General features: G+C 38.2%; 1 protein-coding gene across 1 annotated transcript; it reads right to left on the bottom strand.

Moving 5' to 3' along the window:
• Window positions 1-30,644: 30,644 nt before the first annotated feature.
• NBDY (negative regulator of P-body association) lies at window positions 30,645-30,851 on the bottom strand (the record flags this gene model as incomplete). The annotated part of the gene is made up of 1 exon (XM_084258234.1): window positions 30,645-30,851. The coding sequence occupies one exon, from the start codon at window positions 30,849-30,851 to the stop codon at window positions 30,645-30,647; it is 207 nt and encodes a 68-aa protein (XP_084114360.1).
• Window positions 30,852-72,089: the final 41,238 nt, after the last annotated feature.

The raw sequence follows: 72,089 nt of genomic DNA, 5'->3' as shown, positions 1-72,089 counted from the left end.
TGGGACCCACGGACCACCTAGTTCCCTAACAAGGAGACTTATGCTTCATAGATCATGATGCATGGCAGAATGCACAATAGGGAGATGGGATGGGAAGTTAGGATACTGAAACATGGAATGCAGCTTGCTATGAAAAGAGATGAGAGGAGGCAGAAGTGACCAATCTAACCTCTCAACAAATCTGAGACCGAGTATTTTTTTTTTAAGATTTATTTATTTATTTATACAAGAACTGGGGTACAGGCCAGATGCATGGGAGGGTAACAGGATTCACCAGAAACAGAGCGGGGAACAGAACAGGCAGAATGACGAAATACACTGCTGAGGGGAGCAATGGGCATGACTGAAGAGGTCTGCCGCGCCATGTGGGACCTTCCCTGGCCGGCCGGCATTGGACCAGCACTGCAGAGGCTGCGGACAGCTTCACTAGACTGAGTATTTTTGTTTCAGCCTCCCATCTGTCCCCACCTCACAACAAGCTAAAAAAGGAGAAACAAACAAAAATAAACCTGTTGCACCCCAAACAAAAAAAAAAATGTAAAAAAAGCAACAAACATGCCTAGAAAGCAAAGAACATTGAAACACAAGATGATAAAGCAAAAGAGCAGAATAGATCTAAGTCATATATAAAGGATACAAAATAGAGGACCTATCAGAAAAAGATGCTAACACAAAAATATTAAAAATATGATATAATCTACCAGAAAGTCAGTCAAAGTTAGTTAGGCAGGTGCAAGATGTTAAAAAGGAGATCCATGAACAAGAGAGTTCAATAAAAAGATTAAAAATACCAAAAGAATAAAAATGACTGAATGAAATGCAAATGAAATTAATGCAAATATAGAAAACACTTTAAATAGAATTAAACTGGCAGAAGTATTTCAGAAATAGAAGACTCAAATGTACAAACCACCCAATTAGAAAAAGAGAGAGAAACAAAACATAGAAATATATGAGTCCATCATACCAGATAAACTTGCCTTTCATCCAAATAATGTAGTCAGGGACAAAGGTGAATATTACCTAATGATCAAGGAGACAATTCATGAAGAAGATATAACTTATTAATATGTATTCACCTAACATAGGGACACCTAGTTATACAAAGTAACTATTAACAGACATAACACAACATATGGACAAAAACTCAATTATTGTTGGAGACCTGAACTCACCTCTGATCATCCAGAGAGAAAATCTGATGGTGAAATAAAGGTTCTAAGTGAAGTGTTGGACTGCATGGACCAAGTGATCATTAAAAGAGCTTCCCACCCCAAAACAAATGAAAACACTTTCTTCTCAAGTGCACATGGGAATTTCTCAAGAATAGATGATATTCTGGAACACAAAACAGGTCTCAGAAAATATGTGAAAATAAACATTTTATCAAGCATTTTCTTAGATCACAATGGCATAAAACCAGTATTAGTCCCAGAAAGAATCCTGGAATAAGCCAAAACATGTAGAAACTAAATGAAATGCTTCTGAATAACTACTGGATTAATAAAGAGATCAAAAAGTATCTGGAGGACCTCCTTGTAATGCAAGGGGTTAGGTCTTAGCACTATGAAGCTATCCTTAGCCACTGCAGCACGAGTTCGATCCCCAGGCATGGAGCTAATCCACATGGTGGAGCAGATGTCTCATGTCTTGCTTACTGTTCCCCTCCACAGTGTATTTCAGTCAACATGCCTGTTCTGCTCCCCACTCTGTCTCCGGTGAATCATTTTTTTTTAAGATTTATTTATTTATGCATAGAAGAACTGGGATATAGGCCAGAGATGCAGGGGGTGAGAGGATCCACCAGACACAGAGTGGGGAACAGAACAGGCAGACTGGCTGAAATACACTGCTGAGAGGAACAGCGGGCGAGACAGGAGAGGTCTGCCTCTCCATGTGGGTTGCTCCCTGGCCAGGGATTGAATTCGTGTGGCAGAGGCTGTGGATTGCTTCACAGTGCGGTGCTTAGCCCCTTGCGCCACCAGGGAGGCCCTGTCTCTGGTTAATCTTCCCACCCCTACCCCCGCACCTCTGGCCTACACCCCAGCTCTTTTATGCATAGATGAATAAAATAAATCTTTAAAAAAACACAAAAAAAATATCTGGAGTGCGGCAGGCTGCGCTCCCATGCTGTCTCTTGACAAGGTCCAGGCATTGGGGGAGACTCCCGAGAAGAGAAGAGGGGAGTTCCTGTGCTCCCCAGAAGAAGGAAGTTCCTGTGCTTCCCAGAAGAGGGGAGTTCTTGCACTTCCCAAGAAGATCTGAACTAGGGAGTCTCCATAGCAATGCCTGCTAATGCTCTCCTGTTTGTTCTTGGTTAATGCAGAATTAAGTTAGTTATTAATTGGCTTGTGAAAACCTAATTCAGGCCTAGACGCTAATTGATTTATTGTTCTTACACTTGAATCATTATCAAAGAAAGTAAAATATAATAAAGGTATAGTTAGGAAAGAAATGCTTTGGCCCTGAGAACTATGGAGAACAAGCTGTCCTGAACCAGCTGTGTTTGGAAACCTTAGCCTAACACAGGGGGTGTGTGCATGTGGCAGCAGTACATTTCCTGGTGTATGCAAAAGGTCAATAGTTCGCAGGTCATGTGGAGGTTAGGAATTTCTAGTTAAGAGTTAGACTTCAGTAGAACTAACATGGATTTGATAAGTTGCTTAAGGCCACTTTGAAGTAATTGATAAATTAGCCAAGTTAATTGAGTGCTAAGGAGATAGGTTGATTTTAGTAATAGAGTATAGAATAGAACTTTTACGCCCACTCTGAAACTAGGAAAGTTCAATAGAATGCTTAATTGTTACCAAATGTTGTGCTGTCTTATATAATTGATCATGTTAGATAATGAGCTGTACCTAGGAAACTAATTGTCCCTGCTGTTTTTTAAGGTAACCAAAGAAATGCCCTTTTGGTATGAGACCAAGGGAGTCTCTACATGTTCATGAGAAAATATGTATTGATTGTCTTTGTTCCACTTCAATGCTTACTCTGATGTAATTCCACCCCTTGCATTAAGGTATAAATAAAGACCCACTGAGATCCTCAGCAGGAGATACTTGCACGAAAGAAGGTGTCTGTGTCTACCTCAATTCCACTTCCCCTCAGCCCTCCAAGATTTCGCCTACGCCGTCCTCTCCTTTCTGAGACCCCTGACAGGACATCTAGCTGGAGCTGGTTTCCAGCACTGGAGAATGATGAAAAGGAGAGAGGAAACTATTGGATCTTCTGGGGTGCTCTAAAAGCAGCACTGTAAGAGAAGTTCACAGTAATATATAGCCCCACAACAAAAAGCAACAAAACTCTCTAAAAAGCAATTTAACTCTACAAATAACATAACTAGAAAAAGAACAAATGAATCTGAAAATCAGTAGAAGGAAATAAATAATAAAAGTTAGAGCAGAAATAAATGAAATGGAAAATAAATAAAAAGGATATAAGATCAGTGAAATCAAGTTCTGGCTCTTTCAAAAATTAAACAAAATCAACAAACATTTAGCTAGGCTTAAGAAGAAAATAACAGAGAAAACCCAAATTAATAGGGTCAGATTTAAAGAGGTGAAATTACAACAGATGCTGTAGAAACACAATGGATCATAAGAAACTACTTTGAACATGTCTATGGAAATAATTTGGAAAACCTAGCATAAATGTACATATTTTCATATTCATATTTTCTCATATTCAAACTTTTCCTGATAAACCAGGATGAAATGAAAAACCTAAAACATCAAATCAATACTGCAGAAATTCCAAGAGTGATAAAATATCTCCCTAAGAACAAAAATCCACAAACACACAGCTTCTTTACTGAATTCTACCACACCTTCAAAGAGAATCTAAAGCTTAACCTACTCAAACTCTTCAAGAGACCAAAGTGGGTAGAAATCTCCCCAACACATCCTATGAGGATAATATTACCCTGATTTCAAAACCAAACAAAGGCAGCAGGAAAAAAAAAAAGAAAACTATAGATTGTTATCCCTGATGAACATGGACTCAAATTCCCCAAGAAATTGCTAGCAAAATGTATTCAGCAACACATTAAGGGAATCATTCATCATGATGGAGTTATGTTTCATCCCAGGGATGCAAGATTGGTTCACTATATGCAAAACAATTAATGCCATTTACCAGATCAACAAAAAGGAAGACAAACTCTCAGATCATTTCTATAGATAATGAAAAAGGACAAGGCTGAACATCCATTTATAATAAAAGCACTCAATAAAACTGGTATAAATGGCTCTTAAATACACATTCAAGTCACACATGACAAACCCACAAGTCACATCATACTAAATGGTGAATATCTGAAAACATTTCCACTAATATCATGAACAAGTCAAGGATATCCCCTGTCATCATTATTGTTCAATATTGTGCTGGAATTCCTAGCCTGAGCATTTAGGCAACAAGAAACTATAAAAGGAATCAAAATTGGAAAAGAAGAAATGAAAGTGTCCCTATCTGCGGATGGCATGATAATATACATAGATAATCCAAAGGTCTTTGCCAAAAAATTATTAGAAATAATAAATGGCAGGATACAAAATCAAATCACAAAAATCAGTTACATTTCTGGGCCTCCCCGATGGTGCAGCGGGTTGAGTGCAGCGCTGTGAGGCAGTCTGCAGCCTCTGCAGCACAGGTTCGATTCCCGACCAGCCAGGGAGATTCCCACATGGCACGGCAGACCTCTCCTGTCGCGACCGCTGCTCCCCTCAGCAGTGCTTTTGTTCTGTCTGCCTGTTCTGTTCCCCGTTCTGTCTCTGGTGAATCCTCTCACCCTCCCACGCCTCTGGCCTGTACCCCAGCTACTGTATAAATAAAAAATAAATCTTAAAAAAAGAAAAAAATCAGTTGCATTTCTGTATATAAACAATGTATCAGAATACAGGGAAATAAAGAAAACAATCCCATTCACAATAACACGAAAAAGAATGAAATACCAGGAATAAATTTAACAAAGGTGTTGAAGAATCTCTACATTGTTAACTATAAGATTCTGTAAAGGAAATAAGATACAAATAAATGGAAAGATAGTTTATACTTATGGACTGGAAGAATAAGTTTCATCAAAATAGACATATTATCGAAAGCAATTAGGGATTCAATGCAATATCTAAGAAAATTTGAATGACTTTTTAAAAAGGAAATTGAACAACCAATAATAAAATTTGTATGAAATGACAAAGTATCTCAAATAGCTAAAGCAATCCTGAGAAAAGAAGAAAAATGAAGGCATCACACTCTCTGACTTCAAACTATATGCCTTAGCAAAAATAGTAAACACAGCATTGCGTTGAAACAACAAAAAAGAAATAAACAAACAAAAACCAAAAACTCAGGCCATTGGAATAGAACAGAAAACACAGAGACAAACCTACATGAGTACAGACAGTTACTCTTTGGCAAAGAAGCCATAACCATACAATGGAGAAAGGAAATTCTCTTTAACAGTGTTTTGAAATTGGATAGTTTTATGAATAAAAACAGGAAACTAGATCCATAATTTATTCCACACACAAAAAATTAATTAAAAATGGATTAAAGGTCTTTGGCTCTTATATAAGAATCAAAACCTTAAAAGAAAACATAACAGATACACCACAGTACATAACTTGGTCAAAAATGCCAAAAATGAGCAAAAAATCTAAATACACCTTTTTCTACAGTAGACATTCATACTTATGGACATATGAAAAAGTGTTCAACATCAGTTATTACAAGAGAAATGTAAATCACAACCACAATGAATTATCATCCTCCTCCCCCCACCCCCACACTGTGAGAGTGGTCAATATCAAAGGGAATGGAAACAAATGTTAAGAATGTGTTGAACACTAATGATAAAGGACTGATCACAAAAATCTGCAAAGACCTGATGAGGCTCAACAACAACAAAGAAAAAAATCCCGTCAAAAAATGGTCAGAAGAGCTAAAAAGAAACTTCTCTGAAGAGGAAATGCAAATGGCCAACAGGCATATGAAAAAATGTTCAACATCACTTGTAATCAGGGAAATGCAAATCAAAACTACCATGAGATACCATCTTACACCAGTGAGAATGGCACATATTAAAAAAAAAAAAAAAAACTAGCAACAACAAATGTTGGCCAGGGTGTGGAGAAAAAGGAACTCTTCTGCACTGTTGGTGGGAGTGCAAACTGGTCCAACCACTGTGGAGAGCTGTGTGGAGATTTCTGGACCTACTAAACATAGAGCTTCCATAAGATCCAGCAATTCCACTCCTAGGTATTTACCCAAAGGACACAGAAACATCAATTCCAAAGAGCACCTGCACCCCTATGTTTATAGCAGCACTATTTACAATAGCTAAGCTTTGGAAACAATCCAAATGCCCAAAAATAGATGACTGGATCAAGAAGATGTGGTACATGTATACCATGGAATATTACTCAGCATTCAAAAAAGATAAACACATGCAATTTGCAGCAACATGGATGGAGCTGATAGGGATCATGCTCAGGGAAATAAGCCAGAAAGAAAAAGAAAAATACCAGACGGTCTCACTCATAGCAGGAATCTAGAAAACTTAAATAAGGGACCAGGAAAATGAATAACGATAAGAAAGTGAAAATCAAAATCAACAAAAAAACTATGAACCAGAGACACTATGGGGGGTAGAGGGCGGGAGGGGAGGGATTGGGGTCAAAATAAGGGGGTTGCAATTGTATGGGGAATATAAAAATAAAATTTATTAAATAAATAAAGTGATTATTGGTATGTGCTAAAAAAAAAAAAGAATGTGTTGAAAAGCAACTCTCATCCATTTTAGGTTAGAATGAAAAGCTCCTACAGCCTCTGGGGAAAATGGTAAGATTTCTTAAGACAATAAAAATGGAAATCCCAAATGATCCAGCAATATATCACATTTATCTTATGTAGTCCAATGTTCATAGCATCACTTGCCAATTCATGAAATCAATCTAAATAACTATCAACAGACGAATCAATAAAGAAGCTGTGGAAAATATACTCAATGGAAAACTACACAGGTATTAACAAAGAGGAAACAGTTTCTTTTGGGACAAAACAGATGGACATCATGGTGATTATGCTAAATGAAATAAGTCTGAAAGTGAAGGACAGATATTGAGTAGTTTCATTTACCTTTACGATATAAACAAATGAAAAACATACAGTGTTAAAATACAGCAAAAAACAAAATCAGTGAACTGATTACCAGAGGGAACAGGAGGGAAGGAGTAGTGATTACTGGAGGGAACTACATAAGGCATTGGTACTGTTGGTTTGGAGGAGGGTGAGTGGAACACGCGGATATGGAGGAGTAAAAATGTAAGCGCAATGTTATATATATATATATGTATGTATGTATATGTATATAACACTGCATTTACATTTTTACAATGTTATGTATACACATACATTTTTACAATGTATACATGCAATATGTACATTTTTACAATGTTATATATTACAATGTTTTATATATAATTATATATTTACAATGTTATATGTCAAAGTATATTAATTTTTTCTTTGTTACAAATTATCTTCTCTTCTATATTCAATATTTTTTGTTACTTTAAGTCAATACACTTTTTCAAGTTTTTAATATTATTTTTTATCTTTCCTTGGTGCTTACTCCCCTTATAGTTATCATCCATTCTTTCACATCATCTAATTTTTACAGTCCCCTTCAAATCTTAAGTATCTCATATGGGTGGTTTACACCAACTAACTTCAATTTCACACCTCCTAATCACTCTTCAACCAACTGGCTTCTGCTCTAATGGCTACGCTGAAACTATTCATGCTAACTAAATTCACTAACAGACTTAATTCACAAAGTAATAGATATTTTTCAGTACACAATTTGCCAAATACTCTACTATACATGATGCATTTGTTCACTAAATTTTCCCGAAGAGTAGACATCGGACACCTGGGTTCTTCATCCGGTAATTCCTTTATATTTTCATCTTTCTCTAGAAAATCCTTAAATTTTAGTGGTCTCCACAATTTCCTCATCAACTCAAGAATTTTCCCTATGTACACTCTCTTCTGGATTGTCTGAAATACCCCCTAGGTTCGGTTCAATTATTACCTTTATGCTGATGGTTTCCAAATATATTTACCTCTTTGAAACCTCAGAAATTTACACTTATCTTATTGAAATTTTTAAAACCTGCTCCTTCCTTTGGAACCAAACAAGACATCAGTGTAAAAAAAAAATAATAACAGTACAAAACACAACAAAGCAAAAACAGACAATTATAAATCAGAGACATGCTGCAGGGGAGGAGGAGGGAGAGGTATCAGAGGGAGGGAGGGAAGAGCACAGGGGACTGTGGTGATGGTGCACGGGTGCATTGGTGAGGGAAACTCTATGGGGACTACACCTGAGGGGGTGGGGGGAAGCAAATACTGTTCAAAAATGAACAATGATGTAAAAATAAAAAGAAATAAATGAATGAATAAATACCATAAGCAAAAAGAAATTTCACCTGTAAATACCAGTTCCAACTGGTGCCAGAGAGCTCCAGCTTGCATTGCCTATTCTCTGGATTTTAGACTTGTCTAGCCAGTCCCCAAACTTGCATAAGACAATTCTAATTGCAGTATATGCACTAATATTTACCTCTTATTTTCTGTTTATCTTGTTGAACCCTGACAGATATCCCAGCTAGTAATATTTCACTAACCTGTCTCTAATTCATTCATCTGTGATTCATTCTAACTATGGATTACTGAACTCAGGTTTCATCATTTATTGTCAGGATTATCACAAAAGTATCTTAAATAGTCTTCTCTCCCTAATCTCTACACCATCCTGCACATGGCCACTAGTATGATTATATGAAATATATATGTGATCACAGCACTCTCAAAAACTTTCAGTGAGTTCTCATTTCTTACACATTTATCTCGAACTTACCTAGCATTGCACACAAGGTTCTCACGGTCATGCTCCAGCTTGCTGATGTAGCTTCATCTCTGTATTCCAGGAAAATAATTATAACTGGTGATTTATCTACTATCCACTTCCATCCACCAACAAAAACAGGCCATCCCCGCTTCTGTCACGGATCATTCTATTCTCACTGCTTTAAGTTCTTCCTCTATTTGCCCTTTTATCATCACCCAGCCTAATTTAATACTTCTACTCCCATTTTAACAATTCAGCTTAGATAATGATTCACATGGGAGGCCATCCCTGACCTTCGTAATCTATGTTGTATAGGCTCTTGTATTCCCTCTAAACGTTCTGTACCATTACCTATTATAGACTATTACTTGGAATGATTAGCGTATCTGAAATATTTTCAGATACAGATAAACACCTACAAATTGAACATCTTCTCTAGAACATCAAAGTAAAATTCAATAAATTATAAATAATCAGTATCATGAAAACCAAGTTATATGTACTAAGTGCAATTAAATTAAAAAAAATGTTAAGCTATAAAATATTCATGTACCCATGTATAGATTTCTTTTTTTTTAAGATTTATTTATTTATTTATACAAGCACTGGGTACAGTCAGAAGTGCGGGAGGGTGAGAGAATTCACCAGAGCCAGAGCGAGAAACAGAAAAGGCAGACTGATGAAATACACTGCTGAGGGGAGCAGCGGGCGTGGCAGGACAGGTCTGTCACGCCATGTGGGACCCTCGCCTGCCGCCAGGGAACAAACCGGCGCTGCAGAGGCTGTGGGCACCTTCCCAGCCCAGCGCTCAACCACTGCACCACCAGGGGAGGCCCCCATGTACAGATTTCTAAATGCCATCATCCACTAAAGGACATAAGAACTCTACAGAGAAATGTTCAGTGAGGCAGGAAATAAAAGATAATCCTGAAAATAAGGAAGTAGGGTGTGGACTTCTAGTAAGTCCGAGACCTGGGACACGACGGTGAGGGAAATTAGACATGGGGGACTGTCATGTCTAGCATGCAGTAAATTTTTATTTTCTTAGTGCTCATTATATACTATTTTAATTGCAGCAGGTGTAACATCAAAGCATACCATATAATGATAACATGTATGAGTGATTAGTCTGTTTTCTTACTATTATTTATTTACTTCAGACAGTAGGGTACCAGGTGGTTAGTTCTCACGCACATAATCTTATCGCCCCCTAGCCAGAGCCTGGGAAGTTTGCTCATTATTTTTGTTATTCTCAAACTGTGGAGATGTACGCAGGTCACTTCCAGGCTCTCAACACCAAGTCCTGTCACCTAGAGGTTTTCCTCCGAGACACATGTGTTTTCACATGCCTTAGGGACTCGGGTCAAGGCCCTTCTGCTCACTGCGCAGGGTCTCTCCATTTTGTTATTCTCAGACTGTGGAGATGTATGAAGCCTGACTCCACGCAGGTCACTTTCCAGGCTCTCAACACCAAGTCCTGTCACTCAGAGGTTTTCCTCCGAGACGCATGTGTTTTCACATGCCTTAGGGACTCGGGTCAAGGCCCTTCTGCTCACTACGCAGGGCGTCCTCCAACAGTAGGGGAATGTTGAAGTGAAAATTTCTACCAATGATTGATGGGAACATGTTAAATAGAAACAGAAACCAGCTTGAATGGACTGCCACTGGCTAAATCTGGGTATGGTTACATTACCAGGAGGGCAATAAAGGAGGTAGCTTGACTTGCTCTCAAGATGAATACCTAACAGTTAATTAGAGAAACACTATACTGAAAGAGTCCTGGGGTTCTGGATGAAACTGAAACACCCCTTGGACAACAGAGACCAGCACAGAGAGCACTCAGGAAACATGGAAGAGATTAATACTTGATTGAACAGGATGTAGGTGGAGAAAAATACCTGAAGGCTTTGGTACAGTCTTGGGAACACAAGCTACAGAGCCAATAACTCAGCCAGGGGATATGGGAAAGCAGAGTGGAAAAGGTGAGGAGGCACACACCCTTCAAAGAGAGGACACCCATACAGAGGAGCTGGGGTTCTATGTATAGGCTGGATCCCTGGTAAGGAAATGAATAGAGAGGGCACTCTAGACTACACTCTCCTCCCACACACCTCCATATTAATATTAAACTCTGACCAGCACTGATGGCACAGAGACTTCTCAGTCTCAGATCTGAAACCCCAGAGAGAAGGGACATTTTGTGTATCATAAAAACTAGGGCCTCCCGGGTGGCACAAGGAGTGAAGTCTCAGCGCTATGAAGCTATCTGCAGCCACTGTAGCACGAATTTGATCCTTGGCCAGGGAGCTGACCCACATGGCACAGCAGACCTCTCCTGTCTCGCCTGCTGCTCCCCTCAGCAGTGCATTTCAGTAGATCCGCCTGTTCTGCTCCACACTTTGTCTCTGGTGAATCTTCTCACCCTCCACACCTCTGGCTACACCCGCACTCTTGTAGGCATAAATAAATAAAATAAATCTTAAAGAAAAACAAACAAACAAACAAACTAGTGAGGCCCCTTGTCCCAGCACATCAGCCCAGTCATCACCTTGCTGACTCAGCAACTGCAAACACAAACCAAAAAAGGCCTCAGTGCCTAATAAGCCAGCAAGTAAAATAAAATAAAGTCAAACCATAGCGCCAAAGGTTATAAAAGTAAAAATAATTTCAACTCTCTAAATTACTAAGTTATGTTTTTAAAAATAGGGAACTTAGAAGTAGCAAAATGGGCGAAAAAAATATAACACAAAACTACTCAGGATCTTAAGGGAATATGCTATTCAAGAAGAGAACAACTCTTCAGAATCCAACCAAAAATATGTTAAAGGTTACATCTCCCTATCACAGAGAGTTCAAAATTACTATAATTAAGAAAATAAAAGTGATAAAGGAAAACTCAGGCAAGTGAAAGTGATACGAGAGAACTCTTAAAAGCTAATCAGACAAACAATATTGAGAAAAATCAATGAACACTGATGCTAAAATCCTGATAAAACCTTGGAAAACTGAATCCAACAATGCTTTAAAAAGATAACATACCATGACCTAGTGGGATTCATACCAGGGACACAAGGATAGCTGACAATCCGAAAATCAATCAATTTAAATGGGAAAAACAACAATAGATGCTGAGAAAGCATTTGATAAGATTCAACAGCCATTCATGATGAAAACCCTCAAAAAATTGGGGGTAAAAGGAATGTACCTTAACCCAATAAAAGCCACATGTGACAAAACTACAACCGGTATTATTCTCAATGGTGAAAATGGAAAACCTTTCCACTGAGGTCTGGTACTAGGATGTTAGGCAAGAGACAGCAATAAAAGGAATCCATATTGGAAAAGAAAAAGGAAAGATATCATTATTTGCACATGATATGATAACATACATAGAGAAACCCAGACTCCATGGGAAGACTAATTGAAATAATAAACCAGTTCAGCAAAGTGGCAGGAAACAAAATCAACACACATAAATCAATTGTCTTCTTATATACAAATAATGAAGTAGAAGAAAATTAAGACAGTCATCTCATTTACAATCGTACCAAAAATATGAAATATCTGGAATTAAATCTGACAAAGGAGGTGAAGGATCTCTTCAAGAAAAACTATAAAAAATTGTTAAAAGAAATGCAAGAGGACACAAAAAAGGGAAAGTTATTTCTGCTCATGGATCGGGAGAATGAACATTATCAAAATGGCCATTCTACCAAAACTTTTTTCATACCAAAAATTAAAAATTATGAAAATATTTCCCTGCTCTCTTTTGGTACAATTGCGAAAGCTATATATTTTGCTTTTGGGGGTGTAATGCCTTGTATAGATCTCAGATTTACAGATTCAATGTACTTCCAATAAAAATCTCAATGGTGTTTTTCAAAGAAATAGAACAAAGATTACCAAGAATTATATGGGACCACGAAAAATCCCAAAAGGCCAAAACTCTCCTGAGTAAAAAATGGGAAAATGGAAATATTAAAAGTATACTATAAAGCCGTAATACTTATGATACTGGAAGAAAACAGATCTACAAGCCAATGGAATAGACCTGAGACTCCGGAAATAAAATCACACATTTCTGGACAACAAATATATGACAAAATAGCAAAGTACATACATTGGAACAAGGAGGCCTCTTCAATAACTGGTGCTGGGAAAACTGGACTGCCACAACAACAAAATGAAACTATATCATCACCTCATACAGTATAAGAAAATCAACTCAAAAGGGATAAAATACTTGAATGTAACATCTAAAGCCATAAAATACATAGGAGAAAACATAAGCAAAACACTCCATGACATAAACCTCAAAAACATCTTTGCAGACTCATCTTCAGCAGTAAGGAAGACAAAGGAGAAAATAAACAAGTGGGACTATATAAAACTAAAAGGCTTATGTAGAGAAAACGAGATAGTGAACCAGGGCCTCCCTGTGGTGGCAGGGGTTGAAGTCTCAGTGCTTTCAAGCTATCACCAGCCACTGTGGCATGAGTTCAATCCTCGGCCAAGAGGCTCACCCACATGGTGCAGCAGACCTCTCCTGTTCTCACACACTGCTCCCTTTAGCAGTGTATTTCATTTGATCTGCCTGTTCTGCTCCTACTCTGTCTCCGGTGAATCTTCTTATCCCCCACAACTCTGGCCTATACCCCCAGCTCTTGTATGCATAAATAAATAACATAAATACAAATCTTAAAAAAAGAGAGAGTGGCCCCCAAAACAGACACCCTACTGAAAGGGAGATAATATCTGCACACCATATCTGGTAAGGGATTGATATTAAAGATCTACAAAAAGATTATACAACTCAAAAAAAAAAAAAAGAGGAAAAAAAAAAGCAACCTAATCAAAAAATGGGCAGAAGAGCTACTAAATAGGTACTTCTCTAAAGAAGACTTCCAATGGCCAACAGACATATGAAAAAATGCTCTTCATCACTTACCACCAGGGAAATAGAAATCAAAACCACAATGAAATGTGGTTTGAATGGCACACATTAAAAAAATCTGGAAACGGGCCTTCCTGGTGGCGCAAGGGTTAAAGTCTCAGCACAATCAAGCTATCACCAGGCACTGCAGCATGAATTTGATCCCCAGCCAGGGAGCTAACCCACATGGTGAAGCAGACCTCTCCTGCTTCACGTGCTGCTCCCCTAAGCAGTGCATTTCAGTAGATCCACCTGTTCTGCTCCCCACTTTGTCTCTGGTGAATTCTGTCACTCTCTGCACCTCTGGCCTATACCCCAGTTCTTGTATGCATAAACGAATAAAAATAAATCCTTAAATAAATAAATCTGGAAACAAAAATTGCTGGAGAGGATGTGGAAACAGAGGAACACTCTCACACTGCTGGTGGGAATGTCAACTGGTCCAGCCACTATAGAAAGCTGCATGGAGTTCCTCAGAACATTATAAATGTATCTACCATATGATCTAGTGATTCCACTCCTAGGAATCTACCCAAAGGACACAAAAACACTAATTCGAAAAGAAACCTACACTCCTATGTTCATTACATCACACTTAAAATAGCTAAGATGTGGAAAAAACATAAATATCCTAAAATAGATGTGTGATTCAAAAAGACGTATGTGTGTGTGTGTGTGTGTGTGTGTGTGTGTGTGTACACACACACAGAGGAATATCACTCAGCAATCAAAACAGATAAACTCATGCCTCATGCCATTTAGGGCAACAAGGAGTGAACTGGAAGGGATTATTTTAAGTGAATTGAGCCAGGAGAAGAAAGAAATAATTGATGGCTTCACTTATAAGTGTAATCTAGAGAAACCAAACAAAGGATCAAAGACAAACAAAGACTGACCCTGGAAATAATAAAATGCATCTGAGACATTCATGTGGGGAGGGGGAGGGAGAGAGTAGACAACAGGGGGAAAGGAGAACACAATGAAGTATGATGGAGGACTATGGGCACTTCAGTAGAGGGAAAAATACGGTGACCACACCTGAGGGGAATACTCCTATATTGTGAAAAAATAAACACAGCTGTTTAAGGAAATGACACTATATTTAAAAGTGAGATTAATGAAATATGAATGGGATTCAAAAAATGTAACCCCACCAGCCTCGACCAGGAAGAGTTGGACCCTGGACCCTTATTGGGGATGGTGCGAGAGGGGTCAAAGAACTTGCCACCTTCTGGGAGAATGCACCGGCCCCTATCCACATGAGCATAGGTCTGGCAAGCTTCTGTGACACCCCATCAGCATCCACACAGACCAGCAGAGGTTTCACAACCTCCCACAACAGACAGCACCTGCCCAGACGATCAGAAGTCATGTGACTATAGGTCAATGCCTGCCTGGACCTACAAAAGCCTTGTGACTTCCCATGAGATCCTATCAGCATGCACAAGGACTGGTGAGACCCCAGACCGATGTAAGAAAGTAAGCCAGAGTGGCCAGAGGCCTCATGATTAGCCCTGAGACCCCAAAAGTGGTGCACACAGATAGGTCAGAGTGCTGTCCAGGGAGGGGGGAGGAGCCAGACACAGAGAAAATCCTACATACAGCAGTTAGATTTCAAAGCTGATAATGGGAAGAAGGAAAAAACTAACAAACGGTAACATGAGTCCCTAAACAAACAGTACAAAACAGAGAGAAAGTATCCAGAACCCCAAAACATAGATATGGAAGCTATGTTTCCCCTATCAGACACAGAGTTTAGAATTGCAATTATAATGAAATTTAAAAAAAAAGTAAGGAAACTCGGAAAAAACAGATGACTGTCCTTAGAAATAAAACCAGTGAACTGAAAACAGCAAATGAGGCTCTAAATAAGATAAAAGTGGAGTTTCAGGATTTCAAAGGAGAAATACAATAGATGAAAAACTCAGGAAAAGTTGTGGTAGTGGAACAGATGATAAGTCAGTGCAGCAATAAGTCAGTGTAACTGAAAATGCAAATCTAAAAAGGACCAGGAAAGAGAAGTGAAGAGAGACACAAAATAATAATGAAAAAAAAAAAAAAGATGAAAAAAAAAATCCGAGAACTATCTGGCTCCATGAGAAAAGTCAACATTAGAATAATGGGAATACCAGAGTGCCACAAAAGAACCAAAAATATATTTGAAGAAATAATGGAGGGAAACTTCTTAAAACTAGAGAAGGGAATAAATGTATAAATAAAGGAAGCTAAAACCGGCATACCCACCAATAGATAAAATGAGACAGATAGCAAGACATAGATAGTGAAATTCCAAACATACAGGACAAAAAAAACATACTGAAGCTGACAAGGGGGAGACAGCAGTTACTATAAAGTTACCCTGATCAGGCTAATATCAGATTTCAAGAAACACTACAAGCAAGGAGAGAATGGAATGGCGTGTTCTGAATACTTAAAGAGAAAAACTGCCTCCAAGAATTCTCTATCATTCAAGACTACTCTTCAGGTATGAGGGAGGAAAAAGGGCCTTTTCAGACAAAGAGAAGAACAAGTAGTTTGCAAACACTAAACCTCCCTTCCAAGAAACAGTGAAAGGAACTTTCACATTGAAAATGATAAGAGGTGGGCCTCCCCGGTGGCGCAGTGGGTTGAGCACAGCACTGTGAAGCTGTCCGCAGCCTCTGCCGGTTCTTTCTGGCTGGCCAAGGAGCAACCCACATGGCGTGAAGCAGACCTCTCCTGTCTCGCCCGCTGCTCCCCTCAGCAGTGTATTTTGGTGTGTCTGCCTGTTCTGCTCCCACTCTGTCTCTGGTGAGTCCTCTCACCCCCCGCATCTCTGGCCTGTACCCCAGCTCTTGTATAAAAATAAATAAATCTTTAAAAAAAAAGAAAATGATAAGAGGAACATACACAAAGAACTAAATAAGGAATTAGTAGACCCACAAAAATTAAGAGCAAAATGGCAGTAAAGGGCTATCACATATCAATAATCATTTCAAATGCAAATAGACTGAACTCACCAATTAAAAGACACAGATTATCTGGCTGGATCAGGAAACAATCCAACCTTCTGCTGTCTTCAGGACAAACCTAGATCCAAAGACAAACATAGGCCGAAAGTAAAGGGTTGGAAAGGATTTAAACATGCAAATGAGACATGTTTGTCTAGAGAAGGCGGGGATAGTCATACTTATAATAGACTAAAATTTCCAGTTGAAAAAGGTAATAAGGGAAAACAAGGGACACTATATAATGATAAAGGGAATGATACATCATGACTACATAACACTCATTAATGCATACATTCCAAATGATAGAGCACCAAAATACATGAAGCATGTACTATCAACTGTGAAAACACACCCTGGATAAAACACATTTGGGATAGGAGACTACAACAACACACTCTCACGAATGGACATGGCAACTAGGAAGAAAACAGACAGATACAAGTGTCTTAGAGAAGCAGACTTCTTGGACCTCACAGATATATACAGGGCATTATACCCCCAAAAGCAGAATATATAGCTTTTTCAATTGCAACTAAAGAGAGCAGGGAAATATTTTCATACATGGAAACAAAACAACTTGCTACTAAAGACAACAGGTTTAATGAGGAAATCAAAGAAGAAATTATAAAATACCCCCAAACAATTGAAAATGAGCACACTACCATCCAATATTTATGGGACACAGCAAGAGCAGTATGAAAGGGAAATATATAGCAATACAGGCCCACATCAAGAAACAAGAAAGTGCTCAAATAAACAATATTTTCTCTCAATTTGAGGGATTCAAAAAACAAGAACAAGCAAATCCAAAAACCAGGAGAACAGAAATAATAAAAATCAAATCAGATGTAAATGAAATAGTACTTAAAAAGACAGCCCAAAATCTCAATGAAACCAAAAGTTGTTTTTTTTTTTGAAAAAATGAGCAAAATAGGCAAATCTCTAGAACATCACCCCCCCCCAAACTTGGAGAAATCTCAAATAAATAGAATCAAATATGAAAGAGGAGAAATAACAACAGATGCTGCAGAAATTCAGAGGGTAATTAGCAACTACTATATATAACTATATGCTAACAAGTTCAATAACCTAGAAAAGATGAACAAATTCTTAGAATTATACAATTATCAGAGGCTGACTAGGGAAGAAATAGAAACCCTGAACAAACCAATCACAAGCAACATAGTGAAACAGTAATCAATACTCTCCCAAAAAATTAAAGTCCAGGACCAGATGGCTTCACAAGTGAATTCTACCAAACTTCCAAAGATAGAATATCGCCTTTCTTACACAAACTCTTGCAATAAATTGAAAAAGAGGAATACCTCCAAATCCTTTTTATGAGGCCAACATTATTCTAATACCAATCCAAAACAAAGACAACAAAAAATAAAATTACAGAACAATTACCTAAAGAACAGACATTAAAATCCTAGCAAACTGGAGGACCCCTCCATCCAGGCCTTGAAGATGAGTCCCCTTAGCCTTTCCACAGTGCTTCACCTTCTTCTGACCACTGTTGACTGTCACCCCGTGCGAAGTAACCAGTATCCCTGGTCTGGTCCTTCTGCCTGAAGCAATCCCTTCCAGGTTTCCTGCAAGGCTGCCATCATCAGGTTCTTCTTCAATGCCAACTCTGCGTTCTGTGACACCTTTGAGGATGGTGGCTGTGATGCAGGGAGAACCACTTCCTGGATGAGGTGCAGCACCTCCACATATATGGTGGAAAAGATCCAGAGATCCTCACACCTGTGCTGCCCTGAGATGCTGATGTCAGTAGGCCCCACAGGATACCTGTGGCGGCTGCCCTCTGAAACAGTTCAGCCTCCTCCTCTGCTCCCTCTTCAGCAAAACCTGCCTCTTTACTTACTTCTGCCCATGGGACCACTTGTTTTTTGCTATGTATTTCTTAGACATCTAGCATCCTGAGAGCAGGAACCATGTACTTTGTTTTGTTTTTGTTTCTGTCACTTTATCACTAGCACTGACCACAGATCCTGACATAAAGAAGAAACTGGAATGAATAAATGAATAAATGCATGAGCACATCTCTCTCCACTGGACGGCGTCTAGAACTAGAGGCTTGAAGGCAGGACTCTCATCCTGACACACCTACTCACCCCACCACCCTGGGTTCTTTGGGATGGCAGCAGTGGAGTTTGTGACATTGGGGATGAACATCAATGGTGGAATAAGTGTTTTCACTAAAATAATTTTTTTCCCCACAATGACAATGCACATTATCCAGTCTGTGGTTTCAAACTCTCAGGCCTTATATTTGAAAACCAATTATGTTCTGTTTTAATAAAGGTAACTGGAGTGTGGAGAAAAAATCCTAGCAAACTGAAGCCAGCAATGAATAAAAACGATCACAAACCATGAACAAGCGGGGTTCATAAAAGGTACATGAGGATGATTCAACACCCAAAAGTCAGTCAACAAAATTCACCACATCAACAAAAAGAAAGATAAAAACAATATGATCATATCAATAGATGCGGAGAAAGAATTTGATAAGATCCAACATCCATTTATGTCGAAAACCCTCAAAAAATTGTGGATAAATGGAATGCACCTTTACATAATGAAAGGCATTTGTTACAAACCCACGGCTAATATCATTCTCAAAGGTGAAAAAAAAAAAAAAGGTATAAGATATTCCACTAAGATTTCCCACAAGAGAGAAGTCCTCAACAGGGCGGCAAATGGACTCTAGGATCAAATTCCCGCACGAAAACATCTGATAGGGAGAAATAATGGCGAGATCCTGGCGGGACCTGGACGAGTAAGACAATCTTGGCAAAACCTATGATTTGCTCAGACTCTGAGGGAATTTGGAAAGACTGGGGACGGGGAGAGAAAAAAAAATCAGAAACTTTCTCCCCACCCCTCACCCACTGGAAGACTACATCCAGAAATAAGGGAGTAAAAGCTTGAAGACAAGTAGCCAGGGAATCCTGAGAAATCTGAGAGGTCCAGACAATGAAAGTTGGGCAAATCAGGGCCTCCCTACAGATATAGAGTGCGGGGTACAAGCCCCTTTGTTATGGCGCCTCCCACCATTCACCCTCCTGGAAATCAGCAGGGCCATTTAACCTGTGGCACTTATTAGCTGGAAGGAAATTAGGGGGAGCCTAACAGGGAACAGCCCTAAAAGGAAACAGCCCTACCCATCCTCTTGGTACCACAAGCCCTCATGTGAAGGAGGCTACAGGAAAACAATCTGACAAGTAAATGGATCAAAAGAGAAGGCGGGGGGCCTCCCTGGTGGCACAAGTGGTTAAGACACAACCTATGAAGGTCGTCAAAGCCACTGCAGCACTAGTTCGATCCCTAGCCAGGGAGCTACCCACACGGCACAGCAGATCTCTCCTGAGTCGCCCGCTGCTCCCCTCAGCAGTGTATTTCAGTGCACCTGCCTGTTTTGTTCCCCACTCTGTCTATGGTGAATCCTCTCACCCCCCACAACTCTGGCCTATACCCCAGTTCTTGTATGTAGAAATAAATAAATATTTTTTCAAAAGAGAGAGAGAGAAGGCAGGAACAGCTACACTTATATCAGATAAAATATACTTCAAAATAAAAAAAAAAAGTAAAAAGAGACATAGATGGCCACTACATTATGATTAAGGGGACAATACATCTGGAAGACGGAACACTCATCAACATATACTCTCCAAATGAAGGAGTACCAAAATACATCAGATGGTTATTATCTCTGAAAACAGACATTAGAGAAAATACATATGTAGTAGGAGACTTCAACACACCACTCTCACCAATGGACAGATGAACGAGACAAAAAATTAAGAACACCAGAGCTCTAAATAATGACCTAGACCTCATGGGCTTAACAGACATCTATAGGACACTGCACCTCAAAAAATATGAGTACCCATTTTTCTCAAGTGACATGGATCATTCTCCAGGATCGATCACATACTGGGACACAAGACAAATATCAACAGATACACTAAGATCAAAATCATACCCACTATCTTCTCTGACTATAAAGGCATGAAGCTAGAAATAAACCATTAAATGAAAGCAAGGAACCCTCCTACCTCATGGAGATTGAAACCCACACTACTGGAAGACCATTGGATCAATGAGGAGATTAAATACTTGGACATCAGACTTGAAACCATAAAATATATAGAAGAAAATATAGGCAAAACACTACATGTCATTTAACTCAGTAATATCTTTAAGGACACATCCCCCAAAGCAAAGGAAGTGAAGGCAAAGATGAACAGCTGGGATTACATCAAATTAAAAAGCTTCTGTACAGCAAAGAGACATTGACCAAATAAAGAGACGCTACTGATCGGGTAAAAATTTTTGCACACAATACTGCTGATAAAGGACTGAACACACTGGGGCCTCCCTGGTGGTGCAAGGGGTTAAGCACCGCACTATGAAGCAATCTGCAGCCTCTGCAGCATGAGTTTGATCCCCGGCCTGCCAGGGAGCAACCCACATGGTGAGGCAGACTTTGCCTGTCGCGCCCTCTGCTCCCCTCAGCAGTGTATTTCAGCCAGTCTGCCGCCTGTTCTGTTCCCCAATCTGTCTCTGGTGAATCCTCTCACCCCCAGCATCTCTGGCCTGTACCCCAGCTCTTGTATGCATAAATAAATAAATCTTTATATAAAAAAAGGACTGAACACAAAGATCTATAAAGAGCTGAGGAGACTCAACAAAAGCAAAGTAAACAATCCAATCAACAAATGGGCAAAAGAACTAAAAACACACTTCTCCAAAGAGGAGATACAAATGGCCAACAGGAATATGAAAAAAATGTTCAACATCACTTGTAATCAGGGAAATGCAAATGAAATCCACAATGAGATACCGCCTTACACCAGTGGGATACGGCACGCATTAAAAAAAAAAAAAAAACAACAGAGTCTCCCCGGTGGCGCAGCGGGTTGAGCTCAGCGCTGTGAAGCTGTCTGCGGCCTCTACAGTGCCGGTTCGATTCCTGGACAGCCAGGGAGATACCCACATGGCACAGCAGACCTCTCCTTCCTCTCCTGATGCTCCCCTCAGCAGTGTCTTTGGTCCATCTGCCTGCTCTGCTCCCCACTCTGTCTCTAGTGAATCCTCTCATCCCCCCACACCTCCGGTTCTTGTATAAATAAAAATAAATTAAAAAAAAAAAAACAGGAAACAACAAATATTGGTGAGGATATGGAGAAAAAGGAACTCTCCTACACTGCTGGGGGGAATGCAAACTGGCCCAACCACTATGGACAGCTGTGTGGAGGTTCCTGAAACTACTAAAAATGGCGGTGCCATATGACCCAGCAATTCCACTCCAGGGAATCTACTCAAAAGACACAAAAACATTAATTCAAAAAGATACTTGCGTGGCCTCCCTGGTGACGCAATGGGTTAAGATGCAACCTATGAAGCTAACCACAGCCACTGTAGCACGAGTTCGATCCCCGGCCAGGGAGCAACCCACATGGTGCAGTAGACCTCTCCTGACTCACCTGTTGCTCCCCTCAGCAGTGTATTTCAGTCAATCTGCCTGTTCTGTTCCCCTCTGTCTCTGGTGAATTCTCTCCCCCTGCTCCTCTGGCCTGTGGCCCAGTTCTTGTATGCACAAATAAATAAATCTCTAAAAAAACAAAAAAGATACATGCACCCCTGTGTTTATTGCAGCTCTATTTACAATAGATAAGGTATGGAAACAACCAAAATTCCCAAAAATAGATGACTGGATCAAGGATCAAGAAGATCTGGTGTATATATCACAATGGAATAGTATTCAGCAATCAAAAAAGATAAACTCATGTCATTTGTAGCAATATGGATGGAGCTGGAGGGGATCATGCTCAGTTAAATAAGCCAGAAGGAAAAAGAACAACATAGGATGGTTTCACTTATAGGAGGAATGTAGGGGAACCAAATAAGGGATCAGGAAAAAATAATTATAATAAATTAAAAAACAAAATTAATAGGGCCTCCCCGGTGGCGCAGCAGTTGAGCGCTGGGTTGTGAAGCTGCCCGCAGCCTCTGCAGCGCCGGTTCGATCCCAAGCTGCTCCCCAGCCACCGGAGGAGGGTCCCACATGGCGCGCAGACCTCTCCTGCCGCCCGCTGCTCCCCTCAACAGTGTACTTCGGTCCTTCTGTCTGCTCTGCTCCCCGCTCTGGCTCTGGTGAATTCTCTCACCCTCCCATGCTTCTGACTGTACCAGTGCTTGTATAAATCAATCAATCAATCAATCAATCAACCAATCTTAAAAAAAAGAGAAAAACAAAATTAATAGGCAACTATTAATCATAACACTCTGCAGGGGAAGGGGAGGTGAGAGGGATCAAAATAGGGGATGGAAGAACACAAGGGACTAGAGTGACAGTGCACAGGTGAACTGGTGGTGGAGACTACACCTGAGAGTGGAAAGCTTGCATAGTACAAAAACAACGATATAAAATACATATTAAATAAATATATACAATAATAAAAAAGATTTCCCACAAGACAAGGATGTCCACCCTAACCAATACTATTCCATATAATATTGGAAGTTCTAGCTAGAGCAATTAGACAATAGAACATTATGACAGGAATTCAAATTGGGAAAGCAGTAAAGCTACATTTATTTGCAGATGACATGACAATATTGTTGGGGAGGCCCAACAATAAGACATTGTTGAAGGAAATATAAGACTGAATGTAACAAAAAAATATTCTCTGCTCATGCATTGGAAGTATTAACGTTGTAAAAATGGCCCTCCTACCCAAAGCAATCTACAGATTCAATGCAAGCCCAATAAAAACAACAATGGCATTTTTCAAATAACTGAAGCAATACTATTGAAATTCAAAGGGAGTCACAAACTTCCTGAATAGCAAAAGCAAATAGAAAGAAAAAAAAAAAAGTGAGAAGTGAGGGGGAATGGAGGTATCACACTTCCAGACTTCAAGATATATTATAAAATCATAGTATTGGGCCTCTCTGGTGCCGCAGCCGGTTGAGAGTAGCCCTGTGAAGCTGTCTGCAGCCTTTGCAGGGCTGGTTCGATTCCCGGCCAGCCAGGGAGATTTCCACATGGCGCGGCAGACCTCTCCTGTCACGCCCGCTACTCCCCTCAGCAGTGTATTTCGTCAGTTTGCCTGTTCTGTTCCCCGTTCTGTCTCCAGTGAATCCTCTCACCCTTCCACGTCTCTGGCCTGTACCCCAGCTCTTATATAAAAATAAATAAATCTTGAAGAAAAAAAAATCATAGTATTTAAAACAGCCTGGTACTGAAACAAAAACTGAAACACAGAGCAATGGAATCAAATTGAGATCCCAGAGATTAAACCCACGAATATGGACCGTTGATCTATGAGGAAGGAGCGGAAAATGTAAAAAGGAATAAAAATAACCTTTTCAAAATTGTGCTGGGGAAAGGAGAGCTGCAGCCCAAAGAATGAAACTAGATCATGATCTAATACCATACACCAAAATCAATTCAAATTGCATAAAAGACTTGGATATAAAACCTGAAACCATAAAATACATAAAAGAAAACTAAGCATAACATTTCATGACATAAACTTTAGTAATGACTTTAGGGCTTAAGCCTCAACATCAAGGAAAGCAAAAAAAAAAAAAAAGAATGTAAACGGCCTGGACTATATCAAACTGTAAAACTTCTGTACAGTGAAATAAACCATAAGTAAAATGAGAAGACACTTTGCTGAATATGAGACAAGATTTTCCCACAGTACATCTGACAAAGAACTGATATGAAAGATATACAAAGAACTCACAAAACTCTACACAAAGAGAATAACCCAATGAAAAAAAAATGGGCAAATGAGCTAAACAGACAATTCTTCAAAAACTTTCAAACAGCCTCCAGGCACATGAAAAATGTTCACAATTAGTTATTATTAGAGAAATGCAAATCAAGACCGCGGTGAGATACCATCTCACAGCTGTTAGAATAGCCCATATCAAAAAGACCAGAAACAAAAAGTGCTAGGGGGATATAGAGAAAAGGGAACCCTTCTACACAACTGGTGGAAATGCAAACTGGTTCAGCCCTAATGGAAAGCAGTATGGTGGTGGCTCAAAATATTAAACATGGATCTGCATTTGACCCAATAATTCCAATCCTAGCCATCTAAAAAAAAAAATCTCAAAAAAACAAAAACACTAATTCAAAATGAAACATGCACTCCCATGCTTGTTACAGAACTATTTATTATAGGGGACTCTGTGGTGGTGCAAGGGGTTAAGCATCAGCACTATGAAGCAATCCACAGCTACTACAGCATGAGTTAGATCCCTGGCTAGGGAGGTGACCCACATGGCGCAACAGACCTTTCCTGACTCGCCCACTGCTCCCCTCAGCAGTGTATTTCGGTCAGTCTGCCTGTTCTGCTCCCCATTCTGTCTCTGTTGAATCGTCTCACCCTGCCCTATCACACCTCTGGCCTGTATCCCAGTTCTTGTATTCATAAATAAATAAAACCTTTAAAAAAACTATTTACTATAGCTGAATTATGGAAGCATCCAAAGTGCCTAGAATAGTGATTGGATCAAGAAGATATGTGTATATACATATATATACACAATGGAGTACTACTTAGTGATCAATAAAGATAAACTCATGCCGTCTGTGGCAACATAGACCGAGTTTGAAAGGATAATGTTAAGTGAAATAATTCAGAAAGAGGACAAAGATAAATACCCATTGGTGTCACGAATATGTGGAATATAAGTAACTAAATGTATAGTCAGATAAACACAAGCGAAAAAGTAACCCTTAATAGTTGGTTACTGGCTTGGTTGATGGAAGGGAAAGAACAAAATGGGAAGAAAGCACAATGGTCTGCATTAGTAGAATAGTACCACCAATAGTACCTCAGTTAAAAATAAATTAATAAAAAAGGGAAAGATAAAAACCATATGATCATATCAGCATATGCAGAGAAATTATTTGACATGATTCAAAATCTATTTGTGATGGAAATGTTCTTAGGTAGAAATAGATTATACATATGTCAATATATGAAGACCATATAATGCCAAGTCCACAGCTAACATCATACTCAATATCAGGAAACTGAAGGATTTTCCTCTAAATTCAGATACAAGACTATGTCTACTTTCACTCTAATATTCAATATAATATTAGATGTCCTTGCTAGAGAAATTAGGCAAGATAAATATATAAAAGGAATTCAAATTATAAAAGAACTAAAACTATCACTATGTATACAGCATGATAATATAATAGAAAACCCTAAATAGTCCACAAACAGTTAAGAAACACTGTCTGCATTCCTATAGGCAAACAGCAAGCTAGAAGAGATAGAAATCAAGAAACAATTCTGTTTATAAGTGTATCAGAAAGAATCAAGTACCTGTACATCATAAACTACAAGACATAATGAAAACAGATATATGAAGTCACAAAGAATTGGAAAGATATGTCATGGATTGAATGAATTTACTGTTAAAACGGCCATCTTACCCAAATCAATATAGATTCAGTGCAATTTCTATCAAAGTTTCAATGGTATTCTCAAAGAAGTAGAGGAAACATTACTGAAATGCATATATAGTCCATCTGAAATTTATGTTCTCCCAAACTCATTCTTTTTCATTGAGTATGAGTGGATAATCTTGAAAATAAAGGTTAATGTAGCAAAAAAAAAAAAAAAACTGGAACAATGTCAAATTTCTATTTTTGACATGTACTGAGGTTATGAAAGAGAATGCTATTCTTCTAAGGAAATATATACACAAATATTCACAGGTAAAGGAGCATGATATGTGTAAACACTCTCCAATACTTCAGAGAGGTGAGCAAGAGAGAAAAAGGAGAGGGGGAAATAAAGGGGAAAGGGGTTAGAGAGATAAATGGAAAGGGCTGGAAGGTGGAGGTAGGGGAGTGGGAAAAACAGAGAAAGAAATTGAAAATGATAAAATAAAATGCAAAATGTTAATTGGTAAATTTGTGTAAAGGGCATAAGGAAGTTATTTTTGACATGCAAATTTTGAAGTGTAGAATTAGATTGAGTTAAAAAGTTTAAAAATACAGGGCCTCCCTAGTGGTGCAGTGGGTTGAGCCCAGCACTGTGAAGCTGTCCGCAGCCTCTGCAGTGTGGGGTCAATTCCCAGGCTGCCAGGGAGAAACCCACATGGTGGGACAGACCTCTCCTGTCTCGTCTGCTGCTCCCCTCAGCAGTGTATTTCGGTCATCTGCCTGTTCTGCTCCCTGCTCTGTCCCTGGTGAGTCCTCTCACCCTCCTGTGCATGTGGCCTATACCCCAGCTCTTGTATAAATAAAAAAAAAATTAAAATAAAAAATAAAACTAAAAAAAGTTTAAAAATACAAATATAAATATCAACAATTCTCCAACATTGAATTATCATTCTTTCATTAAATAATAACAATATTTCATTTAATGAGTTTTATATTTCCAAAATCTACTGGGACAAAGAACACTGTATAATGTTGCTTTTTCTTACAAAAAAGGGTAAAAATCATTAAACATTTCAGAATAGAAAATAAGATTAAACTAATGATTTCACAATGCTTTTTAATAGATCCCACCAATGTCTGCAAACTTACTTATTCTTTTGTCTGTAAATTAAAAAAAAAAAACTTGCGTCGGGCCTCCCCTGGTGGCACAGGCGGTAGAACGCCGCACTATGAAGCTGTCCACAGCCTCTGTAGCACCGGTTTGATCCCGGCCAGCCAGTGAGGGTCCCACATGGAGCAGCAGACCTCTCCTGTTGCATCCGGTGCTCCCCTCATCAGTGTATTTCGTCAGTTTGCCTGTTCTGCTGCCCGCTCTGTCTCTGGTGAATCCTCTCACCCTCCCACACATCTGGCCTGTACCCAGGTTCTTGTGTAAATGAATAAATAAATCTTTAAAAAAAAATTACATCAAAAAAGACATCATAGTCAATGGAAAATTTAGTCATATATTACTTTAGAAAAGAAAACTGAAAACACACTAAAATTACAAATCAATAAATTAGAAAATGAAAATAACACATAAAATAAAGGTAAAAGCAAAATTTATTAAAATAGAAAACAAAATATTCACTGGTGACACATTAAACTAAAAGTAGGAAATATATTAGAAAATTGATTATTATAATTTATCACAAGTCACATTATCATATTAATGGAAGAAAAATAACACGATTAGTTGATAGAACTTATATAAATTATTTGAATAAAAATATCCCATACTCATTCAGAATAAAAACTCTCAGCAAACTTTATCAACAGAAACACCCTTAGGAGGAAGGAGCGGGTAGGAGAAAAGGCTGAAAAGGATCCAGTGGTGTATGGTAAAGGGATATTGGTGCTTTGGTGGTAGGTGTGGTGTAGTAACATACATCTAGGGAGGTGAGGCCGTGTGAACCTATTCCTCTAAATCATACACAGATTTGTAAAATAATGTTACCTCAAAAAAATAAAAAAGAAACTGATAATGTGAAAAAGAAAAATACATGAAAATTGGTAATACATTTGTAGAATTCCATTGTAAATTCAGCACCAACACAAGGAAATACTCTCACTGTTTCTCTTATTGTACTGAAGTTACTAGCTAGCACAATAAGCAAATCGAAAAAATAAATATTGGAAAGGAAGAAACTCCCATTATTCATGATATAGTTAATGAACAGAGCGTCCAAAAGAATGTATAAAGCATTAGAACAAATATTAATTCAGGAAGGCTGATGCATATAAAATCATTATGTAAAATATCAATCAGAATATCTAAAATCTAGCTAAATAGATACATTTCATTGTAACAACAAAAACTACGAGGTATTAGGCACTCCTAATCAAATATCTTACAGGTTACATTATTATTATTTGGTAAACATGGCTTCACATAATGCAGAAAATGGTTTCGATTTTATATTTGGTGCTAGATTTGTTTTTTGTTTGTTGGTTTAGCTAGTTATTTTAAATATGTCATAATCAATTCTCATTCCTCTCCCTCTCTTAATAAGGTATTGGTAAAGAGATTACCTTAAAAATCACAACTTCCAAGTGCCTGGCATCAGAAGCCGCAGGGTGGTATTGTCAACAGTTTTCATTGTCTTCTCTGGATGAACTATTTTATGAATGCACCAAGGAAATGGAGTCATACTGCTATCTTTCAAAAACTGAAAAATCATAAAAATAAGGTGAAATTATTTCTTCTGTTGCTGCCTGTCTCTTTCCCCTGTTCTCTTCAAGTCCTTATGCTCCACTATACCCCCTTTTAAAGTATATATTCCTGTAAAAAGTTTATGTATAATATATTAGAAGGGGCCTATTGCATAGCAGTGAAGAGCATAGACTCTGCAATTACTTTAGAAGAGTATCCAGCACATTAAATATGTACAGTGAATAGTTGCCATTATGGAAATTTTCAAAGTTTTTAATCACTAGAGAAATTATGTACCTCTTGCCCTACACAACCTCCATTGATTTTTATCTCAATATTGCTGTCCTCTGACTCCTCCCAACACATCCACTACCACTACCCCTTTAGACAAAGAAGTAAAGTTGAAGTCAGACTAAGTGTGATGGTGAGAATGGGTTTAAGTGAAACAGCACACATTCTTTTTCAAAGCACAATCACCAAGTCCCAAATGCAGAATCCTCTTAGTCGCCAATGTTAACCTAGCATTCATTGATTTATTTATTTAAATGTTTATTTCGCTCTTGCTATGTACTACATACTATGCCTTTGTTGTCATCACTATGCAGCTCCCAGCACAATGCCTACTCCATAAAGGATTCCATTACGGTTTATTGCATGAATGAAGAAAGGCTGCCTAATCCCTTTAGATTATAAAGATCTGTGAGATTTGGTTTTAACTTTAGCATTTTATATATTCATCTAAATAGAAGATTTTTTCTCTGAGAGTAAACAGTGGAGTCCCAAAATACATCACTTGCTCGAAAAGCAATGGTTGTTAACTACTTATGGATACTGCATTCTTCTTAGCACAACATCCAAGGTCCTGCAACACTATCTTCTCAGCACTCATAGGCTTCAAGTTATAGCCAAGCTTTTCCCATAACAACTGTCTTGACTGCTCTGAAAACACTATTGCTGAAAAGCAATACCACCCCCTCCACGCAGCAAGTAGCACCCCTTAAGGCCCATCCAAAGTTCCCCCTCTATAATGGCTTGGCTCATGATTACTACCAGGCAAAATGAGTTGCTCAATCCTCAGTGCTTTCTGAATACCTTGAAGCAAACATTGTAGCACTTGGGTTTGAGTTACTATGTTGTAAGGTTTTTTACTAATTAAATTTTCCAACTATACACAAAGAAACATTTCTGAAGATTCACCTTACTATATACCCTGTTATTACAGTAGTAGGCATAGGAATTAGGCCTTCAATACATTGTTATTGATCTTGAACCAAGCATTTCTTTAAATGTAAAAGTTTCAAACACAAGCAAACGTAGAGAAAACAGTATAATAGTTCCCATGCATACAACACCCAGTTTTAACATATATCAACTCACAGATATTTTATTTGAACCCTTTCCCCCACCTCCACCCCATTGAATTACTCTCAAGCACATCAAAAGACTTAGGTTTATTTCCGTAAAGATATAACTACAATTATCACAACTAATATACTAAATATAATGGCATTCATGTATATTTCATCAAAGAGCAATGTTCTTTCAATTTCGAAGCTGCGGAGAGAACAAGGAAAAGGAGAGATCTGGGAAAATGCATAATTAAGTTTCCGAGAGCCTGAATGTCCCAGATGTGAAAAGAAAGAATCTGACCTGATTTGGGTTGGAAGAAGTATATTCTACTACTTCTCCGGAGGAGGAAGATGCGATTTCAGACTGGGTGATGCAGGAGGAGGTGCTGAGGGGAGAGGGTTACTACCTCTGTTGGGGGTTCCTTCAGGAAAATCCCACCGCGGAGCTAAGAGGCAGCGCTTTTTGGGAGGCTTGACTTCTCGTGTATTTCCAGGTGGGAGCGTGGATCTCCCAGAGGTACAAGGTTGGTCCCCCATAAGGATTATAGGAACCGGGCGTCAGCTCTCTCTGGTGGGCCTTGGCGAGGCCAAGAGACCTGAGATGGCGGCGGGTCCCCTTCAGGCACAGAGCTTCCTCCCCTTTTCGTTCTTACCGTATTTCCTGTATCCTGAGACGTATATCCCCTCACCGCCTCCGCCCGGGTTCCCTATCCCACTCCATTTTAACGTTTCTACAAGGATTGACCTTAACAAAACGATGAGTATACTTAATATAATGTGTTTCTGTCGTCCCTCCCTCAAAGGTAACTAAATCTAAGGAAAGAGTCATACAAAGTATGCAGTTTTAAGATTGGTTAAGAAATTCAGATTTACTCCTACATGGTAAACTGCATAGATTATGGATAGACGCGGAGTAGTGGTGGGGGTGACGGCAAGAACAAAGAAATTTTTGAAGAACTAAGGGCTTTACAATCGATTTGCAGATGCACAGCACAGGGCCATGAGACTACCTACAACCGTTTAAAAAGCAATATAACGAGCATGTTAGTTGACTAAGTGCAGAATGGCACACTAGCACAGACCATGGAAATAGACCGTGGAAAATAAACTCACCATAGAGCGTAGATTCTAAGATCACATTTTTGGATTATATTTTAACAAATTAGAAATCTTTGATGGCTTGCCTTTTTAATGTTTCACAATCGGGCAATCTCTGATAATTGATGACATGTCATATTTTAATTGATAATGTACTCTTTTTTTTTCTTTCTTAGAGGTATGGAAAACAATAATTCATTATTGTGGGGTATTATATTCTATGATATATGGTAAGTAATCATTAGAGTGTGCAAAGTAGTTAAGAAAAGGCTACTGGATTATCTGGAGACCTTCATCATTCTAACAGACTTCACTGGCACACACACACACACACACACACACACACACACACACGCCTCCTGGGCTACTGACAAACTAGATCACACTTCTCCAGGTTCGTTTTCAGTGTTGTTTTGTTGTTGTTTTTTGTTTGTTTTTGTTTAATGAAGTGAGTTCAATCCTTAATGTCAAAATAGACCTGACTTTTTTTTTAAAGGAACTGCTTTATGATATTTAAGTAGTTTTATATTTGGAAATTCAGTTTTCTGCCATAATTAGGAATAATGTGTTTACCATACTTTAATAATTCATCTGTAGCATCATTACCTTCCTTTACATGAATTAGGTGCTTAGTAAATGTTTGGGAAATAAGTGACCCTATGGTTTAGGGTTTTCTACCAGGTGCTACTAATTAAGACAAGAAATGAACAGTAAGTTAATGAAAAAATGTGAAGGGGATACCAAGAGAAACTGGTTTAAGAGCTAGAAGAGCACTTGGGACTAAACATTTGGCAGTGAGCATCAGCAGCATAGATGTGGTAGTTGAAATTAGGGGCATGAATGATATCCCCAAGAAAAAAATGTAGAAGAAAGAGAAGTGGGCTAAAGACAGAATATTGAGTAGAGAAAGAGGTAAGAGAAGTCTTTTGAAAAGGTTAAGACAGTGGCCAAAGTCAAAGGAGAGAACTCTAGCCCAGAGTTTATTTTCTTGTCACTGTTGACATTAATATTAACCTGGGTTGGGATACTTCTAAACATCCTACAATGCACTGGCAGACCCCCACAACAATATGACCTCACTTTAAGTTTTAATAGTTGTAATAACCAAAAAAAAAAAAAAATTCTGTGGGGCAAAATCATCCCTGCTGAGAACCATTATTTTAACCCTTAATCTTCAAACTTGTTCCCCACCTTGTCTTCTTCATCTCAGTAAATTCCATACCCCATAACCAAATCTTGCAATGCCAAATCTTATAATCTTTTGTATTAAAATGCAGAATTTTTCATATTTCCCAAAGCAAGTAAAGTAACATTTTTACAATCTTTTTAACATGGGTATCTAAATCGGGGAAACTAAAGGCTTTAAGAGCAAAAGTTGAAATTAAGTTGTTCTACAGCTATAATTTTAGTAAATTAAGAGACATATATGCCTAGTTAGTAAAATGACAGAAATTAAAAATTGTATCAAATCCAGTCGAGTTTGATTTATGGTTATCATTTGACTTGAATGGAAAATAGTCCTCATTTATGGTTGCTGCCATAAATCAACTTGTAATATTTATACTTTAAGTGGAATTTTCTATTTTTTTTAAGATTTATTTATTTATTTATACAAGCACTGGGTACAGTCAGAAGTGCAGGAGGGTGAGAGAATTCACCAGAGACAGAGCGGGGAACAGAACAGGTAGAAGGACCGAGGTACACGGCTGAGGGGAGCAGGGGGCAGCAGGAGAGGTCTGCGCCCCAAGTGGGACCCTCACCCGGCTGCCGGGGATCGAACTGGCGCTGGAAAGGCTGTGGGCAGCTTTGCAGCCCAGTGCTCAACTGCTGCGCCACCAGGGGAGGCCCGGAATTTTCTATTTTTAATTGTGGAAAAATACACATAATACAGCATTTACCATATTAACCATTTTTAAGTATACAGTTCACTGGTGTAAAATATAATCACAGTGTTGTAGAACCAATCTCCAGACTGATTTTCATGCTTAGTAAACAAAATCTTCTCATTTCTCCCTCCACAGCCCTTGGCAACCATTATATATACAATCGGATTTGTTTAATGCATATAAAAAATGGAATGGAAAACTAAAACTGTTTACTTATAGGTTTCAAATTATTTTTCCCTATCATCTTTTCCCAGTTAAGCTTCTCTTATTTCAGCATTATTGACAAGATAACACTGAATTATGAAGCCAGAAGATGGCACTGTTTGGCTTAAGAATCTGGAAACAGATTTGAAAAGTGCTATAGATCAGAATTTCTTTCATAATTTAGAGTGATCAAAGGACCATCCACATTGCTGCAAATGGCATGAGTTTATCTTTTTTAATTGCTGAATAATATTCCATTGTGTATGTATGCCACATCTTCTTGATCCAGTCATCTATTTTTGGGCATTTGGGTTGTTTCCAGGTTGGATGGAACTAGAAGGAATTATGCTCGGTGAAATAAGCCAGAAGGAAAAAGAAAAATATTGGATGGTTTCACTTATAGCAAGAATATAGGGGGACCAAATAAGACATCAGTGTAAAAAAATAATAACTGTACAAAACACAACAAAGCAAAAACAGACAATTATAAATTAGAGACTTACTGCGGGCACGGAGGAAGGAGAGGGAACAGAGGCGGGGAGGGAGGAGCAATAAAAAATTAATATAAAAAATAGTGATCAAAGGATAACAACAAAAACCAAAACTGAACCCACATCTGGGTTATAGGAATCTGTTTTCATTTTGGGTGTTGTTTTTTTTTAATTTATTTATTTTTAGATTTTTTTATTGAAATATTGCATTTTTATCATTATATAGGTTTCAGGTGTTTACTGTTGAGAATCAGCATGTTTATACACTATATTAAAGTCCAAACCCATTTTGCCATATCATTGTCCATTATTACCTTATTTACTCACCTACCTTCCCCCTTTCCTTCTGGAAGCCGCAACGTGGTTATAACCAAAAAGGTAGTTTTTATTTTAATTTATTCAACTCTTTGTTTATTCTGTATACCTCATGAGTAAAATTATGTGGTTTTTTTTTCCTTAGTGTTGTTTATTTAAGCACAATTAACTCTAGGTCCAACTATGTTGTTGCAAATGGCAGGATTTTGTCATTTTATTTTTACAGTTGAACAGTAATTTAATTGTGTATACATGCCACATGATTCTTTTAATTTTTTTAGATTTAATTTTTTAATTATAAATATATTTTCTTACATAGTTGTTAATTTTTGTACACAATTTGATTTCTCCCCTCAGGTGTAGTCCAGTAGTTGTCCTACCACATTAACAAATGTGACCCATCACCATAGTTCCTTGTGTTCTTCCCTCCCCTATTTTGACACTTCCCCTTACCCATCCTCTGTTGAATGACTCAGATCTATGGTCAGTTTACAAGTTTTGTCTTTTTCCTGACCCTTTTGTTCAGATTCCCAATATTCCACCTATAAGCGAAACCATGTGATATTTCTTTTTTCTTCTGACTTATTTCACTTAACATAATCCCTTCCAGTTCATGTGACATGAGTTTATCTTTTTTGATTGACAAGTAGTATTCCATTGTGTGTGTATACCACATCTTGATTCATTCAGCTATTTGGGGACATTTGGGTTGTTTCCATGTCTTAACAATTAAATAGTGCTGCCATAAACATAGGAGTGCATATTTCCTTTCGAATTAATGTTTTTGTCTCCTTTAGGTAGATTCATGGGAGTGAAAATGCTGAATCATATGGTACATACAATTGCAGTGTTTTGAGGAACTTCCATATCACTTTCCATAGTGGTTGAACCAGTTTGTATTCCTATCATCAGTGTAAGAAGACTCCTTTTTCTCCACAACTTCATCAGCATTTGTTGTTTCTGGATATTTTTTTCTTTTAATGTGGGCCATTCTTACCAGTGTGAGGTGTTTTCTCATTATGGTTTTGATTTGCATTTCCCTGATAATTGGTGATGTTGAATATTTTTTCATAAGCCAGTTGACCACTTGCATTTTTTCTTTGGAGAAGTGACATTTTTATTTCTTATGCCCATTTTTTGACTGGGTTGTGTGCTTTGTTTTTGTTGAGTTGTGAAAGCTCTTTTTAGATCTTGAATATCCATCCCTTATCAGTTGTATGGTCTGTAGATATTTTTTCCCAATCAGTAGGGTGTCTCTTCATTTTGGTTATTGTCTCTTTTGCTGTACAAAAGCTTCTAGTTTAATGTAGTTCCAGCTGATTTTCTACGTAGTTTTCCTTGCTTGTAGAGATGAGTCCTCAAAGATGTTTCTGACGTGTATGTCATGGAGTATTTTGCTTGTGTTTTCTTCCATCTATTTTAAGGATTCAAGTCTTATGTTTAAGTGTTTTACTCATTTTGAGTTGGCTCTGTGTATGTATGGTGTGAGATCATATTCTAGTTCCAATATTATGCATGTGGAGGTCTAGTTTTTCTAGCACCATTTAGGAAGAGTCTATCCTTACCCCACTGTAGATTAATTGTTCTTTGTTGTAGATTAGTTGAGCATATATGTGTGGTTTTATTTCTGGACTTTCAATTTGATTCCATTGGTATGTGTGTCTGTTTATGTTTCAGTGCCATTGATCTAATATGATCATATGGTTTTTGTTTTACTTCTTCTTGATGTGTTGAATTGTAACAATTAATTTTGGATGTTGAACCATACTTGTGTCCTGGAATATATCCCATTTGGTCATGTTGTATAATATTTTTGATGCATTGTTGGATTCTTTTTGCTAAGATTTTATTTGTATTTTTGCATCTGTGTTCATTATGGAGATTGATCTGTAGCTTGATATTATTATATTGTATTTGGTTTTGGCATAAGTGTTATGTTGGCTACATAAAATGTATTTGTTAGCATTTCTTCTTTCTAAATTTATTGAAAGAGTTTTTGTAGGACAAGTGTTAGTTCATCTCTCAACATTTGGTAGAACTCATTTGTGAGAACATCTGGTCCTGCCTGAGATCTTATTTTTGGGGAGTGTTTTGATTACTGTTTCATTTTCCTTGGTTGTAATTGGTTTGATTTAGTTTTCTACTTCTTCTTTATTCAGCTTTGGGTGATTGTATAGTTCCAAGAATTGTCCATGTAATCTAGATTGTAGAACTTGTTTGCAGTTAAGTGTTAGTAATAATTTCTAATAATCCTCTATATTTCTGCTATGCCTGTTGTACTTTCTCCTCTTTCATTTATGATCCTATTCATTTGAGTTTTCTCCCCTTTTCTCTTTCAGAGCCTAGCTAAAAGTTTGTCTATTTTGTTTATTTTTATAAAAATCAGCTTTTGGTTTCACTGATCTTTTGGACTGTTTTTAATTTCTATTTCACTTATTTCTGCTTGATTTTTTATTATTTCCTTTCTTCTATTAGCTTTTGGGTTTTTTGTTATTCATTTTGTATTTCCTCGAGATGGAATTTAATTTGTTTCTTTGTGTTCTTTCTTGTTTCTTGATGTGGTCATGTTTTGCTTTATACTTTCCTCTTACTACTGCTTTTGTTGTGACCCATATGTTCTGGAAAGTTCTGTCTTTATTGTCATTCCTCTGTAGGTATTTTTTAATTTCTTTTTCATTTCCTCATTGATCCAGTGGTTTTTCAGTGGTGTGTTGTTAATTTTCCATGTAATATAGGGGTTCCTTGCTTTCTTTTCCTTCTTGATTTCTTGTTTAATGCCCTTATGATCATAAAGATACTCGATATGATTCAAACATCATGTACTTGTTGATGTTTGTTTTGTGGCCCAGTATGTAGCTAATCCTAGAGAATAATCTGTGTGCACTGAAGAAAAAGGTATATTCAATTTTTTTGGGGGGTGTGGTGGCCTAAAGATGTCCATTGGGCCCATATGGACTAGATCTTAATTTAGGGCCATTGTGTCCTAGTTTATTTTTGTCTCATTGATATGTCTGTTGGTTAAAGTGGAGTGTTGAAGTTTCCTACTACATGTGTATTTTCTCTAATGTTTTCAGAGATGATACTAAATGTCTAATGTATTTTGGTGCTGCTTCATTTGGTGAGTATATATTGATCATTATATCGTATCCATCTATGTCTCTTGTCACTTCTAGCTAGAAGTCTATTTTATCTGATATATCTTATCTGTATGGCTGCCCTGCCTGACTTCAGGGTCCATTTGCTTGTAGAATTGTTATTCAACCCTTTACTCTCAATCTATATTTATCTTTTGCAATTAGGTGTGGTTGCTGGAGATAGCAGAAGGTTGGATTGTCTTTTCTGTCCAACGTGCTGCTGTTTGTCTTTTTATTTGTGAGTTTAGTCCATTTATATTTAGGGTGATTGTTGATACATGAAAATCTGTTATTGCCATTTTGTCTTTTGTTTAATAGTTCTATTCAATACCTTGTTCTATTTTTCCTTTTCATTCCTCTGTTGGTTTTGATTTTAAGATTATTTGTAATATTTCTTGAATGGGGATTTAGTAGCAGCAAATTTCTGAAGCTTTTATTTGTCTGGGGAGTTCCTTATTTTTCCCTCCTAGAGGAAAGAGAGCTTTTTTTGATAAAATATTCTTGGGTGGCAGTTTGTGTCTTGGAGTATTTTTGAATATATTGCTCCAATCTCTTCTTGCCTTTAATGTTTCTTCAGAAAAGTCTGATGCCAGCCTAACCTTTACAGGTTACCTGTTTCTTCCCCCTTGTCAGTTTCATAATTTTTTTCTTGGTCTTGGACTCTGGGAAGTTTTACTACTAAGTATCTTGCTGTAGTTTTCCTTTCATCATGATATGTTGACATCCTTCTAGCTTTTATGTATGTTTATTTCCATGGCCTTCAAGTTTGGGAAGTTCTCTGTAATTATTTCCTTGAATAGGATTTTGTTTTCCTTGTATCTCTTTTCTCCTTTTGGGATGTCTAGGACTCATGTTTATTTTCCTCCTGGTGTCAGATAATTCTCAAAGTGTTTCTTCATTCTTTTTCTTTGGTATCTTTCTTCCCTTTTATCTTTTCATTCTTTGTGTATATGTATCTTCAAGAGTACAGATTCACCCTCCCATATGATTGATTCTATTTTCAAGGCTTCTCCCAGAATTTTTTAGCTCCTCCATTTATTTTTTAAATATCCTGCATTTCCTGTATTATCTTATTTAAAGTTTCAGTCTTGTTCTGTTAATTGATTATGTTTCTCATAGCAATCTTTTTATTTTCTGATTTTTTTTGTATCTGTGAATTTTTATTTATGGCAATTTTTAATTATGTGTTTGTCAAGCATAAAAATTCTTTCCTGTCAGTGGTGTTGGGTTCTGGAGATTGATTTTCTTTCTGTGATGTATTGTTCCCAGGAGGGCTTGCTGGACTATTTGTATTTTTCTTTCTCTCCATTGTTTGCTTTCAGATTTGATCTAGGCATGGGTCTTTTGGGCTGCTGTTCTTGCAGGCAGGGTTTCCATGCAGTGTTATCAGGGAATAAGTGGTCCAGTTTGGCCATTCGGGCAGCTGGCACTGGTGGGTGGGAACTCCTATGGCTCCCACCTAGGATCAGGTCGCTGGAGAGACCATGCCACATCTTTTTAAATCCATTTGTCAATTGATGGTCACCTAAGTTGTTCCCAGTTCTTAGCTATTGTAAATAGTGCTTCAATAAAAGTTGAGATGCGTATAAATCTTCAAATTAATGTTTTTTTGTGGTTTTTGGACTTGTCTACCAACCCACTGTATCCCTCTAGAAGCATCAATTCTGCAGTCCTATTTCTAGGTTGAGATTTATCTATTCCTCTGTTTTGTTTTTTTATATTCCATGCATGAGTAAAATCATATGCTATTTGTCTTTTTCTGTATGACTTATATCCTCTAGGTCCAAACATGTTGTTACAAATGGCAGGATTTCATATATATATTTTTTTTTTACAACTGAGTGGTATTCCTTTGTGTAAATATACTACATCTTTTTTTCCCAGTAATCCATTGATGGGCACTTAGGTTGTTTCTAGCTCTAGGCTATTACAAATAATGCTGGAATAAAATGGTGATTCGTATATCTCTTTGAATTACTGTTCTTATATCTCATATGTAAATACCCAGAAGTAGGATAATGGATGTGTGGACTGTAAATTTTTAACTTCTTGAGGAACCTCCACATTGCTTTCATGGCAGTGTGTGTTATACCAGTTTACATCTCCACCAGCAGTATGTAAGTGTTCCTTTCTCTCCACATGCTGTTCAACACCATCAAATATTTCTTCATGTGACTATTGGTTTTCTGCATTTTTTAATGGAAAAAAGTTTATTTAGATCATTTGCCCATTAAAAAAATGGTTGGTTGGTTGTTTTTTAAATTGTTGTGCTTTATGAGATTTTGGCATATTTTGGTTCTTAATTCCTTGTGGGATGTATGATGTGCAGATATTTTCTCCCTTTCAGTTGGTTGTCTTTTCACTTTCATGCAAGATATTTTTACTGTGCAGAAGCACATTAGTATTTTAGTTTGATGTAGACCCATTTGTTCTTTTGTTTTCCTCGCCATGGGAGTAAAGTCCCAAACGCAGCTCTAAGGTTTATATTAGGAGCCTATGTTTTCTTTTATGTATTTTATTTTTAGAGGTCTTACATTCAAGTCCTTAATCCATTTTGAATTAATTTTGGTTTATTGTGTGAGATAGCTGTCTAGTTTAATTCTTTTGCATGTGACTGCTCAGTATTCCCAATACCATTTATTGAAGAGACTTTCCTAACTCCATTTTATGCTTTTGGCTGGTTTGTCATGAATAGGTTGTTCATATATGTATAGTTTCATTTCTGGACTCTCAATTTCATTCAATTGATCTATGTATCTGTTTTTATTGCAAAGCCATGTGGGTTAAATTATTATAGCTTTGTAGTATAATTTGAAATGAGGGTATGTGACAGTCCCATTTTTTTGTTTTTGATTTTTTTCAGTTGTGTTTTGCTATTTGGGGAGTCTTCTGTTGTTCCAAATGTATCTCATGTTTTTTGTTGTTGTTGTTTGCTTTGTTTCCTTTCTGTGAAAAATATTTTGGGATTTTAATCATAATTGCGTTGAATCTGACTATTGCTTTAGGCAAAGTAGCCATTTTAGTGATGTCAATTCTTCTAATTCATAAACACTGAGTACCTTTTCATCCTTTTGTGTCTTCTATTTCTTTCAACAAAGGCTTGTAGTTTTTGGTACACAGGTCTTTCAATTCATTGATTATAGTTATTACAAGGTAATTTAGTAATATTTGATGTGATAATAAGTGGAATCATTTTTCTGATTTCTCGTTCTCTTTGCTCATTATTTGCAGTTTTGTACATTAATTTTTTAACTTGCCACTTTACTGTAATCATTTATTATTTTTAATAGCTTCTTACTGGAGTCTCTGTCGTTTTCTATGTACATTATCATGTCATCTGCAAATCCTGATAATTTCTCGTCTTCCTTTCCAATTTCCAATTTTTCTTCTTCCTTTCTAATTTCCAGTTTTATACCACTTCTTGTCTAATTGATCTCACTAGGACTTCCAACTATATATTGAATAGTAGTGGTAAGAGTGGAAATCCATGTCTTATTCCTGATCTTAGAGGAATCTTTTTTGTTGTTGTTGTTGATCATCATTGAGTTGTGTGTTTGTCATATATGGTCTTTATTATGTTGTAGTACATTCATTATAAAACAGTGCCAAAGTGGGTACATGTCACTATTTGCAGGTTCTCACCCATGTGCTCACAATTGCAAAACACCACCTAGGTACAGGGTGCAAAGGCAGGGTTTATTTTTTTTTTTAATTTTATTTTTATATTCCCCATAAAATTGCAACCCCCCCCCATTCTGACCCCAATCCCTCCCCTCCTGCTCCCCACCCCCAAAAATGTGTCTCTGGTTCATAGTTTTTTGTTGATTTTGATTTTCACTTTCTTATAGTTATTAATTTTCCTGGTCCCTTATTTAAGTTTTCTAGATTCCTGCTATGAGTGAGACCATCCTGTATTTTTCTTTTTCTTTCTGGCTTATTTCACTGAGCACGATCCCTTCCAGTGCCATCCATGTTGCTGCAAATTGTATGTGTTTATCTTTTTTGAATGCTGAGTAATATTCCATGGTATATATGTACCACATCTTCTTGATCCAGTCATCTATTTTTGGGCATTTGGGCTGTTTCCAAAGCTTAGCTATTGTAAATAGTGCTACTATAAACATAGGGGTACAGGTGTTCTTTGGAATTGATGTTTCTGTGTCATTTGGGTAAATACCTAGGAGTGGAATTGTTGGATCCTGTGGAAGCTCTATGTTGAGTAGGTCCAGAAATCTCCACACAGCTCTCCATAATGGTTGGACCTGTCTACACTCCCACCAACAGTGCAGAAGAGTTCCTTTTTCTCCACAACCTTGCCAACATTTGTTGTTGCTAGTTTTTTTTTTAATATGTGCCATTCTCACTGGTGTAAGATGGTATCTCATGGTAGTTTTGATTTGCATTTCCCTGATTACAAGTGATGTTGAACATTTTTTCATATGTCTGTTGGCCATTTGCATTTCCTCTTCAGAGAAGTTTCTTTTTAGCTCTTCTGCCCATTTTTTAACTGGATTATTTTCTTTGTTGTTGCTGAGTCTCATCAGCTCTTTGCAGATTTTTGTGATCAGTCCTTTATCATTAGTGTTGGGTGCAAAAATGTTCTCCCAGTTGGTGGGGTTTCTCTTTGTTTTTGTTATTGTCTCTTTTGCTGTGCAGAAGCTCTTTAATTTGATGTAGTCCCAGCTGTTTATCTTTGCCTTCACTATCACTGCTTTGGGTGATGTGTCTGCAAAGATGTCTTTGATGTGCATATCACGTAGTGTTTCACCTGTATTTCCTTCTATATATTTTATGGTTTCAGGTCTTATGTCTAGTTCTTTAATCCATTTTGAGTTGATTTTCGTGTATGGTGTGAGGTAGTCGTCAAGCTTCATTCTTTTGCATGTAGCGACCCAGTTTTCCCAGTACCATTTATTGAACAAACTTTCTTTGCTCCAATGCATAGTCTTTGCTCCTTTGTCAAAGATTAGTTGACCATAAATCTGTGGGTTTATTTCTGGATTTTCTATTCGATTCCATTGGTCTGTATGTCTGTTCTTGTTCCAATACCATGCAGTTTTGATGATTATGGGTTTGTAGTAGAGTTTGAAGTCTGGGCGTGTGATGCCTCCATTCCCTTCTTTTTTTTTTTTCAGGAGAGCTTTGGCTATTCGGGGTTTTTTGTGATTCCATATGAATTTCATCAATAATTGTTCTATTTCTTTGAAGAATGACATTGAAATTTTGATTGGAATAGCATTGAATCTGTATATTGCTTTTGGTAGGATGGCCATTTTAATAATGTTTATTCTCCCAATCCATGAGCAGGGGATGTCTTTCCATTTCTTTATGTCTTCTTCTATTTCTTTTAACAGTGTTTTATAGTTTTCTTTGTATAGGTCCTTTACCTCTTTTGTTAGATTTATTCCCAAATATTTGATTTTTTTTTGGTTTCAATAATAAAAGGGATGGTTTTTTTGATTTCTTCTTCTTCAGATTTATTGTTTGTGTATAGGAAGGCTACTGACTTTTGCGTGTTGATTTTGTATCCTGCCACTTTACTGAACTGATTGATGAGTTGAATTAGTTTTTCTGTGGAGTTTTTGGGGTTCTCTATTTATATTATCATATCATCTGAAAATAGTGATAGTTTGACTTCTTCTTTTCCTATTTGGATTCCTTGTATGTCTTTCTCTTGTCTTATTGCTCTGGCTAGGACTTCCAGTATTATATTGAAAAGCATTGGTGAGAGTGGATGTCCTTGTCTTGTTCCAGATCTTAATGGAATTGCTTTCAGCTTTTCACCATTGAGAATGATACTGGCTGTTGGCTTGTCATAGATGGCCTTTATGATGTTGAGGTATGTTCCTTGTATCCCAAGAATTTCAAGGGCTTTTATCATGAATGGGTGTTGCACTTTGTCGAAAGCTTTCTCAGCATCTATTGATATTATCATATGGTTTTTATATTTCTTTTTGTTGATGTGTTGGATAACGTTGATTGATTTTTGGATGTTAAACCACCCTTGTGTCCCTGGAATGAATCCTACTTGGTCGTGGTGAATTATCTTATGGATACATTGTTGGATTCTGATAGCTAAAATTTTATTGAGGATTTTTGCATCAGTGTTCATTAGGGAGATTGGCAAAGGCAGGGTTTAATAACAAAGGGGAGATTGGGGAAAAGAAAATAGTTTTTAAGACTATAAATATCTGGCTGACTCACCCCAGATAGTGTCCAATGTCTGCTAGTCCACAACAAAGGCTGCTTGTGCAAGATGGCTCTGTCACTTCTGTGACAACCTGGAGCAGTGGCACAACATTAAGCAGTGGAATGGGATAAAACTCATGTTGGCAGCTGGAGGTGATCAAAGGTGGGGCTCCTGAGGTGCCACTGTAGCAGCCCACAGCAACAGTCTGAAGACTGATCTAGATAGCACTAGATGCTGAACTGGACAGTGTCAGACTCAACATCACCAGCAGTGGTACTGGAGGATGAGAAGTAGTGGACAGTTCTCAGAAGTGACTGGACCTAGGTCAGTAGTGCCAGCCACTGGTCAACAGTGTTGGTCAGTACCAGTCACCAGGAGGTAGTGCCAATGACATCAGTGTTATAGTTCTTTCTGAGCTGTTGGCATATGCCCACAGTAAAAAGCTTTTTTAGAGACACTAGATTCAGGCTGATAGTGCTCTTTGCAGGCAATGTCATAGGTAGGGCTGGAGTCAAGTATAATGACTGAGGTCTCTGTGAAGGTCTATGGAGGTCTGGAAGTCTGCAGAAGAATTGAAGAACTGTGGAGGACTCAAAGTGTAAAAAGGTCTTGAGGTCCTGAAGTTCACATGAATCTATCTGCAAGAGACTGACATATTCTCTATGGAGTTCGTCTGGTGAATAAATCAAGGTGGCTTGATTCTGACTTACAGCCTCTTCAGGGTCTGCACCTTTCAAACCTGATTTGATAGTTTTTAAACCTTGTTGTTTGATTGGTGCTTAAGGGGACCAATCAGATTGCTCCATTTACAAATCTTAACAGTCTCAAAAAACCTTGAATGGAACTGGTGAGAGCTCAAACATGATTGGTCCATTGGAACTCTAACCTGATTAGTCCATTTCAAATCCCCAAGTCACATTCAAAGGTGAAACCTGGCCACCTGTGCTAAGTTTGGGACAGGCTTGTGGGCAGTATGCTCAGGGGAGTTGCCAACTGGAGCCAGCCTTAGTGGGGCCAGGTGTAGCAATACAGGGAACCCACGCAGCAGGGTTGGAACATAGGTACAAGTGGCTGCAGGGTGGGCTGTCACTGGGAGCCCACCATGCTGGGCTAGAACTCCTTGGGTCTTCCTCCTGAAGCTTATGCCAACCCTAGCCAATCCTTATTACCGTAGCTCCAAGGCTACCTAGCTCTGGAGTGGGACAACAAAATCACCTCTATCCCCAGCTGTTAGTGATGGGTGCTGGCCTGCAGGCTGCATGTGATGGGACTAGCTGCCAAGCCTCTCTGCTAGAGTACCAGTGGGGCTACTTGTTTGCATTCAGCCCCCTGAGGCAGGAGGGCCTCAGCCAAGCTGCTATGCCCCACAGCTCTTACTTTTGCCATGATAAAGTCAGTCATGCCCCCATCACCCCCATCCCTGCCGCCCCAGCCTCTATGCAACACAGGGCTCCTTTTTCACTTCTATAACCACTTTCTAGAGTGTTATTTTTTTTTTTACCATAAAAAGATGTTGAATTCTGTAAAATGCTTTTTCTGTGTCTGCTGAGATGATGATATGATTCTTATCCTTTCTGTTGATGTGGTGTATCACATTAATTGACCTGCAGAGGTTGAACCATCTTTCCATTTGTGGAATAAATCCAATTTGTTCGTTGTGTATGATTATTTAATGTATTGCTTACTTCAGTTTGCCAAGATGTTGTTGAGAATTTTTGCATCTGGTTATTCCATATACTGATAAATTAAATAATGCACTATGTGTGGCTTCTTTTGTTAAGTATAATACTTCCAAATTTATTTATATTATAGCATGTATCAGTACTTCATTTATTTTTATTTATTTTTTTGTCATAAAATACACATAACAAAGTTTACCATCCTTTTCTTTTTAAAAAAGAAATTAGGTAAATTTCACCATCTTAACTGTTTTAAAGAGTACAGTTCCATGGTTGGAACTGGAAGGGATTATGCTATGTGAAATACGTAAGAAGGGAAAAGAAATATTGGATGATTTTGCTTATATGTGAAATATAGAGAAACTGAATAAAGGGTCGGGAAAAAGACAAAACTTCCAAGCTGACCATATATCTGAGTCATTCGGCAGGGGAGGGGGAGGGAAAAGGGTCAAAACTGGGTACAGATGAACACAAGGGACTATGGTGATTGATCACAGGTGCTTTGGTGGTAGGAGAAATACAGGGACTACACCTGAGGGGAGAAATCAAATCCTGTACAAGAATGAACAATGATGTAAGAAAAATTTTTAAATGCTGTACACCTGAAACTTAAAAAATAGCAAGAAAAAATGAACAAACTAAATAAAAACTATCTCTTAGATTATTAAAAAGATATGGTGGCTACCCAATGAAAAAGAGGATGGGGGGGCAGATTAAATGGGGGAATAGGCTTCATTGTAAGGCAGTGCATGGAAATTAAGCTTTTGGTGGGGAATATAATGTAGCATATATAAATATCAATTATAATTCTGTATTTCTGAAACCCACACATGCTATAAAATAGTGTTACTTAAGTAAAGGTATATAAATTTAAAAAATATATTAATATTTCTATATATTCAATTCCCAGAACTCTTTTCATCTTGCAAAACTGAATTACTATATCCATTAAAGAATAAATCCCTATCCCCACTGCTCCCAACTCCTGACAACCACCATTCTATTTTCTGGCTTTGTGAATTTGACTACCATGGTCAATTTGAATTACTTAAATTGTTTGAATTTTACTACCTCATACATACATATAAAATTTTATAATATTTGTATTTTTCTAACTAAATTATTTTACTTAGCATAATGTACTCAAGGCTTATCCTTTTGTAGTATGTCAGAAACCCCTTCCTTTTTAAAGTTTAATAGTATTCCACTCTGTGAATATGTCACATTTTATGGATTTATTCACCTGTTGATGGACATGACTTATTTCCAACTCTTTACTATTGTGAATATTGCTGTGGTGAACATAGGGATACATATACCACTTTAATTAATGTTTTTGTAATTTTGACATAGATACCCAGAGATGGGGTAGCTGGATCAAATGTTTTTTTCTATTTATAATTTTCTTGAAGAATTACCATAGGGTTTACCATAGAGGATGCACCAATTAACACTCCCAGCAATAGTGTACATGGGTTACCTTTACTCCACATCCTCACTGAAACTTGTATCTTATATTTTTGATAATGGCCATTCTCATGGGTGAAGGTGTTAGCTCATTTTTTATTGATTTTGATTTACATTTGCCTAATAAGATGAAAAATTATTTTTATGTGTTTATTGGTATTATCATGTCTTTAGATAAGTGTCCTTTCGGAGGCCATTTTTAAATCAGGTTGATTTTTGTTGTTGTTATTGTTAAATTTTATGATGACTTTACTATATATTTTAGATACATATCAGATACATAATTTATCAGATACATAATTTACAAATATCATCTTTCATTCAGTAGGTTGACTTCATTTTTTTATTTATAATTTTTATTGAAGCAACACTGCTTTATAACACTGTATTGACTCAGAGGTATAGGTTCACATTTCTTCATATGTATGTTACCAAACCACACCCACCACCAAGGGCCCCATAGTCCTCTCCCATAGTACATTGGGCTCTTACCCTTCTTCTTTCTTTTTTTTTTTTAAAGATTTATTTTATTTTTATACAAGAACCAGGGTACAGGCCAGATGCACGGGAGGGTGAGAGGGTCACCAGAGACAGGGTGGGGAACAGAACAGGCAGACTGACCGAAATACACTGCTGAGGGGAGTAGTGGGCGAGTCAGGAAAGGTCTGTTGCGCCATGTGGGTCACCTCCCTAGCCAGGGATCTAACTCATGCTGTAGTAGCTGTGGATTGCTTCATAGTGCTGATGCTTAACCCCTTGCACCACCACAGAGGCCCCTATAATAAATAGTTCTGTAATAAGCATGGGAGTGCATGTTTCATTTTGAATTAGTGTTTTTGTTTTTTTGAGATTTTTTTTTTAGATGGCTAGGATTGGAATTATTGGGTCAAATGCAGATCCATGTTTAATATTTTGAGCCACCACCATACTGCTTTCCATTAGGGCTGAACCAGTTTGCATTTCCACCAGTTGTGTAGAAGGGTTCCCTTTTCTCTATATCCCCCTAGCACTTTTTGTTTCTGGTCTTTTTGATATGGGCCATTTTTACAACGTTAATACTTCCAATGCATGAGCAGAGAATATTTTTTTGTTACATTCAGTCTTATATTTCCTTCAACAATGTCTTATTGTTGGGCCTCCCCAACAATATTGTCATGTCATCTGCAAATAAATGTAGCTTTACTGCTTTCCCAATTTGAATTCCTGTCATAATGTTCTATTGTCTAATTGCTCTAGCTAGAACTTCCAATATTATATGGAATAGTATTGGTTAGGGTGGACATCCTTGTCTTGTGGGAAATCTTTTTTATTATTGTATATATTTATTTAATATGTATTTTATATCGTTGTTTTTGTACTATGCAAGCTTTCCACTCTCAGGTGTAGTCTCCACCACCAGTTCACCTGTGCACTGTCACTCTAGTCCCTTGTGTTCTTCCATCCCCTATTTTGATCCCTCTCACCTCCCCTTCCCCTGCAGAGTGTTATGATTAATAGTTGCCTATTAATTTTGTTTTTCTCTTTTTTTTAAGATTGGTTGATTGATTGATTGATTGATTGATTTATACAAGCACTGGTACAGTCAGAAGCATGGGAGGGTGAGAGAATTCACCAGAGCCAGAGCGGGGAGCAGAGCAGACAGAAGGACCGAAGTACACTGTTGAGGGGAGCAGCGGGCGGCAGGAGAGGTCTGCGCGCCATGTGGGACCCTCCTCCGGTGGCTGGGGAGCAGCTTGGGATCGAACCGGCGCTGCAGAGGCTGCGGGCAGCTTCACAACCCAGCGCTCAACTGCTGCGCCACCGGGGAGGCCCTATTAATTTTGTTTTTTAATTTATTATAATTATTTTTTCCTGATCCCTTATTTGGTTCCCCTACATTCCTCCTATAAGTGAAACCATCCTATGTTGTTCTTTTTCCTTCTGGCTTATTTAACTGAGCATGATCCCCTCCAGCTCCATCCATATTGCTACAAATGACATGAGTTTATCTTTTTTGATTGCTGAATACTATTCCATTGTGATATATACACCAGATCTTCTTGATCCTTGATCCAGTCATCTATTTTTGGGAATTTTGGTTGTTTCCATACCTTATCTAATGTAAATAGAGCTGCAATAAACACAGGGGTGCATGTATCTTTTTTGTTTTTTTAGAGATTTATTTATTTGTGCATACAAGAACTGGGCCACAGGCCAGAGGAGCAGGGGGAGAGAATTCACCAGAGACAGAGGGGAACAGAACAGGCAGATTGACTGAAATACACTGCTGAGGGGAGCAACAGGTGAGTCAGGAGAGGTCTACTGCACCATGTGGGTTGCTCCCTGGCCGGGGATCGAACTCGTGCTACAGTGGCTGTGGTTAGCTTCATAGGTTGCATCTTAACCCATTGCGTCACCAGGGAGGCCACGCAAGTATCTTTTTGAATTAATGTTTTTGTGTCTTTTGAGTAGATTCCCTGGAGTGGAATTGCTGGGTCATATGGCACCGCCATTTTTAGTAGTTTCAGGAACCTCCACACAGCTGTCCATAGTGGTTGGGCCAGTTTGCATTCCCCCCAGCAGTGTAGGAGAGTTCCTTTTTCTCCATATCCTCACCAATATTTGTTGTTTCCTGTTTTTTTTTTTTTTTAATTTATTTTTATTTATACAAGAACCGGAGGTGTGGGGGGATGAGAGGATTCACTAGAGACAGAGTGGGGAGCAGAGCAGGCAGATGGACCAAAGACACTGCTGAGGGGAGCATCAGGAGAGGAAGGAGAGGTCTGCTGTGCCATGTGGGTATCTCCCTGGCTGTCCAGGAATCGAACCGGCACTGTAGAGGCCGCAGACAGCTTCACAACGCTGAGCTCAACCCGCTGCGCCACCGGGGAGACTCTGTTGTTTTTTTTTTTTTTTAATGCGTGCCGTATCCCACTGGTGTAAGGCGGTATCTCATTGTGGATTTCATTTGCATTTCCCTGATTACAAGTGATGTTGAACATTTTTTCATATTCCTGTTGGCCATTTGTATCTCCTCTTTGGAGAAGTGTGTTTTTAGTTCTTTTGCCCATTTGTTGATTGGATTGTTTACTTTGCTTTTGTTGAGTCTCCTCAGCTCTTTATAGATCTTTGTGTTCAGTCCTTTTTTTATATAAAGATTTATTTATTTATGCATACAAGAGCTGGGGTACAGGCCAGAGATGCTGGGGGTGAGAGGATTCACCAGAGACAGATTGGGGAACAGAACAGGCGGCAGACTGGCTGAAATACACTGCTGAGGGGAGCAGAGGGCGCGACAGGCAAAGTCTGCCTCACCATGTGGGTTGCTCCCTGGCAGGCCGGGGATCAAACTCATGCTGCAGAGGCTGCAGATTGCTTCATAGTGCGGTGCTTAACCCCTTGCACCACCAGGGAGGCCCCAGTGTGTTCAGTCCTTTATCAGCAGTATTGTGTGCAAAAATTTTTACCCGATCAGTAGCGTCTCTTTATTTGGTCAATGTCTCTTTGCTGTACAGAAGCTTTTTAATTTGATGTAATCCCAGCTGTTCATCTTTGCCTTCACTTCCTTTGCTTTGGGGGATGTGTCCTTAAAGATATTACTGAGTTAAATGACATGTAGTGTTTTGCCTATATTTTCTTCTATATATTTTATGGTTTCAAGTCTGATGTCCAAGTATTTAATCTCCTCATTGATCCAATGGTCTTCCAGTAGTGTGGGTTTCAATCTCCATGAGGTAGGAGGGTTCCTTGCTTTCATTTAATGGTTTATTTCTAGCTTCATGCCTTTATAGTCAGAGAAGATAGTGGGTATGATTTTGATCTTAGTGTATCTGTTGATATTTGTCTTGTGTCCCAGTATGTGATCGATCCTGGAGAATGATCCATGTCACTTGAGAAAAATGGGTACTCATATTTTTTGAGGTGCAGTGTCCTATAGATGTCTGTTAAGCCCATGAGGTCTAGGTCATTATTTAGAGCTCTGGTGTTCTTAATTTTTTGTCTCGTTCATCTGTCCATTGGTGAGAGTGGTGTGTTGAAGTCTCCTACTACATATGTATTTTCTCTAATGTCTGTTTTCAGAGATAATAACCATCTGATGTATTTTGGTACTCCTTCATTTGGAGAGTATATGTTGATGAGTGTTCCGTCTTCCAGATGTATTGTCCCCTTAATCATAATGTAGTGGCCATCTATGTCTCTTTTTACTTTTTTTTTTTATTTTGAAGTATATTTTATCTGATATAAGTGTAGCTGTTCCTGCCTTCTCTCTCTCTCTTTTGAAAAAATATTTATTTATTTCTACATACAAGAACTGGGGTATAGGCCAGAGTTGTGGGGGGTGAGAGGATTCACCATAGACAGAGTGGGGAACAAAACAGGCAGGTGCACTGAAATACACTGCTGAGGGGAGCAGCGGGCGACTCAGGAGAGATCTGCTGTGCCGTGTGGGTAGCTCCCTGGCTAGGGATCGAACTAGTGCTGCAGTGGCTTTGACGACCTTCATAGGTTGTGTCTTAACCACTTGTGCCACCAGGGAGGCCCCCCGCCTTCTCTTTTGATCCATTTACTTGTCAGATTGTTTTCCTGTAGCCTCCTTCACATGAGGGCTTGTGGTACCAAGAGGATGGGTAGGGCTGTTTCCTTTTAGGGCTGTTCCCTGTTAGGCTCCCCCTAATTTCCTTCCAGCTAATAAGTGCCACAGGTTAAATGGCCCTGCTGATTTCCAGGAGGGTGAATGGTGGGAGGCGCCATAACAAAGGGGCTTGTACCCCGCACTCTATATCTGTAGGGAGGCCCTGATTTGCCCAACTTTCATTGTCTGGACCTCTCAGATTTCTCAGGATTCCCTGGCTACTTGTCTTCAAGCTTTTACTCCCTTATTTCTGGATGTAGTCTTCCAGTGGGTGAGGGGTGGGGAGAAAGTTTCTGATTTTTTTTTCTCTCCCCGTCCCCAGTCTTTCCAAATTCCCTCAGAGTCTGAGCAAATCATAGGTTTTGCCAAGATTGTCTTACTCGTCCAGGTCCCGCCAGGATCTCGCCATTATTTCTCCCTATCAGATGTTTTCGTGCGGGAATTTGATCCTAGAGTCCATTTGCCGCCCTGTTGAGGACTTCTCTCTTGTGGGAAATCTTAGTGGAATATCTTATACCTTTTTTTTTTTTTTCACCTTTGAGAATGATATTAGCCGTGGGTTTGTAACAAATGCCTTTCATTATGTAAAGGTGCATTCCATTTATCCACAATTTTTTGAGGGTTTTCGACATAAATGGATGTTGGATCTTATCAAATTCTTTCTCCGCATCTATTGATATGATCATATTGTTTTTATCTTTCTTTTTGTTGATGTGGTGAATTTTGTTGACTGACTTTTGGGTGTTGAATCATCCTCATGTACCTTTTATGAACCCCGCTTGTTCATGGTTTGTGATCGTTTTTATTCATTGCTGGCTTCAGTTTGCTAGGATTTTTTCTCCACACTCCAGTTACCTTTATTAAAACAGAACATAATTGGTTTTCAAATATAAGGCCTGAGAGTTTGAAACCACAGACTGGATAATGTGCATTGTCATTGTGGGGAAAAAAATTATTTTAGTGAAAACACTTATTCCACCATTGATGTTCATCCCCAATGTCACAAACTCCACTGCTGCCATCCCAAAGAACCCAGGGTGGTGGGGTGAGTAGGTGTGTCAGGATGAGAGTCCTGCCTTCAAGCCTCTAGTTCTAGACGCCGTCCAGTGGAGAGAGATGTGCTCATGCATTTATTCATTTATTCATTCCAGTTTCTTCTTTATGTCAGGATCTGTGGTCAGTGCTAGTGATAAAGTGACAGAAACAAAAACAAAACAAAGTACATGGTTCCTGCTCTCAGGATGCTAGATGTCTAAGAAATACATAGCAAAAAACAAGTGGTCCCATGGGCAGAAGTAAGTAAAGAGGCAGGTTTTGCTGAAGAGGGAGCAGAGGAGGAGGCTGAACTGTTTCAGAGGGCAGCCGCCACAGGTATCCTGTGGGGCCTACTGACATCAGCATCTCAGGGCAGCACAGGTGTGAGGATCTCTGGATCTTTTCCACCATATATGTGGAGGTGCTGCACCTCATCCAGGAAGTGGTTCTCCCTGCATCACAGCCACCATCCTCAAAGGTGTCACAGAACGCAGAGTTGGCATTGAAGAAGAACCTGATGATGGCAGCCTTGCAGGAAACCTGGAAGGGATTGCTTCAGGCAGAAGGACCAGACCAGGGATACTGGTTACTTCGCACGGGGTGACAGTCAACAGTGGTCAGAAGAAGGTGAAGCACTGTGGAAAGGCTAAGGGGACTCATCTTCAAGGCCTGGATGGAGGGGTCCTCCAGTTTGCTAGGATTTTAATGTCTGTTCTTTAGGTAATTGTTCTGTAATTTTATTTTTTGTTGTCTTTGTTTTGGATTGGTATTAGAATAATGTTGGCCTCATAAAAAGGATTTGGAGGTATTCCTCTTTTTCAATTTATTGCAAGAGTTTGTGTAAGAAAGGCGATATTCTATCTTTGGAAGTTTGGTAGAATTCACTTGTGAAGCCATCTGGTCCTGGACTTTAATTTTTTGGGAGAGTATTGATTACTGTTTCACTATGTTGCTTGTGATTGGTTTGTTCAGGGTTTCTATTTCTTCCCTAGTCAGCCTCTGATAATTGTATAATTCTAAGAATTTGTTCATCTTTTCTAGGTTATTGAACTTGTTAGCATATAGTTATATATAGTAGTTGCTAATTACCCTCTGAATTTCTGCAGCATCTGTTGTTATTTCTCCTCTTTCATATTTGATTCTATTTATTTGAGATTTCTCCAAGTTTGGGGGGGGGTGATGTTCTAGAGATTTGCCTATTTTGCTCATTTTTTCAAAAAAAAAAACAACTTTTGGTTTCATTGAGATTTTGGGCTGTCTTTTTAAGTACTATTTCATTTACATCTGATTTGATTTTTATTATTTCTGTTCTCCTGGTTTTTGGATTTGCTTGTTCTTGTTTTTTGAATCCCTCAAATTGAGAGAAAATATTGTTTATTTGAGCACTTTCTTGTTTCTTGATGTGGGCCTGTATTGCTATATATTTCCCTTTCATACTGCTCTTGCTGTGTCCCATAAATATTGGATGGTAGTGTGCTCATTTTCAATTGTTTGGGGGTATTTTATAATTTCTTCTTTGATTTCCTCATTAAACCTGTTGTCTTTAGTAGCAAGTTGTTTTGTTTCCATGTATGAAAATATTTCCCTGCTCTCTTTAGTTGCAATTGAAAAAGCTATATATTCTGCTTTTGGGGGTATAATGCCCTGTATATATCTGTGAGGTCCAAGAAGTCTGCTTCTCTAAGACACTTGTATCTGTCTGTTTTCTTCCTAGTTGCCATGTCCATTCGTGAGAGTGTGTTGTTGTAGTCTCCTATCCCAAATGTGTTTTATCCAGGGTGTGTTTTCACAGTTGATAGTACATGCTTCATGTATTTTGGTGCTCTATCATTTGGAATGTATGCATTAATGAGTGTTATGTAGTCATGATGTATCATTCCCTTTATCATTATATAGTGTCCCTTGTTTTCCCTTATTACCTTTTTCAACTGGAAATTTTAGTCTATTATAAGTATGACTATCCCCGCCTTCTCTAGACAAACATGTCTCATTTGCATGTTTAAATCCTTTCCAACCCTTTACTTTCGGCCTATGTTTGTCTTTGGATCTAGGTTTGTCCTGAAGACAGCAGAAGGTTGGATTGTTTCCTGATCCAGCCAGATAATCTGTGTCTTTTAATTGGTGAGTTCAGTCTATTTGCATTTGAAATGATTATTGATATGTGATAGCCCTTTACTGCCATTTTGCTCTTAATTTTTGTGGGTCTACTAATTCCTTATTTAGTTCTTTGTGTATGTTCCTCTTATCATTTTCTTTTTTTTTAAAGATTTATTTATTTTTATACAAGAGCTGGGGTACAGGCCAGAGATGCGGGGGGTGAGAGGACTCACCAGAGACAGAGTGGGAGCAGAACAGGCAGACACACCAAAATACACTGCTGAGGGGAGCAGCGGGCGAGACAGGAGAGGTCTGCTTCACGCCATGTGGGTTGCTCCTTGGCCAGCCAGAAAGAACCGGCAGAGGCTGCGGACAGCTTCACAGTGCTGTGCTCAACCCACTGCGCCACCGGGGAGGCCCACCTCTTATCATTTTCAATGTGAAAGTTCCTTTCACTGTTTCTTGGAAGGGAGGTTTAGTGTTTGCAAACTACTTGTTCTTCTCTTTGTCTGAAAAGGCCCTTTTTCCTCCCTCATACCTGAAGAGTAGTCTTGAATGATAGAGAATTCTTGGAGGCAGTTTTTCTCTTTAAGTATTCAGAACACGCCATTCCATTCTCTCCTTGCTTGTAGTGTTTCTTGAAATCTGATATTAGCCTGATCAGGGTAACTTTATAGTAACTGCTGTCTCCCCCTTGTCAGCTTCAGTATGTTTTTTTTGTCCTGTATGTTTGGAATTTCACTATCTATGTCTTGCTATCTGTCTCATTTTATCTATTGGTGGGTATGCCGGTTTTAGCTTCCTTTATTTATACATTTATTCCCTTCTCTAGTTTTAAGAAGTTTCCCTCCATTATTTCTTCAAATATATTTTTGGTTCTTTTGTGGCACTCTGGTATTCCCATTATTCTAATGTTGACTTTTCTCATGGAGCCAGATAGTTCTCGGATTTTTTTTTTCATCTTTTTTTTTTTTTTCATTATTATTTTGTGTCTCTCTTCACTTCTCTTTCCTGGTCCTTTTTAGATTTGCATTTTCAGTTACACTGACTTATTGCTGCACTGACTTATCATCTGTTCCACTACCACAACTTTTCCTGAGTTTTTCATCTATTGTATTTCTCCTTTGAAATCCTGAAACTCCACTTTTATCTTATTTAGAGCCTCATTTGCTGTTTTCAGTTCACTGGTTTTATTTCTAAGGACAGTCATCTGTTTTTTCCGAGTTTCCTTACTTTTTTTTTAAATTTCATTATAATTGCAATTCTAAACTCTGTGTCTGATAGGGGAAACATAGCTTCCATATCTATGTTTTGGGGTTCTGGATACTTTCTCTCTGTTTTGTACTGTTTGTTTAGGGACTCATGTTACCGTTTGTTAGTTTTTTCCTTCTTCCCATTATCAGCTTTGAAATCTAACTGCTGTATGTAGGATTTTCTCTGTGTCTGGCTCCTCCCCCCTCCCTGGACAGCACTCTGACCTATCTGTGTGCACCACTTTTGGGGTCTCAGGGCTAATCATGAGGCCTCTGGCCACTCTGGCTTACTTTCTTACATCGGTCTGGGGTCTCACCAGTCCTTGTGCATGCTGATAGGATCTCATGGGAAGTCACAAGGCTTTTGTAGGTCCAGGCAGGCATTGACCTATAGTCACATGACTTCTGATCGTCTGGGCAGGTGCTGTCTGTTGTGGGAGGTTGTGAAACCTCTGCTGGTCTGTGTGGATGCTGATGGGGTGTCACAGAAGCTTGCCAGACCTATGCTCATGTGGATAGGGGCCGGTGCATTCTCCCAGAAGGTGGCAAGTTCTTTGACCCCTCTCGCACCATCCCCAATAAGGGTCCAGGGTCCAACTCTTCCTGGTCGAGGCTGGTGGGGTTACATTTTTTGAATCCCATTCATATTTCATTAATCTCACTTTTAAATATAGTGTCATTTCCTTAAACAGCTGTGTTTATTTTTTCACAATATAGGAGTATTCCCCTCAGGTGTGGTCACCGTATTTTTCCCTCTACTGAAGTGCCCATAGTCCTCCATCATACTTCATTGTGTTCTCCTTTCCCCCTGTTGTCTACTCTCTCCCTCCCCCTCCCCACATGAATGTCTCAGATGCATTTTATTATTTCCAGGGTCAGTCTTTGTTTGTCTTTGATCCTTTGTTTGGTTTCTCTAGATTACACTTATAAGTGAAGCCATCAATTATTTCTTTCTTCTCCTGGCTCAATTCACTTAAAATAATCCCTTCCAGTTCACTCCTTGTTGCCCTAAATGGCATGAGGCATGAGTTTATCTGTTTTGATTGCTGAGTGATATTCCTCTGTGTGTGTGTACACACACACACACACACACACACACACACACACATACGTCTTTTTGAATCACACATCTATTTTAGGATATTTATGTTTTTTCCACATCTTAGCTATTTTAAGTGTGATGTAATGAACATAGGAGTGTAGGTTTCTTTTCGAATTAGTGTTTTTGTGTCCTTTGGGTAGATTCCTAGGAGTGGAATCACTAGATCATATGGTAGATACATTTATAATGTTCTGAGGAACTCCATGCAGCTTTCTATAGTGGCTGGACCAGTTGACATTCCCACCAGCAGTGTGAGAGTGTTCCTCTGTTTCCACATCCTCTCCAGCAATTTTTGTTTCCAGATTTATTTATTTAAGGATTTATTTTTATTCGTTTATGCATACAAGAACTGGGGTATAGGCCAGAGGTGCAGAGAGTGACAGAATTCACCAGAGACAAAGTGGGGAGCAGAACAGGTGGATCTACTGAAATGCACTGCTTAGGGGAGCAGCACGTGAAGCAGGAGAGGTCTGCTTCACCATGTGGGTTAGCTCCCTGGCTGGGGATCAAATTCATGCTGCAGTGCCTGGTGATAGCTTGATTGTGCTGAGACTTTAACCCTTGCGCCACCAGGAAGGCCCGTTTCCAGATTTTTTTAATGTGTGCCATTCAAACCACATTTCATTGTGGTTTTGATTTCTATTTCCCTGGTGGTAAGTGATGAAGAGCATTTTTTCATATGTCTGTTGGCCATTGGAAGTCTTCTTTAGAGAAGTACCTATTTAGTAGCTCTTCTGCCCATTTTTTGATTAGGTTGCTTTTTTTTTTCCTCTTTTTTTTTTTTTTGAGTTGTATAATCTTTTTGTAGATCTTTAATATCAATCCCTTACCAGATATGGTGTGCAGATATTATCTCCCTTTCAGTAGGGTGTCTGTTTTGGGGGCCACTCTCTCTTTTTTTAAGATTTGTATTTATGTTATTTATTTATGCATACAAGAGCTGGGGGTATAGGCCAGAGTTGTGGGGGATAAGAAGATTCACCGGAGACAGAGTAGGAGCAGAACAGGCAGATCAAATGAAATACACTGCTAAAGGGAGCAGTGTGTGAGAACAGGAGAGGTCTGCTGCACCATGTGGGTGAGCCTCTTGGCCGAGGATTGAACTCATGCCACAGTGGCTGGTGATAGCTTGAAAGCACTGAGACTTCAACCCCTGCCACCACAGGGAGGCCCTGGTTCACTATCTCGTTTTCTCTACATAAGCCTTTTAGTTTTATATAGTCCCACTTGTTTATTTTCTCCTTTGTCTTCCTTACTGCTGAAGATGAGTCTGCAAAGATGTTTTTGAGGTTTATGTCATGGAGTGTTTTGCTTATGTTTTCTCCTATGTATTTTATGGCTTTAGATGTTACATTCAAGTATTTTATCCCTTTTGAGTTGATTTTCTTATACTGTATGAGGTGATGATATAGTTTCATTTTGTTGTTGTGGCAGTCCAGTTTTCCCAGCACCAGTTATTGAAGAGGCCTCCTTGTTCCAATGTATGTACTTTGCTATTTTGTCATATATTTGTTGTCCAGAAATGTGTGATTTTATTTCCGGAGTCTCAGGTCTATTCCATTGGCTTGTAGATCTGTTTTCTTCCAGTATCATAAGTATTACGGCTTTATAGTATACTTTTAATATTTCCATTTTCCCATTTTTTACTCAGGAGAGTTTTGGCCTTTTGGGATTTTTCGTGGTCCCATATAATTCTTGGTAATCTTTGTTCTATTTCTTTGAAAAACACCATTGAGATTTTTATTGGAAGTACATTGAATCTGTAAATCTGAGATCTATACAAGGCATTACACCCCCAAAAGCAAAATATATAGCTTTCGCAATTGTACCAAAAGAGAGCAGGGAAATATTTTCATAATTTTTAATTTTTGGTATGAAAAAAGTTTTGGTAGAATGGCCATTTTGATAATGTTCATTCTCCCGATCCATGAGCAGAAATAACTTTCCCTTTTTTGTGTCCTCTTGCATTTCTTTTAACAATTTTTTATAGTTTTTCTTGAAGAGATCCTTCACCTCCTTTGTCAGATTTAATTCCAGATATTTCATATTTTTGGTACGATTGTAAATGAGATGACTGTCTTAATTTTCTTCTACTTCATTATTTGTATATAAGAAGACAATTGATTTATGTGTGTTGATTTTGTTTCCTGCCACTTTGCTGAACTGGTTTATTATTTCAATTAGTCTTCCCATGGAGTCTGGGTTTCTCTATGTATGTTATCATATCATGTGCAAATAATGATATCTTTCCTTTTTCTTTTCCAATATGGATTCCTTTTATTGCTGTCTCTTGCCTAACATCCTAGTACCAGACCTCAGTGGAAAGGTTTTCCATTTTCACCATTGAGAATAATACCGGTTGTAGTTTTGTCACATGTGGCTTTTATTGGGTTAAGGTACATTCCTTTTACCCCCAATTTTTTGAGGGTTTTCATCATGAATGGCTGTTGAATCTTATCAAATGCTTTCTCAGCATCTATTGTTGTTTTTCCCATTTAAATTGATTGATTTTCGGATTGTCAGCTATCCTTGTGTCCCTGGTATGAATCCCACTAGGTCATGGTATGTTATCTTTTTAAAGCATTGTTGGATTCAGTTTTCCAAGGTTTTATCAGGATTTTAGCATCAGTGTTCATTGATTTTTCTCAATATTGTTTGTCTGATTAGCTTTTAAGAGTTCTCTCGTATCACTTTCACTTGCCTGAGTTTTCCTTTATCACTTTTATTTTCTTAATTATAGTAATTTTGAACTCTCTGTGATAGGGAGATGTAACCTTTAACATATTTTTGGTTGGATTCTGAAGAGTTGTTCTCTTCTTGAATAGCATATTCCCTTAAGATCCTGAGTAGTTTTGTGTTATATTTTTTTCGCCCATTTTGCTACTTCTAAGTTCCCTATTTTTAAAAACATAACTTAGTAATTTAGAGAGTTGAAATTATTTTTACTTTTATAACCTTTGGCGCTATGGTTTGACTTTATTTTATTTTACTTGCTGGCTTATTAGGCACTGAGGCCTTTTTTGGTTTGTGTTTGCAGTTGCTGAGTCAGCAAGGTGATGACTGGGCTGATGTGCTGGGACAAGGGGCCTCACTAGTTTGTTTGTTTGTTTGTTTTTCTTTAAGATTTATTTTATTTATTTATGCCTACAAGAGTGCGGGTGTAGCCAGAGGTGTGGAGGGTGAGAAGATTCACCAGAGACAAAGTGTGGAGCAGAACAGGCGGATCTACTGAAATGCACTGCTGAGGGGAGCAGCAGGCGAGACAGGAGAGGTCTGCTGTGCCATGTGGGTCAGCTCCCTGGCCAAGGATCAAATTCGTGCTACAGTGGCTGCAGATAGCTTCATAGCGCTGAGACTTCACTCCTTGTGCCACCCGGGAGGCCCTAGTTTTTATGATACACAAAATGTCCCTTCTCTCTGGGGTTTCAGATCTGAGACTGAGAAGTCTCTGTGCCATCAGTGCTGGTCAGAGTTTAATATTAATATGGAGGTGTGTGGGAGGAGAGTGTAGTCTAGAGTGCCCTCTCTATTCATTTCCTTACCAGGGATCCAGCCTATACATAGAACCCCAGCTCCTCTGTATGGGTGTCCTCTCTTTGAAGGGTGTGTGCCTCCTCACCTTTTCCACTCTGCTTTCCCATATCCCCTGGCTGAGTTATTGGCTCTGTAGCTTGTGTTCCCAAGACTGTACCAAAGCCTTCAGGTATTTTTCTCCACCTACATCCTGTTCAATCAAGTATTAATCTCTTCCATGTTTCCTGAGTGCTCTCTGTGCTGGTCTCTGTTGTCCAAGGGGTGTTTCAGTTTCATCCAGAACCCCAGGACTCTTTCAGTATAGTGTTTCTCTAATTAACTGTTAGGTATTCATCTTGAGAGCAAGTCAAGCTACCTCCTTTATTGCCCTCCTGGTAATGTAACCATACCCAGATTTAGCCAGTGGCAGTCCATTCAAGCTGGTTTCTGTTTCTATTTAACATGTTCCCATCAATCATTGGTAGAAATTTTCACTTCAACATTCCCCTACTGTTGGAGGACGCCCTGCGTAGTGAGCAGAAGGGCCTTGACCCGAGTCCCTAAGGCATGTGAAAACACATGCGTCTCGGAGGAAAACCTCTGAGTGACAGGACTTGGTGTTGAGAGCCTGGAAAGTGACCTGCGTGGAGTCAGGCTTCATACATCTCCACAGTCTGAGAATAACAAAATGGAGAGACCCTGCGCAGTGAGCAGAAGGGCCTTGACCCGAGTCCCTAAGGCATGTGAAAACACATGTGTCTCGGAGGAAAACCTCTAGGTGACAGGACTTGGTGTTGAGAGCCTGGAAGTGACCTGCGTACATCTCCACAGTTTGAGAATAACAAAAATAATGAGCAAACTTCCCAGGCTCTGGCTAGGGGGCGATAAGATTATGTGCGTGAGAACTAACCACCTGGTACCCTACTGTCTGAAGTAAATAAATAATAGTAAGAAAACAGACTAATCACTCATACATGTTATCATTATATGGTATGCTTTGATGTTACACCTGCTGCAATTAAAATAGTATATAATGAGCACTAAGAAAATAAAAATTTACTGCATGCTAGACATGACAGTCCCCCATGTCTAATTTCCCTCACCGTCGTGTCCCAGGTCTCGGACTTACTAGAAGTCCACACCCTACTTCCTTATTTTCAGGATTATCTTTTATTTCCTGCCTCACTGAACATTTCTCTGTAGAGTTCTTATGTCCTTTAGTGGATGATGGCATTTAGAAATCTGTACATGGGGGCCTCCCCTGGTGGTGCAGTGGTTGAGCGCTGGGCTGGGAAGGTGCCCACAGCCTCTGCAGCGCCGGTTTGTTCCCTGGCGGCAGGCGAGGGTCCCACATGGCGTGACAGACCTGTCCTGCCACGCCCGCTGCTCCCCTCAGCAGTGTATTTCATCAGTCTGCCTTTTCTGTTTCTCGCTCTGGCTCTGGTGAATTCTCTCACCCTCCCGCACTTCTGACTGTACCCAGTGCTTGTATAAATAAATAAATAAATCTTAAAAAAAAAGAAATCTATACATGGGTACATGAATATTTTATAGCTTAACATTTTTTTTAATTTAATTGCACTTAGTACATATAACTTGGTTTTCATGATACTGATTATTTATAATTTATTGAATTTTACTTTGATGTTCTAGAGAAGATGTTCAATTTGTAGGTGTTTATCTGTATCTGAAAATATTTCAGATACGCTAATCATTCCAAGTAATAGTCTATAATAGGTAATGGTACAGAACGTTTAGAGGGAATACAAGAGCCTATACAACATAGATTACGAAGGTCAGGGATGGCCTCCCATGTGAATCATTATCTAAGCTGAATTGTTAAAATGGGAGTAGAAGTATTAAATTAGGCTGGGTGATGATAAAAGGGCAAATAGAGGAAGAACTTAAAGCAGTGAGAATAGAATGATCCGTGACAGAAGCGGGGATGGCCTGTTTTTGTTGGTGGATGGAAGTGGATAGTAGATAAATCACCAGTTATAATTATTTTCCTGGAATACAGAGATGAAGCTACATCAGCAAGCTGGAGCATGACCGTGAGAACCTTGTGTGCAATGCTAGGTAAGTTCGAGATAAATGTGTAAGAAATGAGAACTCACTGAAAGTTTTTGAGAGTGCTGTGATCACATATATATTTCATATAATCATACTAGTGGCCATGTGCAGGATGGTGTAGAGATTAGGGAGAGAAGACTATTTAAGATACTTTTGTGATAATCCTGACAATAAATGATGAAACCTGAGTTCAGTAATCCATAGTTAGAATGAATCACAGATGAATGAATTAGAGACAGGTTAGTGAAATATTACTAGCTGGGATATCTGTCAGGGTTCAACAAGATAAACAGAAAATAAGAGGTAAATATTAGTGCATATACTGCAATTAGAATTGTCTTATGCAAGTTTGGGGACTGGCTAGACAAGTCTAAAATCCAGAGAATAGGCAATGCAAGCTGGAGCTCTCTGGCACCAGTTGGAACTGGTATTTACAGGTGAAATTTCTTTTTGCTTATGGTATTTATTCATTCATTTATTTCTTTTTATTTTTACATCATTGTTCATTTTTGAACAGTATTTGCTTCCCCCCACCCCCTCAGGTGTAGTCCCCATAGAGTTTCCCTCACCAATGCACCCGTGCACCATCACCACAGTCCCCTGTGCTCTTCCCTCCCTCCCTCTGATACCTCTCCCTCCTCCTCCCCTGCAGCATGTCTCTGATTTATAATTGTCTGTTTTTGCTTTGTTGTGTTTTGTACTGTTATTATTTTTTTTTTACACTGATGTCTTGTTTGGTTCCAAAGGAAGGAGCAGGTTTTAAAAATTTCAATAAGATAAGTGTAAATTTCTGAGGTTTCAAAGAGGTAAATATATTTGGAAACCATCAGCATAAAGGTAATAATTGAACCGAACCTAGGGGGTATTTCAGACAATCCAGAAGAGAGTGTACATAGGGAAAATTCTTGAGTTGATGAGGAAATTGTGGAGACCACTAAAATTTAAGGATTTTCTAGAGAAAGATGAAAATATAAAGGAATTACCGGATGAAGAACCCAGGTGTCCGATGTCTACTCTTCGGGAAAATTTAGTGAACAAATGCATCATGTATAGTAGAGTATTTGGCAAATTGTGTACTGAAAAATATCTATTACTTTGTGAATTAAGTCTGTTAGTGAATTTAGTTAGCATGAATAGTTTCAGCGTAGTCATTAGAGCAGAAGCCAGTTGGTTGAAGAGTGATTAGGAGGTGTGAAATTGAAGTTAGTTGGTGTAAACCACCCATATGAGATACTTAAGATTTGAAGGGGACTGTAAAAATTAGATGATGTGAAAGAATGGATGATAACTATAAGGGGAGTAAGCACCAAGGAAAGATAAAAAATAATATTAAAAACTTGAAAAAGTGTATTGACTTAAAGTAACAAAAAATATTGAATATAGAAGAGAAGATAATTTGTAACAAAGAAAAAATTAATATACTTTGACATATAACATTGCAAATATATAATTATATATAAAACATTGTAATATATAACATTGTAAAAATGTACATATTGCATGTATACATTGTAAAAATGTATGTGTATACATAACATTGTAAAAATGTAAATGCAGTGTTATATACATATACATACATACATATATATATATATATAACATTGTGCTTACATTTTTACTCCTCCATATCCGCGTGTTCCACTCACCCTCCTCCAAACCAACAGTACCAATGCCTTATGTAGTTCCCTCCAGTAATCACTACTCCTTCCCTCCTGTTCCCTCTGGTAATCAGTTCACTGATTTTGTTTTTTGCTGTATTTTAACACTGTATGTTTTTCATTTGTTTATATCGTAAAGGTAAATGAAACTACTCAATATCTGTCCTTCACTTTCAGACTTATTTCATTTAGCATAATCACCATGATGTCCATCTGTTTTGTCCCAAAAGAAACTGTTTCCTCTTTGTTAATACCTGTGTAGTTTTCCATTGAGTATATTTTCCACAGCTTCTTTATTGATTCGTCTGTTGATAGTTATTTAGATTGATTTCATGAATTGGCAAGTGATGCTATGAACATTGGACTACATAAGATAAATGTGATATATTGCTGGATCATTTGGGATTTCCATTTTTACTGTCTTAAGAAATCTTACCATTTTCCCCAGAGGCTGTAGGAGCTTTTCATTCTAACCTAAAATGGATGAGAGTTGCTTTTCAACACATTCTTTTTTTTTTTTAGCACATACCAATAATCACTTTATTTATTTAATAAATTTTATTTTTATATTCCCCATACAATTGCAACCCCCTTATTTTGACCCCAATCCCTCCCCTCCCGCCCTCTACCCCCCATAGTGTCTCTGGTTCATAGTTTTTTTGTTGATTTTGATTTTCACTTTCTTATCGTTATTCATTTTCCTGGTCCCTTATTTAAGTTTTCTAGATTCCTGCTATGAGTGAGACCGTCTGGTATTTTTCTTTTTCTTTCTGGCTTATTTCCCTGAGCATGATCCCTATCAGCTCCATCCATGTTGCTGCAAATTGCATGTGTTTATCTTTTTTGAATGCTGAGTAATATTCCATGGTATACATGTACCACATCTTCTTGATCCAGTCATCTATTTTTGGGCATTTGGATTGTTTCCAAAGCTTAGCTATTGTAAATAGTGCTGCTATAAACATAGGGGTGCAGGTGCTCTTTGGAATTGATGTTTCTGTGTCCTTTGGGTAAATACCTAGGAGTGGAATTGCTGGATCTTATGGAAGCTCTATGTTTAGTAGGTCCAGAAATCTCCACACAGCTCTCCACAGTGGTTGGACCAGTTTGCACTCCCACCAACAGTGCAGAAGAGTTCCTTTTTCTCCACACCCTGGCCAACATTTGTTGTTGCTAGTTTTTTTTTTTTTTTAATATGTGCCATTCTCACTGGTGTAAGATGGTATCTCATGGTAGTTTTGATTTGCATTTCCCTGATTACAAGTGATGTTGAACATTTTTTCATATGCCTGTTGGCCATTTGCATTTCCTCTTCAGAGAAGTTTCTTTTTAGCTCTTCTGACCATTTTTTGACGGGATTTTTTTCTTTGTTGTTGTTGAGCCTCATCAGCTCTTTGCAGATTTTTGTGATCAGTCCTTTATCATTAGTGTTCAACACATTCTTAACATTTGTTTCCATTCCCTTTGATATTGACCACTCTCACAGTGTGGGGGTGGGGGGAGGAGGATGATAATTCATTGTGGTTGTGATTTACATTTCTCTTGTAATAACTGATGTTGAACACTTTTTCATATGTCCATAAGTATGAATGTCTACTGTAGAAAAAGGTGTATTTAGATTTTTTGCTCATTTTTGGCATTTTTGACCAAGTTATGTACTGTGGTGTATCTGTTATGTTTTCTTTTAAGGTTTTGATTCTTATATAAGAGCCAAAGACCTTTAATCCATTTTTAATTAATTTTTTGTGTGTGGAATAAATTATGGATCTAGTTTCCTGTTTTTATTCATAAAACTATCCAATTTCAAAACACTGTTAAAGAGAATTTCCTTTCTCCATTGTATGGTTATGGCTTCTTTGCCAAAGAGTAACTGTCTGTACTCATGTAGGTTTGTCTCTGTGTTTTCTGTTCTATTCCAATGGCCTGAGTTTTTGGTTTTTGTTTGTTTATTTCTTTTTTGTTGTTTCAACGCAATGCTGTGTTTACTATTTTTGCTAAGGCATATAGTTTGAAGTCAGAGAGTGTGATGCCTTCATTTTTCTTCTTTTCTCAGGATTGCTTTAGCTATTTGAGATACTTTGTCATTTCATACAAATTTTATTATTGGTTGTTCAATTTCCTTTTTAAAAAGTCATTCAAATTTTCTTAGATATTGCATTGAATCCCTAATTGCTTTCGATAATATGTCTATTTTGATGAAACTTATTCTTCCAGTCCATAAGTATAAACTATCTTTCCATTTATTTGTATCTTATTTCCTTTACAGAATCTTATAGTTAACAATGTAGAGATTCTTCAACACCTTTGTTAAATTTATTCCTGGTATTTCATTCTTTTTCGTGTTATTGTGAATGGGATTGTTTTCTTTATTTCCCTGTATTCTGATACATTGTTTATATACAGAAATGCAACTGATTTTTTTCTTTTTTTAAGATTTATTTTTTATTTATACAGTAGCTGGGGTACAGGCCAGAGGCGTGGGAGGGTGAGAGGATTCACCAGAGACAGAACGGGGAACAGAACAGGCAGACAGAACAAAAGCACTGCTGAGGGGAGCAGCGGTCGCGACAGGAGAGGTCTGCCGTGCCATGTGGGAATCTCCCTGGCTGGTCGGGAATCGAACCTGTGCTGCAGAGGCTGCAGACTGCCTCACAGCGCTGCACTCAACCCGCTGCACCATCGGGGAGGCCCAGAAATGTAACTGATTTTTGTGATTTGATTTTGTATCCTGCCATTTATTATTTCTAATAATTTTTTGGCAAAGACCTTTGGATTATCTATGTATATTATCATGCCATCCGCAGATAGGGACACTTTCATTTCTTCTTTTCCAATTTTGATTCCTTTTATAGTTTCTTGTTGCCTAAATGCTCAGGCTAGGAATTCCAGCACAATATTGAACAATAATGATGACAGGGGATATCCTTGACTTGTTCATGATATTAGTGGAAATGTTTTCAGATATTCACCATTTAGTATGATGTGACTTGTGGGTTTGTCATGTGTGACTTGAATGTGTATTTAAGAGCCATTTATACCAGTTTTATTGAGTGCTTTTATTATAAATGGATGTTCAGCCTTGTCCTTTTTCATTATCTATAGAAATGATCTGAGAGTTTGTCTTCCTTTTTGTTGATCTGGTAAATGGCATTAATTGTTTTGCATATAGTGAACCAATCTTGCATCCCTGGGATGAAACATAACTCCATCATGATGAATGATTCCCTTAATGTGTTGCTGAATACATTTTGCTAGCAATTTCTTGGGGAATTTGAGTCCATGTTCATCAGGGATAACAATCTATAGTTTTCTTTTTTTTTTTTCCTGCTGCCTTTGTTTGGTTTTGAAATCAGGGTAATATTATCCTCATAGGATGTGTTGGGGAGATTTCTACCCACTTTGGTCTCTTGAAGAGTTTGAGTAGGTTAAGCTTTAGATTCTCTTTGAAGGTGTGGTAGAATTCAGTAAAGAAGCTGTGTGTTTGTGGATTTTTGTTCTTAGGGAGATATTTTATCACTCTTGGAATTTCTGCAGTATTGATTTGATGTTTTAGGTTTTTCATTTCATCCTGGTTTATCAGGAAAAGTTTGAATATGAGAAAATATGAATATGAAAATATGTACATTTATGCTAGGTTTTCCAAATTATTTCCATAGACATGTTCAAAGTAGTTTCTTATGATCCATTGTGTTTCTACAGCATCTGTTGTAATTTCACCTCTTTAAATCTGACCCTATTAATTTGGGTTTTCTCTGTTATTTTCTTCTTAAGCCTAACTAAATGTTTGTTGATTTTGTTTAATTTTTGAAAGAGCCAGAACTTGATTTCACTGATCTTATATCCTTGAATATTTTCTCTGTTCCTAAGTCTCTCTCCTCTCCTTCTGGGATTCCTATAACTCTTATATTTCTTTTCCTCATGGAGTCAGATAGTTCCGGAAGTCTTTCTTCAGTCTTTTTTCATTTGTACTTCTCTTTCCTTTTCTGTTTTGGTTCTTTTTATTTATGTGTCTTCGGGAGTGTTCATTTGTTTTTCCATTTCATCTATTCTGTTATCACTGCTTTTCCCAGAGTTCTATAGCTCTTCCATTAATCCTTTGATCTCCTGCATTTCCTTTGCTTCCTTGTTTAGGGACTCAATTTCATTCTTCTGAAAATTGTTTTCCTTAATGACTTCAGTGAGTTTTTTCATCATGGCAAATTTAAATTCTTTTTCTGGAAGGCTCAGAATTTCTTCCAAGTCACTGTTGTTGTAAGCTGGTGGGTGGTTTTCTTTTTGTGGTGTGTGTTTTTCCTGAGGATTTGCTTGGTTGCATGTAGTTTTTCTTCTTCCTGCTGCTTATTTTCTAATTTGTCCTATGCATTGGGACACTGTGTCGTTGGTACTGGCCAGCATCTTTTGGTGTGCTATTTCTGGGATGTCGGAAACTAGTGGTCCAATCAACTCAAAAACTCTTATTCCCTATCTGAATTCCGATAGGGAAGTTGTGCTATGAATATGTTAGTGGTCGCTGTCACAGTGAATCTCCTCCTTCTGTGTTTGTTTAATTCCAAGGAGGGTCTTGTGGTCCCACAGTCTACCCTGTGCTGGCAGGATTGCCTGCTGGGCTGCAAATTGCTGGATCCCCCTCTGGGTTCAGACTGGTGGCCCCCTCTGGGTTCAGACTGGTGGCCAGTCAGGGCCAGGCTTGTGGGAGCTTTTTAGCTCACTGGTTTGTGGGGGTTTTTCAGCTCACCTCTGTCTGTGGGTACAGCCCTTCCCCAGCTCCACACAGTCTAGGGGTGTTGCGAACACGCCAAAGGTCCCAGATCGAAGATGGGGAGTTGGGAGGGCACTTCCATCCATCCGTGGTCTGCCCAGGTGCTGACTGGATCCCCCTCTGGTCTCAGGCAGCCAGATGGGGACTGGCTTGTGGGGGCTTTTCAGTTCAACTCTGGCTGTGGGGGCCTCCCTTTCCCAGCTCCATGCAGTCTAGGTTTGTTGCAGACACACAAAATATCTGAAGTGGTGAGTTGGGACGGCATTTCTGTACACCCTTGGTCTGGCCAGGCGCTGACTGGCTATTTCTGGTATTTTCTATATGGGCCATTCTTACAGGTATGTGATGGTATGTCACTGTCATTTTGATTTGCATTTTTCTAATAATGAGTGATTAGGAACATTTTTTCCATGTGACTGTTAGCCATTTTAATGTATTTTCGGAGAGTTGTCTTTTGTATTTATTTTGCCCATTTCTATTGGTTTTTTTTGCACTGTTTTATGAATTCTTTGTGTATCCTTGATATGAATCCTTTTTTCAGATGTATGTTTTGCAAATATTTTCTCTCATTCAGTAGGGTGTCTTTTTGTTTTAGTTATTGTTTCTTTCACTGTAAAGAATTTTTTTTAATATTAAATTTTATTTTTATATTCCCCATACAATTGCAACCCCCTTATTTTGACCCCAATCCCTCCCCTCCTGCCCCTACCCCCCATAGAGTGTCTCTGGTTCATAGTTTTTTGTTGATTTTGATTTTCACTTTTGTAAAGAAAATTTTTAGTTTGATGTGGTTTCAGCTGTTTATGTGGTTTCAGCTGTTTCAGCTGTTTGTGGTTTCAGCTTTTGAATTCCTTGCTGTTGGGGATGAATCCTTAAAGGCATCACTAAAGATTACGTATTGAAATGTTTTGCCTATGTTTTCTTCTATGGTCAGGATTTATATCCAAGTCTTTTATCCATGTGGTTGTTTTTGGTGTATGGTGTGAGATCCCACTCTAGTTTCATTCTTTTCGTGCAGATGTCTAGTTTTCCTAACACCATTTATTGACAGACTTTAGTATTCTTGTATATATATATATATATATTCCCTCCTTTGTCATAGATTAAATGTCCTTTTACATGTGGGTTTATTTCTAGGATCTTAATTCTTTTTTAAAAAGATTTATTTATTTATTTATTAATGCAACCATTGGGTATAGTCAGAAGCATGGGAGAGTGAGAGAATTCACCAGAGCCAGAGTGGGGAACAGAACAGGCAGACTGACGAAATACATTGCTGAGGGAAGCAGCAGGTGTGGCCCGAGAGGTCTGCGTGCCATGTGGGAGTATCGCCGGTGGCCAGGGATCGAACCGGTGCTGCAGAGGCTGCAGGCAGCTTCGCAGCCCAGCACCCAACCGCTGCACCACCAGGGGAGGCCCAGGATCTCAGTTCTTTACCATGACATATATGGTTGCTTTTTCTGCAGTATCAGGTTTTTTTAATTGTGGCATTATAAGATAGCTTGAGGTCTGGAAGTGTGAGGCCTACATTCTGATCTTCTTTGTCAAGAATGTTTTTGCTATTTGGGTTCTGTGATTCCGTATGAATTTCAGAGCATTTGTCCCAGTTCTTTGGCATATGCCATTGATTTTTTTCTTTTTATTGTGATGGCACTTAGTCTGTATATTCCTTTTGCTACAATGTCCATTTTGACAGTACTCATTGTCATGGGCAGTGATTTTTTTCCATTTAAATGTCTTCTGTTTCTTTCAACAGTTTCTTATAATTTTCTTTGCATAGATCTTTTAACTTCTTTGTTCGGTGTACTTTATAAGTATTTCTTTTTGTGTTTGTGTAATTGTAGATGGGATCATCTTGCATTCTTCCTCTTCTGTTTCATTGTGTATGGGAAGGCAAGTGATGTATGTTGTTATTTCAACTAAGTTTCCATGTTTTATTGATTTTTCTCTATGTATATTGTCATGCTTTTTTGCAAATATTGAGCTTTATGTCTTCTTTCCCATTTTGCATTCCTTTTATATCTCTCTCTTGCCCTATTGCTATAGCTAGAACATTCAATATTATGTTAAATAGTAATAGTGAGAATGGACATACATGTTTTATACCATAACTTATTGGGAAGTTTTCAGTTTTTCACAGTTGAGAATGATGCTAACTGTGGGTTTTTCATATACGGTTTTTATCATGTTAAGGTATGTTCCATTTACCCAAGTATTTCAAGAATTTTCAATATAAATAAGTGTTGGAGCTTATCAAATATTTCCTCAGCATCTATTGATATGATCAAATGGTTTTTGTTTTTGTTGTTGATGATGTGGTGAGTATGTTGACTTTCAGATGTTGAATCACTTTTGTGTTCCTGGTATGAATTCCCCCTTGGTCAGGGTGTATGAATCTTTAAATTCATTGTTGGATTTGGTTTGCTAGTATTTTATTCAGGAGTTTTCTCTCTGTATTCATTAAGGAGAGTGACTATAATTTTCATTTTTGTTTTAACTTTGTTTCTTGGTATTAGAGAAATGTCATTCTCATAAAATGTATTTGGAAGATTTCTTTCTTTTCCAATTTTTTGGAAGAGTCTGAGTAGGATAAGCATTATCTCATCTTTGAAGGTTTGGTAGCATTCTCTTATGCAGCCACCTGTTCCTGGACTCTTATTTTTTGGGAGAGATTTGATTGCTGTTTCAATTTCCTTCCTGTGATCCATTTATTCAGGGTTTCTGTTTCTTCCTGATTCATTCTTGAATGATTGTGTAATTTTAAGAATTTACACATCTCTTATAGTATGTTGAATTTGTTGGTACATAGATGTTTATAGTAGTCTCCAATAACGCTCTCAATTTCTGCAACTTCTTTTGTGATGTCTCCATTTTTGTTTTTGAATCTATTTATTTGTGCTTTCTCCCTTATTTTCCTTATGGGCTTCATTACAAATTTGTCTATTTTGCATATGTCTTCAAAAACAAATTTTTGTTTTCATTGATCTTTTGGACTGTCTTATTTCTATTTCATTTACCTTTGCCTTGATTTTTATTATTTCTGTTCTTCTACTGGTTTTTGGATTTGTTTGTTCCTGTGTTCTAATTTGTCAAGTTGAAAATGAAGGTTGTGGGCCTCCTCTGGTGGAGCAGGTGGTTGAGTGCCGCGCTGTGAATCTGTTCGCAGCCTCTGCAGTGCCAGTTCGATCCCGGCCAACCAGCAAGGGTCC

Source organism: Talpa europaea (assembly GCF_964194135.1).
Source record: "Talpa europaea genome assembly, chromosome: X".
Lineage (NCBI taxonomy): Eukaryota > Metazoa > Chordata > Mammalia > Eulipotyphla > Talpidae > Talpa > Talpa europaea.
This window is presented reverse-complemented; position numbering and strand designations above follow the sequence as displayed.